The sequence below is a fragment of the Peromyscus maniculatus genome, chromosome 5, assembly GCF_049852395.1.
Source record: "Peromyscus maniculatus bairdii isolate BWxNUB_F1_BW_parent chromosome 5, HU_Pman_BW_mat_3.1, whole genome shotgun sequence".
Lineage (NCBI taxonomy): Eukaryota > Metazoa > Chordata > Mammalia > Rodentia > Cricetidae > Peromyscus > Peromyscus maniculatus.
The window spans coordinates 141,780,108-141,852,196 of record NC_134856.1 but is presented as its reverse complement, the minus strand read 5'-3'; the positions used below and the strand labels follow the sequence as shown (position 1 = coordinate 141,852,196).

At 44.8% G+C, this 72,089-nt stretch overlaps 2 long non-coding RNA genes across 3 annotated transcripts; one reads left to right on the top strand and one right to left on the bottom strand.

The window, feature by feature from the left end:
* Positions 1–20,473: 20,473 nt before the first annotated feature.
* LOC143273509 (uncharacterized) lies at positions 20,474–39,263 on the top strand. Of its 2 annotated transcripts, XR_013051704.1 has the most exons (5): positions 20,474–20,729; positions 21,621–21,780; positions 25,176–25,340; positions 27,532–27,681; positions 38,383–39,263. It is a non-coding gene; the product is annotated as an uncharacterized LOC143273509 (long non-coding RNA). The 2 variants fall into 2 exon arrangements; XR_013051703.1 differs by lacking the exon at positions 38,383–39,263 and having other exon boundaries at positions 20,483–20,729; positions 27,532–29,585.
* Positions 25,327–48,548, bottom strand: LOC121829661 (uncharacterized). Its single transcript, XR_006072734.2, has 4 exons — positions 48,061–48,548; positions 45,840–46,143; positions 43,112–43,157; positions 25,327–25,697 (listed from the first exon to the last, which is right to left on the bottom strand). It is a non-coding gene; the product is annotated as an uncharacterized LOC121829661 (long non-coding RNA).
* Positions 48,549–72,089: the final 23,541 nt, after the last annotated feature.

Sequence of the window (72,089 nt, the reverse complement as noted above, 5' to 3'; positions counted from 1 at the left end):
GGAGAAATGGCTTGGTGGTTAAGAGTGGGGACTGCTCTTGCAGGTGACTGGAGTTTGGTTCCAAGTTCATGGTGGGCACCTCACAACCAGCTATAACTTTAGACCTTCTGCTGGCTTCCACAGGTGCCCCCCACACACAACATACACACATACACAGGGGCATACACATACATTCATGTAAATAAAAATAAATCTTTTCAAAAGACCTTGAAAGCAAACCAGCTCATTGTCCCAGACACTTCATCCTGGCTGCTAATGAGCCTGTGGTCTAACCCCAGCCTCATACTTATTCCCTCAATATCACTCCTCTCCGCCTCTGTGCCTAAGCTATTTTGAGTCAACATGCCTTCCTTGCTGTGGAGATTGCCTGCATAGAAACAGTGTGCCCTTCATGCAGGGATAGCTCACATAAGAATGTGCAAACAGCAGTGAACCATGCTTGCTCTAAAGTGTGTGACCTTCAGCTCAAAACCTGCCCTTTTCTGGGAATCTCACAAACATGACAAAATTATTTGATTATGGTAAAGGCATGTCTTAACTCTCTTATGACTTGGGGGGCACCCTATGATCTCATTTACCACCCCGTCCCAATTTCCTTACACTCTGCACTCCAACTTCAGGAGCCCCCAGAAATCACATACAGGGTAAAGACAGACTTGTCTCCTTCTTGGGAAGTGCACATGCATACCCGAGTTCTTTCCTTTAAAAATGTTTACACTCTGTGTGTGTGTGTTCGTGTTTGATGCATGTGAGTTCAGGCATGTGCTACCAGAGGACTGGCAGAGTCAGTTTCTCCTCCCGCACTGTGGATCCCGCGATTGAACCCAGGTGGTTTGTCTCTGAAGCAAGTGCCTTTACTTGCGAGGCCATATTGATGGCTTCTCTTCCTCTACCTCTTCCTGTTTCTCTTTCTCTTTCCTTCTCTCCCCTTTTGAGGCATGTAGCCCAGGCTGACCTGAGACTTGCTTTGTAGCTGCGGATGACCTTGCATGCTTGCTCCTTCTACCTCTTCCTCACTAGTCCTGGGATTTGAGGGGCTTTCCACTATGCCCACTGTTAAGATCTATAATCGTGTACCATAAAAGGGTCAGGAAAGTTCCCAGGTTCTTTGTGGACTGTGTTTATGAGTTAAAAGTCTTATCTTGATATTAAAAGAGCTTCAATTTAGAAATTGTTGGTTTTTTTTAGGCTAAACTTAACAGGGATAAAGCTATAAAGTCCTAATCTTATAAGACATATAAGTTAATAGTCAGTCACCTCACGAAGGATCAAGTTCTCTGATAAGTTCAGATTTAGCTTCTCATATATATTTCCAAAATTAACCCTAAAACGAGTAACTGGAAACAAGCAATGTTTGTCTAGTTCAGATATACTTAACAGATGATGACTCTGAAATGCTTCAGAGATATGAGAATATGTCATTTAAAATGTTTAATAAAAAGGTTTTTATGACAGAGAGCATAAAAGTACTCCTGGCAGCACCTCTGTCTCCTCCAAAGAAGATGGATGGGTGCAGAAGAACCTCCACCTGGAGCTTGCTTTAAATGTGGCAAAGCCAGCCACAGGTTGGAAAAAAACTGCCTTTCACCTCAACTTCTGCCAAGACCTTGTCCAGACTGTGGACATGCAGGACACTGGGGAGTCAGTTGCCCTGCTTTGCACAGATGAGGTAGGCTGGTCCCCCCAAGTTCCTACTCCACAGGAAAGTCTGTCAGATCTTCTGGACCTGGCAGCTGAAGAGGCCTGGGACCTCTGTCTCCATGGACCATGGAAGAACCTGGAGTATCTGTCTATGTAACCATTAAGTCCCTGTCACCTTTAATAGATTTGGAAGCTGCCTAGACTGGTGATGGCTTTGCCAGTTTAACAGCTCCTTCCCCCAAAGCTATAACTGCCTTAGTTGTAGTTAATTCATTAGTTAGTTCATGTAGTTAATTCATTCGTTAGTTCACTAGTTAAGTTTCTTGTTAAATATACAGACAGGTTTGCCTTGTTCACAGGTTTCATAGTAAAGGATAAACAGGTTTTAGATATAACTTTCCACTAAACAAACACAGAAAATGATTTAAGATATATAAATGCAAGTTATCAAGGTATAAGTAATTATTTAAAGTGTGTAAAGATGTTTCGGACTTCTGTCCCCTTCCTATGCTATTGTTACTCTGGGACTTCAGAGATTCAGAGTTTCAGCATTGATAAATGAAGTTCTGATAAACTGATAGAGCATTGACTACTTACTATTCAGTCACAAGCTCAAGATTTTAAATTTCCTTTGGTTGTCTTCTAAGTATAGCCTTAAAGGTGTGTTTCATTGGACTAAAACCATGCTCTGTAGACATAGGAAAAATGTTCATACATTTGAACCCAAAGCCATGGCCTTTGCTGTGACACCGAGGTGTAAATCTGCTCCAGCTGTTTGACAGACACCAGCATGCTCCTGGGGAAAGAGCGCTGCTACTGTATCAAGGAATCTGGCCTGGTAGAAACTCATTTGGAGTCACTACACATTATCTGAAGAACTTTGCCAATACAACCAGGGCACATCTCTGTTCCATTCTTTCTGGCAATCTTCACTCTTCCCATGGCTAGCCCCATTCATAGGGCCAGTGGTAACAATCTGTCTATTTTTCCTCCTAGCAACTTGCCTCCTCCACTTCCTCCAGGAATGAATTTGTGAGGCCTCCAGGGTGGTGGTTAATGAATGCTTCTTCACCTACACCTCCCTTTAAGCATGAGCCCACCAATTCCTAACCTGCCCCCCCCCATGTGGTCCCATGCCAGCAGGAAGTAGCCAGATTTGAACCAGCACTCACATACCCAAAAAGGTGGAGATGTTCACTTGGAACCTCCAGCTTGCCCCTGCATGATTCCGAAAGCCCCATTCCTGTCTCTCCAAACCCTGCCCACTCAGAGTCTCCAAACAAAGGGAAGGCACCAAAATACCTGGTTCTGAATCCTTACAACAGCTTCCTCTCCTGAAGTCGCCAGCCACAAAAGCGCTCAGCTTTTGACCATACTTCAGCACAAACCCAGCTTGTGGCAGACACATCATCACCTCTTGCCTACAATTTATATAATCTCCCTGCTTTAGTTTCAGCTTGTGGCTTCTCCGACCTCCATCTCTGGGACCAGAAAACCTGCCTAGGAGTTGCTTTGCTCAAATAAACCTGTTGTTATACTTTTCCAATTTGGCTTGATCTGGCTTACTGCATCAGCAGAGAAACCTATTATCATGGAACAGAAAACCTATTATCCACAACAACTTTTTTATTATTACAGTCTATGCTTAAATCTACAAAGAAATCATGTGTTTGCATGTGCGTGTGTGTGTGTGCATGTGTGTGTGTGTGTGTGTGTGTGTGTGTGTATGTTGCATGCATGCATGGTCAAGTGCAAGTGTGCTCTCCCAGAGATTGCATGGGGATGATGTCCTCAGTTGCTCACCGCTTTACCCCTGAGACAGGGTCTCTTGCTGAACTCAGAGATGGGGTTTTGGCTACACTGACTGATCAGTGAGTCTCCAGAGAGCCTCCTTTCTCTACCCTCCCAGAGTTGGCTTTGCAAGCATCTGTTGCTATGCTCCACTTTCATGTGGGTGCTGGAGAGCCAAACTCAGGGCCTCATGTTTTTATTTTTGTTCTTTGTTTTTTCAAGACAGAGTTTCTCTGTGTAACCCTGACTGTCCTGGAACTCACTCCATAGACCAGACTGGCCTCTAACTCAAAGATCTGCCTGCCTCTGCCTCCCGAGTGCTGGGAGTAAAGGCGTGTGCCACCACCGCCTAGCTTAGGCCCTTGTGTTTTCATAACAAGAACTTCATCCACGGAGCCATTTCCCTAGCCCCTAACCTCTTTTTAAAAATAAGATTAAACTCTGCTTGGAACTGATTTGGCAGGAGCATCTTTTCTGTGATGCCGAGCATCTAAGTGAACACCTGTTTGAGGGGCTTCTAGCAAGTTTCCTAACCTCTGTGAACCTAGCTCAGATCCTTGTGTGGCAAATAAGACAGCTGAGGGTCAGTTAGTACTGCCAGCTCTTCCATATGTTCCCAGAGGTATTGATTAGAAGAACTGGACTAAAACAGGAGGTGGTGGCAGGAACATGCTCCTGGTGATTCAGCCACTAGTTCTTGGCGTTTTATCTCTTCACATATTAAGATCTGAGGATACAGTCATTATCTGTACAGACTCTGTTTGGATCAGGAGGTTCATCAATTGTTTCCATGGAAATTTGATGCAAAAGAAGGCCCTATGATACCCAGGAGATCAGAAATCCAGATGACTTCCTTGAAAATTCTAGGGAGCCACAAAGTATCACACGGGAAGGGGATCCTGGCCACTAGAGCTGCTCTGATAAATGAATGGCGTGACCTTAACTTTGCTAGCATCAGAGGGATGGGAGTCACAGCAATGATTTGTAGGCAGGGGACAAGGGTGAAAGAGAAAGCATACACTATCCATCAGAGCATTAGTTGAAAGTCTTTAAGACAGATTATCACAATTTAACTCTTCAGATCTGGGAATTCTGTATCTAAGAGTTTGTCTAAATTTGCAGGAACTAGGGAGATGACTCAGTGGTTAAGAGCAACCACTGAGCTCTTCCAGAGGACCTAAGTCTAGTTCCTAGCACCGGCATGGTGGCTCACAACTGTCTGTAACTCTAGTTCCAAGGGATCTGATGCCCTCTTCTGGCCGCTGTAGGTATGCATGCACATGTTGTACATACATGTATGTAGAGAAAACACTCATTAAAAAATAAACCTCATTGACTGATTGTTTTTCTCAGTGTCTGTGCTACTGGTGTTATATTTAGGAAGTGATCCCCTATGGCAATGCATTCAAGACTACTTCCTACTTTCTCTTCTAGCAGGTTCAGAGTACCTGGATTTATGTTGAGGTCCTTGATCCACTTAGACTTAAGTTTTGTGCATGGTGACAGATATGGATCTATTTGCAGCCTTTCTACACGTTGATATCCAGTTATGCCAGCACCATTTGTTGAAGATGCTTTCTTTTTTCCATTGTACTCTTTTGGCTTCTTTGTCAAAAATTATATGTTCATAGGTGTGCAGGTTAATGTCAGGGTCTTCAATTCGATTCCATTGGTCCACATGTCGGTTTTTATGCCAATACCAAGCTATTTTTCTTACTGTAGCTCTATAGTAGAGCTTGAAGTCAGAGATTGCGATGCCTCCAGAGGTTGTTTTATTGCACAGGATTCTTGAAACTGAGAAGCTTTTGTAGAGCAAAGGATACGATCAACAAGGCAAAGTGACAGCCTACAGAATGGGAAAAGATCTTCACCAACCCCACATGTGACAGAGGACTGATATCCAGAATATATAAGGAACTCAAGAAATTAGACATCAAAACGACCAACAGTCCAATTGAGAAATGGGCTTTAGAACTAAACATAGAATTCTCAACAGAGGAAACTCAAATGGCTGAAGGACATTTAAGGAATTGCTCAACATCCCTAATCATCAGGGAAATGTAAATCAAAACAACTCTGAAATACCACCTTACATCTGTCAGAATGGCTAAGATCAAAAACACTGAAGACACTTTATGCTGGAGAGGATGTGGAACTAGGGGAACTCTCCTCCATTGTTGGTGGGAATGCAAGTTTGTACAACCACTTTGGAAATCAATATGGCGCTTTCTTAGAAAATTGGGAATCAATCTCCCCCAAGATCCAGCTATACCACTCTTGGGCATATACCCAAGAAATGCTCAATCATACCACAAGAGCACTTGCTCAGCTATGTTCATATCAGCATTGTTTGTAATAGCCAAAACCTGGAAACAACCTAGATGCCCTTCAACTGAAGAATGGATAAATAAATTGTGGCACACATACACAATGGAATACTACTCAGCAGAGAAAAACAATGACATCATGAGGTTTGCAGGCAAATGGATGGATCTAGAAAAAATCATCCTGAGTGAGGTAACCCAGACTCAGAAAGACAAATATGGTATGTACTCACTCATAGGAGGATGCTAAATGTGGAACAAGGATGACTGGACCCTAATAGTTGTGCCAGAAACCCCATCCAAGGACTGAGGAATCTGGATGCTAGGCCCTGGGTGGAGCGCTGGGAGTCTAATTAGTGAGAAAGAGGAGGGTTTATATGAGCAAGAATTGTTGAAACCAAGGTTGGATAAAGCACAGGGATAAAGAACCAAATGAATGGGAACACATGAACTATGAACCAAAGGCTGAGGGGCCTCCAACTGGATCAGGCCCTCTGAATAGGTGAGACAGTTGATTGGCTTGATCTGTTTGGGAAGCATCTAGGCAGTGGTACCAGGTCCTGGGCTCGTTGCATGAGTTAGCTGTTTGAAACCTGGGACTTATCCAGGGACGCTTGGCTCAATCTGGGAGGAGGGGACTGGACCTGCCTGGACTGAGTCTATCAGGTCAATTCCAGTCCTCGGGGGAGAGCTTGATCTGGAGGAGGTGGGAACGGGGCGGGGGTGGGCTGGGGGGAAGGGGAAGGGGACAGGAAGGGAGAGAACAAGGGAATCTGTGGCAGTTATGTAAAACTGAATAGTATTGTAAGATAAAATAAAAAAAATAATAAATAAATAAATAAATAAACCTCTATGGGCTACCAAGTGAGTTCCAGGAAAGGTGCAAAGCTACACAGAGAAACCCTGTCTCGAAAAACCAAAATAAAATAAAATAAAATAAATAAACCTCTAAAAAAACAAATATTTGTGACTTAGTTAGGGTTACAATTGTTGTGATTAAAACACCATAACCAAAAAGTTGAGGAGGAAAGGGTTTATTTGGTTTATACTTCCACATCACTGTTCATCAGAGAAAATCAAGACAGGAACTCAAATAGGGCAGGAACCTAGAGGCAGGAGTTGACGCTGACGCCATGGAGGGGCGATACTTACTGGCCTGCTCCTCCTGGCTCTCTCAGCCTGCTTTCTTATAGAACTTAGGACCATCAGCCCAAGGGTGGCCCCACCCACAATGGGCTGGGCCCTCCCCCATCAACCGTCAATTAAGAAATGTGCCACAGGCTTGCCTACAGCCCAATTTTATTTTTTTGAGTGAAGATGAGTTATTAAAAAGAATAGAAAATTTAAAATTAAAGAAATATAGTTTTATCTTATGGAGGTGTCTCAAAATACTAGGTTAAGAGGATATGAAAGACCAGGTTTTAATTATACCTACCTTCAAATAAACTTTAAGAAAAATTAAAAATTAATTTTTCCCCAAATAAACTTTGAGCACTATCCAGTGTGCTCCATCCTTTAGTTTAAATGATGAGGTCATCACATCTAAATCTTTTCCTTTCTTCTTTTTATCATAATATTTTTATTAATTGTTTGGGAATTTCACATCACGCACACCAATCACACTCACTTCCTAGTCCTTCCGTGTTTGTCCTCCCACCATTGTGACTCCCCTTAAAAAAACAAAAATCCAACTTGTGTTTCCCATATACTCACTGGAGCATGCTCAAACTCTCAGTGGCCAGCCTCTTAAAGAAAACTGACCTCGTCCCCACCTGCACCCCTGCTGTAGAATGGAGTGCTACATTTCAGCATCCTTATCACAATTTTTAAGCGTTCTCTTTGATGGCTTTCTGTCTAGGCTGTTACTTTTACTTTTTTGGGAGGAGGAATGGGATGGGGGTAGGCATTGTCACAGAAGCCTTCGATGTCCCTCTTTCTCAGCTGTGAGACTGCAGTCTTCATACAATGTGAAAATAGCTTCCTTGCCCTTTACAGTCAGCAGGAGCATGGGGCATGGACTTCCACACGGTATCTGGCATCAGCACAGACCACGGACCTCAGCAGTTTCCAGTGGCAGCACAGACCACAGACTTCCACATGGTCTCTGGCATCAGCACAGACCACAGACCTCAGCAGTGTCCAGTGGCAGCACAGACCACAGACTTCCACACAGCCCTCTGCTGCAGCATGGACCATGGACATCAATATGGTTCCTGGTGGCAGCCCAGTCCACGGACATCTACATGGTTCAGGCAACAGCACAGACCACAGCCACCAAAACAACTCTTGGAGGTAGCATGGGCCACATCAACACAACCCCCATCTGCAGCAGGACCACAGATCCAGACATGGCCCTTGGTGGCAGTATGGACCACCAACACCAACATGGACCCAGGTGGCAATATGACTCATCGATAATAACATGGCTCGGTAGCAGCACAGACCACTGACATCTTCTAGGCCTTCAGTGGTAACACAAGCCATGGATATCAACATGGTCCCAGCTACAGCCTGCTTTTATAGAGGCATTTTTTTAATTGAAGTCACTCCTCTCAGATGACTTTAGCCTGTGTCAAGTTGACATAAAACTATTCAGGACAATTTTCATATGGGGTTAGGTATTGTTGGAATACACTGCTGGTTGGTAGAAGTTGCAGCCTCCCCATGGCCTGGCAGCTTATCTCATTAGCTCAGCAACATGGAGCTCCCTCTCTCCAGAAAGGCTTCCTACTCTCTACTTAACCTTATCTGGAGACTGTCCCCAGGCCTGGAGCACTGACCTTATCTGAAAGCTGTCTCTATACCAGATGCCTGATTCATCTTCAGCTTGACACTTAGCACAGATCCCTGCTAAGGAGACTTGTGCTAGGAGCTCTGCTCCAGGACCCTACTGCCACATACTAAGCCTTGTGATAGGAGCTTGCCGTTTAATGCAAATTAGGGTTTGTTCCCAAGCTCCCGAATCCTATATATTCTTTATACTCTGTAGTAAAGCTGAGCTGGTTCATCGAAATCTGTGTCCTGGAGGGCTGTCTCCATTCTTGCTCGTGGGCCGCATACAAAGCTTTCTGTTGTCCCTTCTGCCTTTTTTCCTCTCTCAACCTGGTGGCTAATAGGTCAAGAGGGAAGGAAAGAGGACTCCTACAAGGTATGTACAGTAGTAGAAAACTTGTGTGAAACTCCCATCTTCAGCAAGGCAAAAGAAAAACAGAAAGAAAAGCTTGCATATGAATATGAATAGAAATGCAACAGTTTGTTGTTGCCAGGCAAGTGCTGTGCACTGAGCTGCATAGCTTCCTTATTTTATCTTGATACCAAATCTCCCCAACTTGGCCTTGAACGTCTGATCCCCCTGCTAGTTCCCAGAGTGTCTGGGATTCTAGATATGCGCCACCTCAGCCAGGTGGCATTAGATGTATTTTAAAGAGAACTGGAATAACTGTCTACTGGAGTTGCACCGCTGTGCCACCATGTGGGTTTCTGTGATGCTGGGGATGAAACCAGAGCACACAGGAAGACGGTCAGGGCTTCAGGGTCATACTTGACAAAGGGAGTTTGAGGCCAGTGGAGTACATGAGACCCTATCTGTTGGGGGTGGGGAGGAAGCTCCTTCACAGGACCCTGAGTTTGTGTCCATATGGACAGTGTAAAGTAACACTATAATAATTATTCTACATATTAGCAGAATCATATACTTGCTGCATGTCCCAAAGAGATCAGCAACCACACAATGTGTGGTTTCCTTGTTCAGCGTGTGCTTGCTTCCCACACCCTAAGGGAAGAATATTTTACAGCTGTGGGTTAGGTACAAGTTTTCTAGGGTAATTCTGACCTTCTACTTTAGAGCAGTAAATGCCCTTTAAGCCATGGTCTCTGGGCCGACCAGCTCATTAATTTTAGGGTTGCAAGGTCACCACAAAGAAAACGCGTGGTGAATTGCATTTTAATTTGAGCAAATTAGCATGTTCCAAGGCTGCTTTGTGGGGGAGGGTGGGTTTTGTTTTTTTAAAGAGTTAATGAAAAGAAATTCTGATCTTTGTTTCTAATTAATTTTCTTCATTCTCATTTGCATTTTATTTGTTGAAGTCTTGGCTAGGCTTTGTCTGGGTGAAACAAGAACTCCTCAGGGAAAGGGCCATTCTCCAGTTTGAAAATATACTTGTGATGAAAAACAGCTTGGACGAGGGTCCTGGGGTCAATGTGCCGCACATCTGCACTCTGTGTCTCGGTCGGCTCTGTCCGTCACAAGCCGTTAGGAATCATTTCCGGTGGCTGAGGACGAGATGGAAGCCTGGAGTCCCTTCTGTCACCACTGTGCAATCTCCATCTTGTTTCTTTGTGGGCGTCCCAGCTTTGGAATCCTTTTGATAAATCTGCCACGTTTTCAAAGCTGGGGCAAGATCAGCCTTTGAGATCCACAGCCCCAACCTAGGTGATTCCCGTCCTTGAAGTGAAGGAGTGTCAGTCCCTGCCAGTCCCTGAGGCTCTGGCTCTTAATGTGCCCAGTGCTGCCGGAGTCTGGCCTCAGGCTCTTCCAGTCATGGTGCCCATGTTTGTAAATTATCTCTTTTCTAGAAGTTAATCATTTATGGCCAGTTTGCTTGGCTGCTCCTTGTGCTTTGAGTTGGAGATTCGTTTGAAGAGCTATGAGGACACTCAGGCCTAATCCATGTCCTTCCCCCAACTCACACACCAGCCCACTCACCAGTGTTTTCCTGTTCTCTACAGCACTCCCTTCCTTTACCTTCTGTTCATCTCTTGACCTCCTCTGTCACCTATACACATAGATCTTGACTTTCCTTCACCTGACAGAGTTCACAGTGATGCCAACCAAGGTAGCTCTCAGGTTAGAGGTCTGAGCACTGCAGCTGCAGGGCCATTGCCTGCTCAGGCCCTGGAGGCTGTTCATTGTGAAAGTCAGGTGTGAGAAGTATGTGGCCTACAACTTCTCCTGCTAAAAATCTGTCTCCTCTCATGTTTGGGCACCAGGTAGCTGTGGGTCTTTAAGAGGACTGCAGGGATCAAACTGGGTTCACATTGAATTGAGACTCAGGGCGGTGTTCAGTCATGCTGTCCTCATGAAGGAAGGCTTCTAGGACCTCTTTCTGAATCTCCATCCTCCCCCAGTAATGCTTCCTGGGTCTGCAGACATGAAGGGGCAACCAGGGATATTGCTGTGAAGTGACCCGGTTTCTCTCTGGTAGCTGCTACCCTAAATCTGAGAAGTATCATCTTTAAAAACAACAACAACAACAACAACAACAACAACAACAACAACAAAAAACAAACCCAGAGACGAGCCCAAGAGAAGGCACATGAAACAGAGACCCAATCACTCACACACCAAGGAGTGTTGTAAAAACACTAAACTTGAAGCCATAATAAATATGCAAAGGATCCTCTTCTGTTGGGTTCTCTGAGCCCTGAGGGGAGGGATTTGGTAGAGACATCCCATTTAGGGCTGAATGTTCCAAGGTCTCTCACTCTCTGCATGATGTCTGGCTGTGGGTCTCTGTATTTGTTCCCATCTGCTACAGGAGGAAGCTTCTCTGATGATGGCTGAGCAAGGCACTGATCTATGAGTATAGCAGAATGTCATTAGGAGTCATTTATTTATTGGTTTTACCCTGGGTCCTTGAATTATTCAGTCATAGGTTTTTGCTCACTGGGACTGTGTTCCATCCTGTAGAGTGGGCTTTCATTTGAATCAGATTTTGGTTGGTTATTCCCACAAGCTTTGTGCCGCTGTGGCACAGCATATCTTGCAGGCAGGACATCATTGTAGATCAAAGGGTTTATGTTTGGGTTGGTGTTTCTATTTTTCCTTTGGCAGTGACTGTCTTAGCTAGAGTTTCTGTTGTGCTGAAGAGACACTGTGACCAGGGCAACTCTTTTTCTTTTTTCTTTTCTTTTTCCTTTAATTTTTTTTTCCCCTGGAGACAGGGTTTCTACGTGTTGCTCTGTCTGTCCTGGAACTCACTCTGTAGACCTATCTGGTCTTAAACTCACAAAGATCCACCTGCCTCTGCCTCTCAAATGCTAGGATTAAAGGTGTACACCACCACCACCAGGACCACAGCAACTCTTATAAAGGAAAACATTTAGAGAAGACTCACTTATATTTCAGAGGTTTAGTCCACTGTCAACATGGCAGGAAGCAAGGCAGCATGCAGGCAGACACGGTGCTAGAGAAGAAGCTGAGAGTTCTACATATTGATCCACAGGTAACAGGAAGGAGTTTGAGTGTCACACTGAGTGTTGCTCGAGCAAAGGAGACCTCAACCCCACCCCCAGTGACACACTTCCTCTAACAAGGCCACACCTACTCCAACAAAGCCTTACCTCCCAGTAGTGCCACTCCCCTTAAGCTGATTCCGGGGCAATTACATTCATACTACAAGTGCCTTCCTGTACCCAAAACACTAGCATATAGGAGTGAAGGCTCTATGTAGGCACCAGCTCAACTTGTCAATGTTCAATGAGTTGTGTAGGTATTGTCTTCAGCATGGGACCTTGCTGTCAGTTTGTGGAGAGCAGCATATGGTTTTGGCAACAGCCTGGGTTTGGGGTTCTCATTTGACCCCTTTGCCCAATAACTTCGATGTAACCTAATCCTGGTACTGGAAGCTTCATTTTATGAAAAGAGATAGCCAGTTGGACTCTGTCTCCCCATTATTTGGCAATTTCATTTAGATAGCTAGCCTTAATTTTATGTGTGTGTGTGTGTGTGTGTGTGTGTGTGTGTGTGTGTGTGTGTGTGTGTGTTTGTGTGTGTGATTTGAGGGGTAGTATGGAATATATATATGGAATATATATATGGAAGCCTCTACTGTATTAGGTTGCCACACCACCCCTCAAATGACCCTTAATTTTAGCTGTCTTTCCCTGTATTCCTTCCCTCATTACCCTCTTTCCTTTCCTACTCCACTTGATCCTCCTGTTCCAGGTCCCACCCCACCCATCCATAAGTATCTATTCTATTTCCCTGTCCTGGGGAGATCTATATGCTCTCTCCCTAGTCCCTTACTCTATACCTAACCTCTGTGGTTCTATGGATTGTACCTGGATTATCATTGACTTAATAGATAGTACCCACATATAAGCTAATACATACCATATTTGTCTGGGTCTGGGTTACCCCACTGAGGATGATTTTGTTTTTCTAGTTCTATTAATTTATCTGTGAATTTCATAATTTCTTCTTCTTTTTTTAATAGCTGAGTAATGCTCCATTGTGCAAATGTACCACATTTTACTTACATGTTTTTCTGTTGAGCAACATCTAGGTTGTTTCCATTTTCTGGCTGTTATGAACAGAGCAGCAATGAACATGGTTCAACAAGTGTCCCTGTGGTAGGATAAAGTGATCTTTGGGTATACACCCAAGGGTGATACAACAGGATCTTGAGGTAGATCAATTGCCATCTTCCTGATTCCCACAGTGACTGTACAAGTTTGCACTCCCACCAGCAACAGAGGAGAGTTCTCCTTGCTCCACATCCCCACGAGCATGAGCTGTCACTTGTATTTTTGATCTTAGCCACTCTGACAGGTGTAAGATGAAATCTCAGAGTAGTTTTGATTTGCATTTCCCTGATGACCTTTAAGTGATTCTCAGATGTTGAGTTTCCTCTTTTGAGAATTCTCTGTTTGGATCTGCACCTCATTTTTTTATTTGGGTTGTTTTCTTGATATCTAGTTTTTTGAGTTCTTTATGTTTTGGATATTAGTCCTCTATCAGATGTGTAGCTGTAAAAATCTCTTCCCATTTTGTAGGCCTCCACTATGAATGAAAGTGTTCTTTGTTGTTCAGAATCCGTGTTAATGGTGTTCTGTTCAAAAGTCTTTCCCTGTGCCAGTGAGTTTTTATCAAGGATATTTATTCCCCACTTTCTCTTTGATCAGGTTCGGTATATCTGGGTTTTATGTCAAGGTCTTTGATCCATTTGCAGTTGAGTTTTGGGCAGGGTGGTAAGTATGAATCTATTTGCATTCTTCTACATGCAGCCATCCAGTTTGACCAGCACCATTTATGGAAGATGCTGTCCTTTTTCCAGTGTGTATTTCGGGAGAAGTCCCATCTAAGACCGACACCTCAAGCCAGTGTGCTTGAACTTTAAAACTGTGAAACACGTGAAGAAAATCATAGAAATTCTCCTAAATGTGATCACCATCCGAAACTATTTTTATGGCATCATACGTAAAGGGTGAGATGCTGAAAGAACTTTCTACTCAGTCAACTTAAAAATTTTACCAGCCAGGCTAGAAGAAACACATCTGATCTTGTTTTTCTCGTTACATCTTTGTCACACTTCGCACAGCTAACATCACAGGAAGGAAGCATTGCTGCAATATCTCAGGACTTCAATGCACATTTCCTCCTGTATTTCATTTGTTTTTGCATTAGCTTCCCTGCAGCTTATGGCACTAGTAATATTACTCAGTGTTCAAAGATTTATATTTTATTGTGTTTTTATTTCTCTTGTATCTGTATCCAATTTTTCATCTTAAAAAAAACCATTAAAGTGAGGTTCTAAGATCATTTAAAACCTACATGTTCAGTCGATGGATCTATCCCTGGTCCCAAGCAACATGGAACTTGAAACTACTGTGATGCTTCTGAAAAGATAATTTCTTTAGTGAAGATTCTAAACAATGGAGTTTTGGTGCAGAGGTTGAATGTTCCACACCTGACTGTAGAGATGGCTTAGCAGTTAAGGACACTGGCTGCTCTTTCAGAGGTCTTAAGTTCAATTCTTAGCAACTACATAGTGGCTTCTAAACATCTATAATTGGGTCTAATGTCTTCTTCCAGCATGTAGGCATATATGTAGATAGAGCACTCATATACCTAAATACATAAATAAAAATTTAAAAAGAATTATTTGTTGAAAAAAAGTTCTCCATCAAAAATACCACCGCATCTCCTAGCCTTCTGTGTTTCCGAGCACTGACTTCCTTTACACAGCAAACTTCTTCTTCCTTCCTTCCTTCCTTCCTTCCTTCCTTCCTTCCTTCCTTCCTTCCTTCCTTCCTTCCTTCCTTCCTTCCTTCCTTTTTCCCTCCCTTCTTCCCTCCCTTCATTCTTGAAACAGGGCCTTACTATGCAGCCCTGGCTGTTCTAGAACTCGATATGAAGACCAGACTGGACTCAGACTCAAAGGTATCTCCCTACCTCTGCCTCCCAAGTGCTGGGACTAAGGACATGTACCACCATGCCTGGCTTATATAACAAATTTCAACCCAAGTGCTGTAAATCACACATTCGAGTTCTAGAAAAGTCAATAAGCACGAGAAACTTCTATCATGACTCTGAGTTTGGAATCTCTGGTTTCTATAGAATAAGATTCCAAGCGGGGATATGCATTTTCCACACATTAGACCAACTACTTGGAAATCTCTAAAAATGAAAAGCAGGCTTCGGTAGGAAGCTGTGTCATAGGGATAATTTGGCTGGTTCTTGGGAACAGTTAGTTACCAGGCACAGCCAAAACTGGTGTTTATCTTCTAACAGATCATAATACCAGGTGGCACAGAGAAGAGAGGAAAGGAGCCACATGCAGTGTGTTTCAGAGAGGGTTGCTGTGTTATGCAAAGGCATGGATCCCAGAGGAGGGCATGTGCCTTCCCTACTGTTCAGCTGGGGCTCGTCTGGCGCTTGGTAGCAGTAACTGGGGGGAATAACAGATTGGTAGAACCTACTTGTCGGGAAAGAAACTTCTGGTGCCACTTAGGAATACATCCCAAAGATAGGAATGCCTGTGGGACACAATGTAATTCAGACCTGGTCACACTGTTCTCCAGCTGTAGCTCTAGAGCCACAGTGAGAATTGTCCCACAGGTTTCTGGACAGAAGCCTCAGGATTTCTGACTCAGCAACTCTGGACTAGAACCTGAGCCTTTACATCATGAATAACTTCCCTGGCAATGCTGATTCTGTCGCCCGGAAACCACCAGACTGTGTCTGCTCCTCTTTGTTCACATCTTGCAACAAGGGAGTTGGCTGCCATCACTCTCATTTTGGCAGAGACAAAAAGGCAGACAGAGAAATAGAAAAGCAATCAATAGAAAGGACAGGCTTGCTTCTGGTGTGGTCTTTGCAGCGGCTCCTGCAGGGGGAAGTGGGAGGTGGGTTAGCAGGCATCCTGTCTGAGAGATCTGGGTACACATTTGGCTTGCTTTGGTTTTCAGTTGGAATTGGTAACAAAAATAGAGGAACTGTTAGTTAGTATTCAAGTCTGGATATGCGGGGACAATTATCTGCCTTCAGCTGATTGCTAGAGAGCATGATCTGACTTCCTGTAAGTTGATATCATTTATTTGTTTTTCAAGTTTTTTTTTTTTTTTTTTTTTTTTTTTTTTTTTTTTTAGACAGTAGATTGTTTTGCTGTTGTGAACGGTACTTTTATGTATGGTTTATGTGCTGGTTCATTTGCATATGGAGTTTCTCTAATCTCCCTTAAAGGAAGTTTCTTGTCTAAAAAGGAATATCAGGCTGCAGAGATGGCTCAGCAGTTAAGAGCACTGGCTGCTCTTCCAGAGGACCCGAGTCTTGATTCCCAGCACCCACATGGTGGCTCACAACTGTCTACACTCCAGTTCCAGGGAATCCAATGCCCTCTTCTGGCCTCTGAGGGCATCAGGCATATATGTAGCACACAGACATGCATGTAGGCAAAATACTCATACACAAAAAATAAAATAATAAAAGAAACACAAATAACTAAGGAAAATCATATTGATCATTACAATGGCTAAAAACCAAGTCCCCTTTTGTTTATGAACTCTCAAATACTGGCTCAGCATGTGTTCTATAGCCTATGCCATGCTGGCACTGGTGACGGCTGGAGACAAGGAAAGCTTACTCCCTAGGAAGCTCTTTTGAGGTTTACAGTCCATGCAGGACAAAGGGCTGTAGCCAAGACATATGAACCCTAATGTGAAAGGAGAGGAATCCTGGAGATGTCTGTGCAGAAATTTGGAGAGGAAACGGCATCGAGGTGGAAGGCAGTCATGAAAAAGTGAAGAGAGTAAGTACAGTTAGGTAGACCCTGGGTCGCTGAGTAACATGCTGTCATAGAAAGCAAGCTTCCCCAGGTCTTAGGGATGACAATAAAGTCCAAGATGGGCAAGACAGCTTCTCTGTATAACTCTCTTATAAAAGGCGACTCTAGGACCCATGCAGCTTCAATTTTGCACCCTGTAGCACTTCACTTCTGAGTGTACAGATGGGGGTGGTGGTTGGAGACAGAATATGAAAACCTCATACTCTGGTGGACCCATATGCCTGGGACAGAGGAGCAGGTGTGGACACAAGGTAAACACGGGAAATTTCTTCCTTTCTGAGTTTATTTTTATTTTATGTGTTTAAGAGTGTTTTACCTGAATGTCTATCTGTGCACCGTGTGTGTGAAGTGCAGGCAGAGGCCAGAAAAAAGCTTCAGAGCCTGTGGGACTAAGCTACAGATGTCTATGAGCCACCTTGTTGAAATTGAACCTGGGACCTCTGCAAGAGCACCCAGTGGTCTTAATCACAGAGCCACCTCTTCAGTTTCAGCTTTGGCTGTTTCTAAAGCCGCTAAAGCTGAAAGAGGAGTTGGTAGCACATTTGGATGAGCCCCTGCCCGTCACAGGATATAAAGAAGGGTCAAAGGCATAGATTATGGCTGAGGAGGAAGACAGGGGGCCTGATAGTTTGGGAACAGTCATGTTGGGGACATGTGCTTTGCTCAGGGAAGAATGGGAACCATTGAGGAGTTAATGAAAGGAGCTTTTGGTGTCTTATTGGTGACTTCTAGAAGATCCTGCCAGTTTCATTCCGAGTCATGGGTTGGTTGGAGTCAGGGGAGAGTAAAGAGAGAACAGTAAATTTCATTGGTAATTTTATAAGTAGTCTATTTATTTTGTTTGTTTTGAGTAATGGTCTTAATATGTAGCTCTGACTGTCCTCAACTCACTATGTAGAGAAGGCTGGCCTTGAACTCACAGAGATCTGCCTGCCTCTGTCTCCCAAGTGTTGGAATTAAAGGTATGTACCATTGCACCCAGTTTAAAATACAGGTTTGATAGATTCATCTTTAGCTGACAGCAAATACTTAGTGTTCAACATGAACACAGTATTAAGCAATTGAAAATTAGCTGCTTTATTTACTGATTCTTTTGATTATTTAATCATGGTTCTTACAAATCCTCAAAAACCACAGTTGAATGTAGTTGAAGTTTTCCTGTGTTCACCCGGCTCCTGCAGCTGCTCAGACCCAAGTAAACACACAGAGACTTACATTACTTATTAACTGTATGGCTGTGGCAGACTTCTTGCTATCTAGTTCTTATATCTTAAATTAACCCATTTCTATTAATCTATAAGTTGCCATGTGGCTTGTGGCTTACCACTACTTTACATCTTGCTTCTCATGGTGGCAGCAGCTGGCAGCATCTCCTGACTCAGCCTTCCACTTCCCAGAATTCTCCTTTCTGCTTATCCCTGCCTATGCTATACTTCCTGCCTGGCTACTGGCCAATCAGTGTTTTATTTATCAATCAATCAGAGCAACACGTTCACAGCATACAGAAAGACATCCCCAGCACTTGAATCCTTGCTTTGGAGGTTAAATACATGAATACTGTAATTGCCCCACACTTTTTTTTCCTTTCGAGACAGGATCTCTGTGGTCCTAGCTGTCCTGGAACTCTCTATGTAAATCAAGCTGGAATCACAGAGACCCACCTGTGTCTGCCTCCCAGGGTGCTGGGATTAAGACTATGCACTACAACCTTGGCTTGTAAAGTTAACTTTTCACATGGAAACAATGCATGGCAATTCTAATTGGGTGAAAAAGATAATTCCTAAGGAAGGATGATAAATAGGCCAGAAAGTCTAGGGTTTCACACGGGAAATCTCCCTGATGGGAGATATTCATATGGAAATGTTGAACACAAACAGTAGGCGGGCAGAGGGCAGCCAGCTGCTCTGACAGCAGTGTTCTCTTGGTTTCAGGATAAATTGAAGAGGGCCTGAGCACTTATGGGACTGTACCATCGGAAGTGTGGCAGGACCCAACCTCAGATTTGTTCTGCAGACATTGGAAGTGGGGGAGGGAGGGAGGGAAGAAGCAAAGAAGGGAGGGAGGGAGGAAGGGAAGGAAGGAAGGCCCTGATGTCACTCGAAGTCAGTGCAATCTTCTAAGACATGTTTGCTACAGGATGCAGGAAACATAATCAGATCAGGGCCTGAGAGTTTAAGGTGGAGTTCTGTCTTATCTGCCTGCCCTTCCCTCCACAGTCGCCTGGTGCAGGAGTCTGGCTTATCCATCTTATTTAAGTGCAGGGCATCTTGTTGCACGGAAGAGCCTGGCGTTTTGTGACATTTATGAGCTCTGACAGCTTCACTTGCTGTATCTCACTGCCTTTGAATGAAGTTGCTCCTGTAGGAACTTATTTGGGAAATGGTTAGACTGAAGACAGCAAGCAGAAACTGCTGCACCCTCCTCAGTGCTTTGCAGAATGCAGAGAATAGAGCTTCTGAGTGTCTGCATTTTCTCCTTTCAGTTAGGGCAGCCAGAGGAATCCAACCTGTGGAGAAATCAGGAGAAACCCTCTTGTAGTCGCCCAAGCCACATCATTGCCAGATCTTGGAAGGATCAGATTCTTCAAAGTCCTTTTTCCAGGTTGCTTTAAACATTTTGCAAAGCCCCAAATTACACATGGATAGATTAGGTCTGGGACATAACTTGGGGGTGGGGTGCTTGCTTAGCTAGCTCGGGCCCTAGATTCAGTCCTCAGTGCAAGAACCAACGAAACAGAGTAAACAGCACCAAACAAACCCCACCAACTCAAAGACCCAAACTATGAACAGATCAATCAACAACATATCATCAAAATTATTAAATACTCTTAACCTCAAGAGGCAATTCTCTGAGGGCGCTCAGACGGGACAGTGTCCAAGATTAAAGTCACGCAGAAGCAGCACTTAAAGCCGTTCCAGTATAAAAGTGGTGTAGGTCCACAGCCATGAAAACAAATATAAACAAGTAGTTCTGTTTGGAATCAGTGTTAGACTGTGTCCCCCAGATTCAGCAGAGTTACTTCCTTTGTGTCATTAATTTTGCCTTCCAAGTATTCTGGTACTGGCTATATAGTATTCTGATTTATTAAATTTCCATAATTTGCCAAACAATTTGTCTACTGCTTGGTGCAAAGGTTGCTTTGAGTTTTTTGTTGTTGGTCTTTTTTTTTTTTTAAATCAGTTACATACAATACTGAAATGTACATTTTTCATCTCTTTAATTTCCATAGATTCTATAGACTTCTATAGATCCATAAAGTCTCAGGAGGACTCAAAGTCAAAAGACATGAACATTTTCAAGGTCTCTTTTCTGTAATTTTGAGGTGAGAGTTTTTCTTATTTAAATTGTTGATATAATACAATTGAACTTGTTTTAAAAATAATGACAGGAAGGGGAGAGGGTGTGCCTTAGAGGTAGAGTGCTTGCCCAGCATGTGTGAGACCCTGGGCATACACACATGGAGAGAGGTGGGGGAGAGAGAGAGAGAGAGAGAGAGAGAGAGAGAGAGAGAGAGAGAGAGAGGGAGGCAGAGGGAGAGAGAGGGAGAGAGAGAGGGAGAGAGAGAGAGAGAGAGAGAGAGAGAGAGAGAGAGAGAGAGAGAGAGGGAGGGAGGGAGAGAGAGCACAGGAGGGAGGCAGAGGGAGCGGTATATACATAGACACTCATGCACACACACATACCTATACAGACTGCACAAATTCATGCTTGCACACACACAAAAGAGGAAGAACTTGAGAGCTCTGCCCACTCGATTATGCAACGTGCTCAGAAAATTAACTTCAGCTGGGTACTGGTTAACTCTGTAGAGGACTCATGACTGTGTGGTGAGCGTGAACAGTTCTTGCCACAGGCAATCATGGTTGAAAGTCCAAGGGCAAAAAAGATGTTGATTCCACACAACATGAAGGTAAGGAACACCCAACGGGGGACCCCATTTCCTGCCAGTTTTGTATTTCAGCTGCAGTTGTATTTTATCTCTACCCGGTGGCATGACTCCTATTTTCATCCATCCAGGATCTGACACTCTCCTTGATCTGTTTTAACTCTTTTACCTCAGTTCAGTGGATTAGAAGCTTCAGGCCAGAAACTGCTAAGAGGTACCCCAATCAACCTCCTGGGCTCTAGGCTGATTGTTCCTTACCATCCATGCAGTCACAGCATCCGATGTCTTCCTCTCACTTCATCAGTATAAAGATCTCTCTGCTTATCAGGTCAAGTGTGTGATGAGCCCAGAATGCCCGTGCAAGGTCTCAGCTCCCAACTAAACAGAACCAACATCACAATGCCTGGCAGAAGGATGTTTCTTTTGAGCATTAGGACCTCCTATTTGATCCTAAGACGAGTGGGGAAATTAATTTCTCCCATCAATTATCTTGTGTAAAGTTGACAGAGTCCAGGCATGGAGGTGTGTTCCTATAATCTCAGTACTTAGGAAGCTGAGGCAGGAGAATCATGAGTTTGAGACCAGACTGGGCTGCATCATAAGACTCTGCCTCAAAAAAAAAAAAAAAAAAGGTAAGGGAAATCAGTTGTGTTTCATTCTGTTTTCCCAAACCATGGGAGAGAAGAGTTCATCAGGATAAAATTTGAATTTTATCTCCTCTGAAATGCTTGTTGACATTTAATCTCCACTATGAGGTGTAAAGCACTGGGTCCAGGGAAGACCTTTAGGGCATGATTTGGGGTCTGTGCTCTTGAACAGATTTCTCTGTGCATGAGAGTAATAGATAAATAAGTTGTCTCTAGACTGGGTCTACCAGGAAAGTCATATCGGTTGGGTCTCTTTTCTTCTTTCCAGCTAGTAACACAAGACACCCTGTGCTACCTCTGAACTCTGACAGCAAGAAGAAGACATCCTCATATAGTTTCTTATCCTTGGACCAGACTCTGAGCCCATATAAACCTACTTTCTTTGTTGCTTAGTCTGTGGCATTGTGCTACCTACAAACAAAAACAGGGTAAGACAGACGACTACCTTGTAAAATGCTTGGTCAGTAAGTAAGTAGTATGTTCCCATGTTCACACTCTGTAGGTTAAAGGTCAGTACAAGCCAACCATAATGGTTTGTATCTGGGGATACTGTGGCTGTGCGTGAAGTCATCCAAGAAACAAGTATGGTGAACTTGTAACAATCCCTCCCATGCCTCTCCTGCCTTCAATTCATTTGCTGCCTGCTGTGGTTCATCTTCCTTGAGTATGTTTTCTTGAATATGATGGCATGGTTCTGGTTTCATTAAAGATATATTGCACTCACTGAAAAAAAAAACCTTAAAAATTTAAGAAACCATGGAGGGAGGTTCTTGGTTTCTTTTATCAGGGGCCATTTTCCAGGCTGCTATTGGTCCATGCAGTTGAAGATACTTAGGTTTTATTCTTGACGTCTAGAATTTCTTGTTTCTAGGCGATGGAATAGAACTCAGTGTTGTGGGACATTTTGATTACACTCTAACACTCCTGAGACTGCCAATAAAGTTTACTTTGAATCAGAGGGTGGAGCTAGCTACAGCTGACCAAAATTAGCCATAGAGGTTTTGGAGGACTGAAGTTATATAAAGAGACACAGGAAGTAGTAGGGTGGGGCTTAGAAAGATTCTCAGATCACTTCTTTGCCACTTCTCTGATCATTCAGGTTCTTACCAGATAATGGACTCCCAAGTTTTTATAATTGATAAATAATAATTAGATAAATGCTACAATTCAGTACCTGGGTATGGTGGCACACACTGTAACCAACACTCAGGGTAAGAGGCAGGAGAATTGAAAGTCAGTGGCCAACCTAGTCTACATACCAAGACTTTGATTCATCTAACTGATAAACACACACACACACACACACACACACACACACACACACACACACACACACACACTCCTTTGTCCTGTCAGCTATTTTCTGAAACTATCTTAAAAATGGTTTTCAGCCGGGCGGTGGTGGCGCACGCCTTTAATCCCAGCACTTGGGAGGCTGAGCCAGGAGGATCTCTGTGAGTTCGAGGCCAGCCTGGGCTACCAAGTGAGTTCCAGGAAAGGCGCAAAGCTACACAGAGAAACCCTGTCTGGAAAAACCAAAAAAAAAAAAAAAAAAAAAAAAAAATGGTTTTCTCTTGTTTATATATCTACCAAACATTGAACTCAATGTTATTTTCTGAATGACAACCTTCTGTGTTGATAGCAAGTTAAAAAAAAAAAACATAAGCAGTTGTTCTCTGAGAGTGTTCTTAACTTCATTTTGTGTAACAACTTGCTGGCAATGCATTGGGTGGACAGAACTCCTCAGCCAGCTTACACTTGAGCCAGAGAAGCCGGCATCATAGCTCTTCACAGATGGCTGAGCCAGAGCAAGGGTGGCAGGTGTCAATCAACACCTGCTTATTAAGAGCTTCCAGAGGCTCAGGTTTGGCTGGGAGACCGGAACATCTGCATCCTATGATGACAGCCAGGGTTAATGACAGGATTAATGATATTTGAAAAGCTAGCATTCTTTGGTGCAGGTAATTTAAAAAGCTTTACAGAAGTGTCTTAGGAAGTCTTCAGTATTGAATAAAGATGCTGCTTTAGGGAAAAAAAATCATTTAGCTATAAGATGGGTCTTCTGAGGACTGGGAATCTGCTGTACTTGAGAAAATAATGTATAAAATATATAAGTACATGAATAAACTAGACCAAGAGGGTGAGGCTTTCCAATTATATAATTTTAAAATGTGTTTAAAAGAAAATGTGTTCAGGGCTGGAGAGATGGCTCAGTAGTTAAGAGCACTGGCTGCTCTTCCAGAAAATTCAGTTCTCAGCACCCACTCAGCAACTTACAACCATCTGTAATTCCAGTTTCAGGGGACCTGATGCCCTCTTCTGACCCCTGCAAGCACTGCATTCATATGATAAACATATATGTATTATACTTAGCCACACATACATAGACATAAAATAAATAAATCTTTAAAACAGAAAATATTTTCACAGCAATCATTCTTTAATCAAATGTATTCATGGAAGTCTTCACAGTCAGGCAAGTTGCTTGCCTTACTTCACATGAATAGGCCTTTTCCCTGTGAGTTGCCAGAGGTGAACCCAGACTCAAGCATGCTAAGCACATGCTTTACACTGATCTACTCCTTAGGTCATGACATAAGTAGATGTCAGAGGTATATTTTATTCATTCTAAGGATTCATTTTGAAATGGTTTGCTTGGGTCCTGGGCTTGGTGCTCCGTTTTCTGTGTGTGCAGGTTAGTCAAAGTCTGTCAGCCTTCCTTTTGGTGTCACTGGAGATACCACAGTGACAGCTGTGCATTGTCTGGAGAGACTTTTCTCTGCATCCTGGACAGCTTTAATTGTCACCATTGTCTAGAATCACCTAGAAGGTATCCACTGATTGTCTTTATCAGATCACTCATGGACATGTCTGTGAGGGATAATCTTGTCTCTCTTCAGTGATGTCGGAGGACTCAGTGCACACTGGGCAATGCCATTTCCTGGGCAGATGATCCTGGGATGAATATGAATGTAAGCATGAGCCAGTGAATGCCAGAGGGCAAGCCAACAGGCAGCATTCTTCCATGGGTCCTGCCTCCAGGCTCCTGTCTTAAGTACCTACTGCAGTCATGGACCAAGACCTGGAAGTACAAGCCACATAAACCCTTCCTGTGCCAGTTACTTTTATTCAGAACCTTTCCTCACAGTACAGACTGAAACTGCAACATTGTGATATGTGACAATCTCAGAGACACAAGTCTAGGTGCCCTGAGAGGTGTGCTGTTTGGTGGCTGACCCTCCTTGGTCTCCTTTTCCCCCACATTTTCTATCTTCTTTTTCTCACCCGAATTTTTTCTCTTTTTCTAAATGCCATTCATTTGTGAATACATAAACCTCTATTGCTGGTTACAAGGACATTGTTTTCTTGAGAAGATAAGAAGACCTATTTTCAGTTACCGGGAACATGATTAAGGTCTTGAAATAGCCTACGTCTTGGTATGAAGTAAAGAGAAATTTTTAAAGCTTTGAGTTGCTAGAAAGAGTTGGGCTAGGGCAGTGGTGGGACAGGATGAAGTGACTTCTACCTTGAGTTCTCCCTTCATGCTTGGCCTTCTGCTAGAAGTATCCTGCCTGTCTCTATGTGCCTCCTCCACACCCCTGCCTCCTCCACACCCCTGCCTCCACACCCTCGCACTGTCCTCCATGCCCCTGCCTCACACCTCTGCTCCAATGGTGCTCTATCAGAGGCTTTCTTGATCATCCTATGCAGAACAACCCCCTTTCCACTCCCAGGCTCTGCCTCTCCCTCTTCCCCTGCTTGATTTTTCTTCCCAGCACTTCTTAGTCAGCCCACACATAAACCATTTGTCTCATTTCTCTAGGACAAAATCTCTCCACGAGAAAGACTTTGCTTTGTTGGCCCCTGTATCCCTGGCATCTGAATAGTGTCTGAGCACAATAGGAACTCGACCGATATTTGCTGAAGGAATAAAGGAGGACTGTGTTGCTGAGGTTTCAAAGGCACTGCCCTGCTGGTACCTCCATTGGTGAGTGCTCGTGCAGTAAAAGAAGTCCAATCCCCAGTCCTCTCCAAACGGAATCCATGAGCACATTCTCCTTAGGCTCTCGAGCTTGTCATTCTTCTAGGGAATGTCACCTGGAGTCCCTTTCCCATTCAGCATCCTCTTAGCTTATCTGACGGGTACAGGAAGACCCTCATAGAGTGCCATCCACTCCTCATTTCAGACTCCCTGGAGGGAACCCATGTGCACAACCAACACAACTATCCTTCTTCACACCCAGTTGGGTGCTTGTCTGGGAATTCAGGTTTGAAGGAGCTGGCTGGACCAGGTGAAGTGAAACTTCTGTCTGAAGACATCTCCCACAGGCTTTCACTTGGCAGGCTGTATTCAAGTGTGTGAGACAAACACAGAGGTCAGAACACAGAGATGATACCATGCATATGCTACTGGGTGATCCGATCAACTGAAAAAGATTCATGAGAAATTCTGTAGTAATTCCTAGCTGCACACATGTCACCTACTAGTTAATTAGTGGACAGACTCACACCAGACAAGTCCATTCTGTGGCTGCATGTGAGTGTTTTCAGCCTGAGGCTATGTGTACCTCCTTGGTCTTCCTGGGAAGTCTCTGCTGCATGCGGACCTACACCACAGCTTTAGTCATAAGACACTTCCTGCTGTTGGTGGAATTTGGGATGAGAACCCTCAGCTACGTAAGCTCCAGTGTGTATTGATGTGGGACCTCTGGGGTCTTCAGACATTGCGATTCTCTTAGGATGACTATGGATTCTGAAAATAGGTGTGTAACTCCTGGACCTGTTTGTCATCACCATCTTCAAAGAGAGACAATCTCCTTGGTCACCATTTCCCAGGATAGACCACTGTGTTCTATGGTGCCACTGGGGCCCAATTCCTCACTTAGGGAAGAAGCACAAGACTGGTGCCACTCAAGAGGGTGACATAGTTCAGCAGCAGGGGGTTTCCCTGACATGCACAGACCGGGTCTATCTCCAGCATTGCTCATAGTGGGAATAGTGGTGTGTAGCATAAAGATTAAATGTCAAGGTCATCCTCAGCTATGCAGAGAGTTCAAAACCCTATGTAAGACCTTGTCCTAAAGTAAAACAAAAAGAAGAGAGAATGCTCATTGTCACAATGCTCAGATGACCTTATTGAATACCATAACACTGGAGCTTGGGTCTTTCTTTCTAAAACAAGAAAACTGAAGTGGGTTGACAGTTAACTAGAGCACAGTTGAGCTGAAGAAAGACTCGTCAATGAGTGTGAGTGTGGAGACAGAGCTTCCAAACACAGCAAGGATGTAAGCAGGAGTGCGGGAGGAATCAAATTTTTCTGGATCAGGGGAGCATATCTATAGTGGAACCCATTACCAGGAATGTGAGCAAAGCTCCCGTAGTAACTGCCACAGTTCTGTTAGAACTGGGAAGGCACAGGAGGTTCCAGAAAGGCGTTAGGGCTCCAAATCCAAAGGGGCAGTGGTGAGGTAGGCAGCCATGTAGGAGGTAGGAACCCAGAAAGGGGCTGTGAGCTCCAGCTTCAAATTAAGTTATATAAAACATGAAGAGCACTAGTGCTGTGTAGGGGTGAACCCTGGGGTGAGTGATTGACAGGATATGAGGAATCTCAGAAAAGACACTAAGGTGATGAGCTACAACGCGGCAGTCAGGGGCAAGCTCTGTAACACTCCTCTAAACAGGAGTGCTGTCCAGTCCATTTCTCTTCCTCTTCCACGGTAAATAGAAGGTGGCAGAAGAGTCACTACAAGACCATAGAGACTGGTCCTCACAGGGGGCACAGGATGATGTGGGCTGTTGGAACCCAGCTGTCCTGATGAAAGCAAGCCCAGGGCACACAGAGACCCATGTGTAGGTGTCGTGGCTCAGTTCAGCCGAGCACTTAGAACACAGCTGGTATCAGCTGCTAGGAGACACAGGCCCCAGTCTCCACGTGACAGCAACAGCATGAGAATGAGTGGGAGCTGCTCCTCGTCCCACCCACCCCCTTCCCTCCTCCTTCCTCCTTGAGAAAAGTCATAGCAGTTTTATGCTATTACATTTGGGCTTCCCTAGTAGCAGATACAGCCACAGATAAATGAAACAGTAATTGATGGCAGAGTTTTAAAAGATTATGAAAAGCCTTCTAATTCCCTCTTAGTGTTCTATTACTTTCTCTTTTGGTTTCCTGGTTTCTGCAGGAAAATACATCAATGCATGAGTGAGATTTGACCATCACCATTGAGACAGCAGCGAAGGACACTTTTTCAACTGCATCTAAGGCCAGGCTAGGGAGCTGTCATTTAAGATGGCCCTCACATCAGCCCACATTCTCCTAAGGCAGCTCTCTGGTAAGAGTGAGGTCTCAGCCCACACGTGGGAGGTTTGCTTTAGTTTTTAAACACATTCTGACTTGTGTGCTCTGGGTGCAGCTCTCCTCATGACGGCTGGACTCTGGGTCAGGTTGTGGGTATCACTTGGCAGTGTGCACACATGAGGGAGGTTTGTGTGCACTAGAGGAGTGCTTCAGACCACAGGGGCAAGAGAGAAAGCAAATCCAAGGCTGGAAAGAGAGATGGTAATTATCTCCCATTGTGCCTACTGTCATGTTATTATTCTAACATAATACATATTTTACCTTGTGAGTAGAAATCAGAGATTTCTCAAAACCACCTTTCTTACTTTAAATAGTGAATTTTATGGATCATTAAGTCCATTCTTATATAAAATCTGAGCTATTTAATTTTTTTTTCTACGTAAGTTTTGAGGAAAAGGAAAACTGAATACCAGCAACATCTTCTAGAAGAACCATGACACGGGGGAGGTGATACCAGGGACCCCCTTCCTCTTGGAGAATTCTGGGAAATTAGAGAAGAACCTGGAAAACAGATTTGGAGGGTCAAACTGTTGCTAGTCTGCATCCTGCTTGGGATCAGGCAAAGGTTTTCACTGACAATACATTATTGTCTTTACATGTGGAGTTCCACAGCTTCAGGTGTCACTCACTCCTTCTTGTTTGAGACAGTGTCTCTTGTGGATGGCAGATGCACAAAGGCTAGCTGGTCTGCACACTTCTGAGGGTTCTTCCATTTCTGCCCCCCCACTTCCCTCATATGAACCCTTGGATTACAGACCCTGCTATCATGTTCACCTTTACACAGATTCTGAGGATTCCTGACTGAGTCAACCCCCCAGGCCAACAGTTGGCATCTGCTGAATCAGTAAGGAGATCTTCCCTAGTTCACAGCCTTGGAAAGCCCTCAGCATGCTCCATGAATTTAGGGCAGTGATTGTGTTTTATTTATTGTGATGCTACACATCACACACACACACACACACACACACACACACACACACACACACACACACACACATACACACATGGGGGTTGGCGTAGTTCCATATATGTGTTCAATATGTAAGTGTGGAACTGAATGAAGGGCCAGGTGTGGTGGCACAAACCTTTAATCCCAGCATTTGGGAGGCAAAGGTGAGCCAGTATCTGTGAGTTCAAAGCCAGCTTGCCCTACTTAGTGAGTTTGTGGCTACCCAGAACTACATAGCACATAATCAGACCTGTCTCAAAACAGAGAGGGGCGGGGATGGGACTAAAATGAGCATCCTTTGCAGTGCCCAGCACTTCCCCAACCTTGAAAAAACACAGAATGATTGAGAAGAGCAGACTAGTGGCTGTAGAGATGGCTCAGTGGTTAAGAACACTCACTGTTCTTGGGGAGGACCCAGGTTCAGTTCCCAAAACCCACATGGTAGCTCACAACAGTCTGTAGCTTTAGTTGGAGGAGATCTAATGTCTTCTTCTGACTTTCACAGGCATGAAAGGCATTTTATGATCCACATAAATGCTCACAGGCAAACATACATATACCTAAATAAATATTTTTTAAAGAGGGGGACAGACTAGATCCTCCTTTCTCAGACCCTTCACCATTATACCTTTGGGCTTCCTCAATGACAGATTCTACCAGACAAGGAGGGCATACAGTTTATGCAGCCCTATGATGGCTGCATTGGTGTTGAACACATGTGGATGTTTTCTGTATCACTATTCCCTCAAAAGTACAGTTTAGCAACTTTTTGTACAGAGTTTACATTGCTTTTGGTATTGTGGGTAACCTAGAGAATGCACTGGAAGATGTCAGGTCTGGGGGCTGAGGCGTGTGCAAATTCTTCACCATCTTAGGAAGCATGCTTGAGAAATTTCAAATTTTGGTGCCTGTGGGGAGCCCTGGAAAACACGCGCGCGCGTGCGCGCGCGCGCGCACACACACACACACACACACACACACACACACACACACACACACACACAAAGCTAGCAACTGGAGAGATGGCTTAAAGGTTAAGAGTACCAGCTGCTCTTGCAGAGGATCCAGGTTCAGTTTCCAGCACCCACCTGTCAGCCCACAACTGATGTAATTTCAGTTCCAGGGTTAGGGTTAGGGTTAGCCCAACTCTGCTATGGCTTGCTATTAGCTCTGATCCCCAGGCAACTTTATTTATTAACATACAAATAAAATCACATTTCAGTACAATTAAAATATCACCATAGGATCCGATGCCCTCTTCTTGCCTCCATGGGCACTGCACACATGTGGCACACATACATATTCCAGTAGTGCAGTGTTGAGCGCCATTATGTGGCCACCCCTGTTGTCCTCTTTTTTGTTTTCACACTGTTGTCTCATCACTTACACTCTTCACCTCTTCATCTCCACCACGTCATAGAAGAGATACATCCACAGAATTAAACAGAAAGTCTGTCTTAAATACCACTTGCAGAGAACTTTAATCAGTATTTTCTGATTTAGTTTTGTAAAGAATCCTGCAAGGGAAGTTTTGTAATAACTCTTGCTTTGGACATGTGCTCAGTGAAGCACAGAGAGGCTCAGCAACTTGCTGAAGGGCACACAGTGGGCAGGAGGGAGAGCCAAGATTTGGATCTGGCTCTGGAGCTTGTGTTTTACACATCGACCTTGGACTGACCGCTACGATCTTTTCTTTGTGAATCACTCATTTCTGTATGTTTGTCTATTGTTGTGATATCTCTTCTAATGATGAGGTTTTTATGGCTGAAGTAATGACCTCACACCCCAATGACCCATTCTGACGTGGAACTCAGTGTACTTCAAGGCTTCACCCACATCAAAAGCTTTGCATCTCCTGAGGACCTGCATTCTGGGCAGCTCCCAGGGCAGCTGAACAGGAAGCAGGGTATGGCCTTGTGCTCCCAGGCAGAGCCTACTCCTCTTCAGAGACAGAGCAGCAGCGGTCTGGACCCAGGGAGAGCCTCGTTCCCCTGGCAGCTGTGTTGGGGTTTGATTTAGTCTTGGGTTGTCTTATTGGTCACCAGTTGCAACCAAGTTAGATTCAGTTCCTTCACATGAAAATCCATGGAGCCTGGTCCTAATGGGATGCTCTTCAGAAAAAGCAAAAAACAAAATAGCAACAAAAAACCCCAAGATGATTAGGAGTACAAGATAGAAAGCAAGGATTTTTGAGTGTTCTGCCTGGATTGGTATTCAGATATCTGAGCCCTCATCCCACCGCACCTCCCCACCCCCACCAATTAGTAGGTATTTACTGTAGTATGTATTTTTTATAGTTTTCTTCTAATCTCTCTGTCAGGCTTAGGTTCAAATTGGTTTCCAAGGACTTGCCTAGCTGCCATTGTTTGTAAGTGATTATGTAATACTGATTGTGAAATAACATGAAATATTAACCAGATTCTTCTTCCCCCCTCCCCCCCCCTTTTTTTTAAGAACTTCCCCTTAACTAAGTGCTCTTGAGTTTTTAAGTTCACCGTGAATTAGAATCATCTGGGGAACTTTACAGACTCGCCCTATCTGGCCTCACCCCTAGATGGAATCCATCGGTCTCTGGGGCTCTGCTGAGCGTCTTGTTTGGGTGGGTCTGGGGCTTGACTGGGCACCTTGCTTGGGTGGGTTGATTCGGGTGAGGGAACAGAAAGTCAAAGGGTGAAAAGAAACATATTCTTGGAGTTTGAGCAGACTAGCAGTGGGAAGGACACAGACAGGAGACCTGGCAGGAGGCAGTATGGGAGGGCAGTGAGGCTTCTTGCCTCCAGAAACAGAAATGGTTCCCAGAGCAGTGAGGGAACTCAGAGGGTGGAGAGAAAGCCGGGGGAAATGGTGCGGCTTGTTTTGGCTCCTGGGAGTCTTCTAGACTCAGTGCAGACCTGCATGCATCTGGGATTAGTGACCAGGTAGAACACTGGATACCTTGACAGATGTCTTTATGGTCTGATACAGAATGTCTGCTACCATGTCCCTCCCTTGCCAAATTTTTTGACACCGCACTCAATTCCCTAGAACTCAGATGACATTCTTAGCAAGGAAGAGGGGGAGAGTACTGAATTTTGGTGGAGGGAAGGGAATGTTGAGAATAGAAAACATATTCCAGGAAAGTTGATGAATGTCTGTATCAGGATTATTTAAAACGATTTACTTTTATTTTTATGTGCATGAATGTTTTCTTGTATATATGCACACCATGTGCATGCAGTGCCCATGGTGGCCAGAAGAGGCATCATATTCCTGAAACTGGAATTGCAGATGGTTGTGAGCCGCCATATTGGTGCTGGGAACTGAACCCTGGTCCTCTACAAGAGTAGCAAGTGCTCTCAACCACTGAATCTCACCAGCTGCAGGATTTTTTTAAAACTAGCCCTTATTAACACTTTCAAGGATCCTTCATTCTTTAAGCATTTGAAAGCCTTTTAAAGACCTAGGAGCTTAAGAGTTTTGACTCCTCATTCTCTTGATCTACTATTTGACAATTAAAGCAATATGAGTCTCCATTGCTATAATTTTGTCGACATTTCAGTTAATTTAGAATAGGTTTTTAATTTTACCCATTAAAAGACACTTTATCATTAAACCATTGTACTTGGACTCTTAACAAGTTTTGTGAGCCTTTCATTTATGACTTTTATGATCCTATATATCTTTTATATTCCCCATCCATTTTTTGCTGGGCCTGAATGATATCTGCTTTAGAGCAACTGGTGGTCTCCTTAAATACACTACCCTGCTGTTCTGTCACATCAGAGCAACAGAAATAAGGACTTAGAAGCAGCATTGACAAGTAAGTCATTTTCCATGTAAAAATCTTTGCTTTGGCTGAATCGCTGGCACCGGGTACTTAAGAATGTGGCCAAAAATTACAACCTGTCTTGTGAGAAAGACATACTATTTTCATTACTTAACAGTCTTCACAAAGCCAACCTACCCTTCTCCTCTGATGTTAACTGAGCGTGAGTGTAACTCTGGAACAAATAGCCTTGTCTCTGACCATGTGGTTGTGCTTTGCGGCATTCCATTGCCAATGGGGAATGATAGAATCACAGAGGCTTAGCATAGAAATGGACCTGCAGCCAGCAGGACCCCCATATTGCTGTTGTTTTAATTGACATGTATTCTTTATATATAACAATGGGTTTCATAAAGACATTTTTATTTCTAAAATAATGTTTTATTTATCCTTTGAGAATTTCATAGGGGTATACAATGCATTTAGGTAAGATCCCAAAAACAGCACAATTTTACTCTTCTTTGTGGCTGAATAGATATATTCTGTGTGCATGTCTCACATTCTTTATCCATTCCTCCTGATGGACATCGAAGGAAATTCTGGGACTTAGCTGTTGTGAACAGTACTGAAATGCACTGACATTTTTCTCCTGCTTTAACCAAAGCACAGATTGGCTCCTTTCCCAGCACTGGACTAAGCTAAAGGCAAATGGCAAACCAGAGAGACCAACAGCATCCCAGTGACATCTGTTTCTTTAGCCCTGCTTCTCATTCTGTGGGTTAATAAACACCAATATAATCTAAATTAACTTGGTCTCATTTGGCTGTTTGCAATTGAAGAGCCATAGAATGAAATGAGTTAGAAATCCTTAGATGATAGCTATAACAGGAATCCTTTCTCTTACAAAGGTTTTCAACTCAGCTAAGGTGAATTACTAGGTTGGGCAGTTGGCTTGGTGGTTTAAGGTGCTGGTCTCCAAGCCTGACCACCTGAGCTCAGTCTCCAGGACCCACAAAGAAGAGGGAGAGAACCAACTTCTGAAAGTTGTCCTCTGGCTTCTCCATTTGCACAATGGTGCACAGTTTCCCAGCCCTAATAAATAATAAAATAGATAGGTAGGTAGACAAACAGATGGACAGACAGACAGGGAGATAACCATTGGAAGATTAATTATGAGTCCTACACAGCAAATTGAGTTGGAAAAAATCATATTAATGAACAGCTTGAAATTGCTGGGCTCACATAAATATTGTGACAGGTCTATCCTTTTTGGAATTTATGCTTTCCTTGGAATGAGTTTTCCCAGCTGTTGGTGGTGGTACTGTGGTGAGGTTAAGAGAAGGGCTGTCTGGACTCTGGCAGACCCATAGTGAGAGAGGAGCTGTCCACCCACCCCATGTGGTTTTGCTGTGGTCTCATCCATTTGTGCTTCCAGAACTTATTTCTGGATTCTCTCTTAGACATTGGGAATCTTGGTCAAAGTCTCTGTTCCTCATCTTTTTTTTTTTTTTTTTTTTTTTTCTCCGAGACAGGGTTTCTCTGTGTAGCTTTGCGCCCTTCCTGGGACTCACTTGGTAGCCCAGGCTGGCCTCGAACTCACAGAGATCCACCTGGCTCTGCCTCCCGAGTGCTGGGATTAAAGGCGTGCGCCACCACTGCCCGGCTCTGTTCCTCATCTTTACCAAGATCCACAGATGGACCCAGTTGGCTTGCAGAGACAATATAAATGTCTACCTCAAGTTTAATCCAAGAAAAAAAAAACATTTTTTTAAATTAGTGAGTAGGTTGATCTCCTACTTCCTGTCTCCCAAAATCCTGCTAACTCTTCAAGCACTACAGAAATCCTGTAATGCTTTTCCCCTTGAGCGCATCTGCAGACCTGTGGATTGTCTTACCTGTGGCAGGCTTATTGGCCTTGAAACTTCACTTTTTTACAACCTACGTTTACAAGCCTTGTTTCTCCTCTTTGCTCCTTAGCTTGTAGAGGGAAGTCTTGAACCTTTGTATCTCCCATTGTGGGTGGGCATGAAGGAATAACGTTGTTTGTATCCTCACCCCCATACTGGATTCAACAAAGGCTGATGAACTCCATTGATAACTGGGTGACCTGCTCTGGTGGTATGAGTGAGAATTGCCTCCACAGTCTCATATTTTTAATACTTGGTCCTCAGTTGGTGGAACTGTTTGGGAAGGATTAGGAGGTGTGGCCTCCTTGGAGGAGTTGTGTCACTGGGAGTGAGCTTTGAGATTTCAAAAGAGCCAGCTAGCTCTTTCCTTGCCTCCTACTTCTGGATAAGAATGTGAGCTCTCAGCTACTGTTCCAGCACCATGCCTGACTGCTTGCTGCCATGCTATCTTCTATGATGGTGATGGACTCACTGTCTGAACTGTAAACCACCAATAGTTTCTTCAAAGAGTTGCTTTGATCATAGTGTTTTGTCACAGCACTTGGGGAAAAAACAACAACTAAGATACCCATAAGGTTCTAGAGGAAACAATGTTCTCATGGCATGGCAGAGCCAGAAAGCTCCATGCTTGGACCCCCAGAGCACTGCCACCTGTAGGTGTGTCTCAGAATATATTATTAAAATTACTAGAATTTCAAGACTTTTGCCACATCTCTCCTGGCTGTACCGCTCTCTATTTTTCACTGCTCTTGTCTTGTCTGTATATTTATGTTACTTGACAGACTCTGAAGATGCCTGAGTCTGAAGCCTGAGTTGTTTTGACCTTGTTACTATATCTACAAATATTTTGCCTATTTGCTCACAGCTCTCAACTTTCCTGTAGTGTATATTTAAAAACCCTTTGGAAAGAGTGGTGCTGACCTGCATACCATTACAAAGCCAGGCCTTCCCTGTACATTGTCAGTAGTTGCTTCTAAACTTGAGGTTTTTGTGAGAGTAGGGCATATTGCATTTCAGCTTTGAAGTCATACACTGCCTCAGGATGGGCTCTCCTCTCTGTACCCCACCGGTAGTCAGCTCCTTTGGGCAGGTACTTGTTTCCAAAGATAAATAATATTTGCAAAGGTGTTTGTGGAGCTGAGTGCCGCAGAGATGGGTCAGTGTGGATGGAGAGGTGGGTCAGTGTGTGGATGGAGAGGTGGGTCAGTGTGTGGATGGAGAGGTGGGTCAGTGTATGGATGGAGAGGTGGGTCAGTGTGTGGATGGAGAGGTGGGTAAATGTATGGATGGAGAGGTGGGTCAGTGTGTGGATGGAGAGGTGGGTCAGTGTGTGGATGGAGAGGTGGGTAAATGTATGTATGGAGAGATGGGTCAGTGTATGGATGGAGAGGTGGGTAAATGTATGGATGGAGAGGTGGGTCAGTGTGTGGATGGAGAGGTGGGTAAATGTATGGATGGAGAGGTGGGTCAGTGTGTGGATGGAGAGGTGGGTCAGTGTGTGGATGGAGAGGTGGGTAAATGTATGGATGGAGAGGTGGGTCAGTGTGTGGATGGAGAGGTGGGTCAGTGTGTGGATGGAGAGGTGGGTCAGTGTGGATGCAGAGGTGGGTCAGTGTGGATGCAGAGGTGGGTCAGTGTGTGGATGGAGAGGTGGGTCAGTGTGTGGATGGAGAGGTGGGTCAGTGTGGATGGAGAGGTGGGTCAGTGTGTGGATGGAGAGGTGACTCACTGTTTAAAAGCTCTAGCCCAGCAATCCTGAAGACTTGGTTTTGATCACCAGAAGTGATCAAAAGAAGCTAGATGTGGCAGCCACGTTTGTAATCTCAGCACTGTTACAGAAGTGACAGGAGAGCCTGGCGTCCAGGGCACAGCGGCAGAAACAAGAGAGACCTCATCTTAACAATGTGAGGGAGAAAACCAACTACCAAACGTTATCCCCTTGAAATGAACCACATGAAATAGCTATTGACAACCATGTTGATTAAGCCAATTCAATGTTTTAAGTCCTTTTTATTGATGGCCAGCAAGACTGGGATTGTGCCTCTGAAAAATCTCTTGGTGCCCAAGCCCAGGAGTGCAGAGTTTTTAAGGGCGAAACCCACAAAGACAATAATTTACATCACAGTGAGATGAAGGTCACTGTAACCTTGAAATGTTAATTTCTAGAAGAACATTGTAATTAATTTAGACATAACAGGCCAATTATTTTTACTTATATTTTTTTCTGGTTATTTTAGTTTAATTATTTTGATTAATACATCTGGACCTTGGTCAAGGCTATGTTTAATTTCTGATTATTATGAGTAGAGCAGCAATGAACACAGATGAACAAGAATATCTGTAGTAGGATGAAGATTCCTCTGGAAATATACCCAGCGGTATAGCTGGGTCTTGAGATGGATCTATTCCCAGCTTCCTGACTCGCCCTCCTGATCTTTAAAATCAGATACTGTGTTACATGATGTGCTGGTTAATGTCTTGTCAACTTGATACTAAGTGGAGTCACCAGAGAGAACTTCAGTTCAGGAATTACCTCCATCAGATTGGCTTGTGAGGTATTTTCTTATTTGCTAATAGATGCAGCAGGGCCCAGCCCCCTGTGAATGGTGCCATCCCAGGGCAGGTGGGCCTGTGCTGCATCAGAAAGCAGGCTGGAAGCCATGGAGAGCAGGCCAGTAAGCAGCCCCCCTCCATGGCCTCTGCATCAGCTCCTGCTTCCAGGTTCCCGCCACAAGTTCCTGCCCTGACTGCCCTCCATGATGCACTGTAACTTGTTAAGCTGAAATAAACCCTTTCTCCCTGAGTTGTTTTTGGTCCATGTTATCCCACCAACAGAAAGAAAACTAGGACACTTGGATCTTTTTACATTTACATTTTTTATCAAATTTTTCCCACTTAGTCCCCTCTTGAGGATCATGTGGGAGATGTAACACAAAATCTAATAGGTCTTTCAATAAAAAAAAAAAAAAACCCTGAGCCAGATAAATGCTGAAAATCAGAGAGACAAAGGAACAAGCCACCTCTTACCTCTAGGACTTCTCAGCCTGAAAGGCCTCTTGACAAAAGGGGTTCCTCAGCCGAAAAGCCTTTAGTTCCTGTCTCCTCACGCCTTATATACCTTTCTTTGCCCAGCCATGTCACTTCCTGGGATTAAAGGTGTGTGCCACCACTGCCTGGCCTTTATGTTTAATCTAAAGCCTTGTTCTGTTCTCTGATCTTCAGGTAAATTTTGTTAGGGTACACAATATATCACCACAGGGAAAGATGGATTTATAGTTATTGTGTTATTTAGCTAGAGGAGACAGACTTGAGGTTCTCTCCTGTGTGGGACACTGGCAGCGGAAGCTGAAGCTTCCCACATCCTTCTAGAGCTTCATCATTCTGAAATCATCTCCAGCCGTTTCCCAGTGGAGGCTAACAACTCAAGGCAGGCTCATTGTTCACGTTTGGTTTCAGATCTTTCTATTTTCAGTTATGGGGGCCCAGGGCAGGATGCTGAACGCTCGGCTGGGTCTGTCTCTGAGGAATGCACTCAGTGGCCTGGATGCTGGACAGATCTGGGGTCACGACCTCTTTTTACTCTCCCAGATTTCATTAAGGGCGCCTCAGGCCAGTGTGCACTGTTAGTAGGTCACCAGAGTTACATTTTATCCAGCATTGCCCTTCTATTAGGCAGTGTTATCTATTAACCACCCCTGTCTTTGCCCACATCCCTGGTGGGCACTGGGTAAAGTAAAGATGCAAAATTTCTGGGAACATTAGAGTGCGGCTGGGCAGGCTCTTTCCTTGTGGCAGGTGGGTGTGGGAGGAGAGGGACAGGAGTCTGTGCTCTCTTCATCCAGTGTTCGTTTACAGACATCAACATGTTCACTCTAGTTGAAGGTGCTGATAAACTCATTATCAGGGACATCCTAGAATGTGAAAAGCTACCTGCATCTTTGGGCTGGCCCATTGCAGTAACTCTATTGATATCCTTCCTGTCTGTCACTTGTGGAGGACATTCTGCACCCCACTTAACTGATCAAGCGGGTTTTCTTTCTGTGGATGCCTATAACTTTGCACCCTTCCCCTCAGATCAAGAACAGATGAGGGGCAGCAAGATGGCTCAGCAGATGAGTGTGCCTGCGGTGATACACGAGGACCTCATTTCAGTCCCAGAAACCCACAGGGGACAGAAAGAACCGGTTCTCAAAAGCTGTCCTCTAACCTCCCTTTACCCCTACACACTGAATAAAAACAAACAAATGTAACAACAATAATAAAGAGCAGAAGACCGCACTGCAGGAATACACCCAGCTTGGAGATGCTCTGATTTCACAGTGACAGCCCTGAAGGCAGGGACAGAGCCTTCTGCCTGTGACCCCGCCGAGTTCCTTGTCCCCAGCCCTGCTTTTGAAACCAGCCACTTGCATCTGGCTTGCCCAGTGTGATTCCAAGTTCATTCGTGTGCCTCACCTGGGCCAAGCCTAACTTTCCCTGTCCCTCCACATCTGTCTACGCTCGATCTGGTCACTGGGTAACCTTCAAACACAGTGAGCCAGAGTAGGCTTTGTGTACTTGGTGTCCAGAAAGAAGCAAGCTCTGAGCCCAACCACCAGTCTCCCACACTCTGGTGAGTGGCTGGTTTACACGGTCCTTTCTGTTTTAGGGGAGGTGTCCTTGACATTGTTAGAGTACTTTTCTTTCCCAAGTGAGCCCGCTGAAGCCAAAACAAAAAGTCCCCAATCTAGTCATGGCTGCATTGTTTTCCTAGCTGTTCAAATCTGTGTCTCAAGAACACAAATCCTGGCGTGGGTCTGGGCACACTCCATCTTTTTGGCCTGAGTGTTGCCCTGACGCTAACACTTGAGGCAGCTAATTAAAACCAGACCTTGTTCAAATGTCAACAAAAGGGAAGCTTGTTTTTAGTTGCTGTTTCTTGAGCACCAGGAATAGAAGTGGGTGAGCAGTGGGGTGGTGAGCAGTGGGGTGGTGAGCAGTGGGGTGGTGAGCAGTGGGGTGGTGAGCAGTGGGGTGGTGAGCAGTGGGGTGGTGAGCAGTGGGGTGGGTGAGCAGTGGGGTGGTGAGCAGTGGAGTGGAGAGAGGCAAGTAGTGAACCTAAGAGTCAAAAATGCAGGAGGTGAAGATTAGATTCCTTTCCCTCCTCAGATGCACTCATTACTTGGTCCTGAGTGAACGGGAGGCATTTCTAATAAAGTATGCTAAGCATTAAAATAAGAGATAATTGGAAGTATTCCTAGCTCCAGCAAGGACTGATTTGTGTGTTATGAAGTCAAGCTGAATGCAATTTCTAATCCTTGCAATTGTCATTAAAACATAGGAAACTGAACACTAACAACAAAGCATTGCTGTTTAATTTCATTATAGTTTACTCTTTATAAAGGAAACAGGCGGCTTGTGTGGACAGAACGATGCTCCCGAATTATAACCAACTACTTCATAAAGTTAAAGGAAACAGAATATTAAGAATATATTTGCCAGCATGTCTTGGGCTTGATATTTATTGGTTATTTATCATTTATATTTTGAATTACAGGAGTTAAGAACACTTTTGGTTTTATGTAAGGAGATTGAGGTGCATATCTCCTGGCTAAGATAGGGTGGATGACAAGGATGGGCATTTCTTTCCACTTAAAATGTCATGACAATTAGAAAAAAACCTTATTTTTTAAATGCCATCAGTAACAGGGGTCATGCAGTAATGAAGAGCAGTGAGTACAGAGATGGGAACAGGCACCAGAGGCCTGTGGTCACCCAGTCATGAGAGCACATGAAAGATTAAATCCCATGAGAGAAAGAGATGAGAAATGGAGTATTAGGAAAGACTCTGTCATGCCTCCCACAGCAAACCAGCTAATCTTTAACACGAACAGGGGAGAAAGAAAAGAAGGAACAACTCAACAATATAAAAACAATCAACAAAAGGTCAAGGATCTACAAATCTCTCTAAATAACCCTAACTGTAAGGGTCTTAAGTCTCAGATAAAAAGCACAGAATTGCAGTGAGGAGGGATAAGACAAGGCCATCTATGCACTGTCTCCAGCAAGTACACCTCCCTGACAGATGCATTCACAGACTTCAAGTGAAAGGAGGAAGCCAATTCACCAAATAGACAGATGCTGAAAACAAGCCAGCACACCTGTTTTGATATCTCACAATGGAAACTTTAAGCTAAAATTAGCCAGAGCAGATAAGAAAAGCCAGCACATATTAACAAAAGGAACAATCAATCCATAAAGAAAATATAGCAATTGTAGGGGCTAGAGAGACACTCAATGGTTAAGAGCACTTACTGGTCTTGCAGAAAACTTGGTGTGGTTCCCAGAACCACATGGTGCCTCACAACCCTCTGTAATTCCAGATCCAGGGAACTGGATGCCCTCTTCTGGCCTCTGCATGTATGTGGTACACAGATGTACATGTAGGCAAAACACTCATACCCATATACATAAAGTAAAAATAAGCAAGTATTTAAAAAATGTGGCCATTATAACATATACCAATGAAATCTAGAGAATCATTAAGGATTACTTTGAAAACCAAAATAGAAAAAAAATCTCAAAGAAATGAGTAAATTCTTAGACATGTATTATCTACCAAAATTAAATTAAAAAGGAAATAAACATCTTTTTGTTTCTTTATTTTTTGTTTTAAAATCCCCATTACAGTTTCCCCTCCCTCCTCTCCTCCAAGCCTCTCTCCACCTCCTCTCTCTGCACCCCCCCCCATCCACTCCTCCTCCTCTGTTTCTCTTCAGAAAAGAGCCAGCCTCCCAAGGACATCGACCAGCCATGGTATATCAAGTTACAGTGTGACTAGACACCTCTCCTATTAAGTCTGGATGAGGCAACCAGGTGTGAAGAAAGGGTCCCAAAATCAGGCAACAGAGTCAGAGACAGCCCCTGCTTCCACTGTTAGGAGTCCCACAGAAGACCAAGCTACACAACTGTCACATATGTGCAGAGGTCAGTCCCAGGCAGGCTCCCCGGGAAATAAACATCTTAAACACATACAAAACAAGCAGTGAGGTTGAAGCAGGAAAAGAGACTCCCAAGAAAGGAAAGCCCTGGGTCAGGCCAGTCTGCTGCTAAATTCTGCCAGACATTAGAGAAGAGCCCCAACCGTCTTCCTGTCTCCCCGATCACAGGGCAAGGCTTACAAGGTGCAAGGCCACAGCCAGCTTTGGGTGCTGGGGACTTGAACTCAGATCCTTTTGCTTGCACAGCCAACACTCCTACCCAGTGAGCCATCCTGCCAGTCCTCAGTGAGCATTTTAAAGGAATTAGTGTATCTGATGGCTGTGAAAATGCCCTAGACACTTCCATGTTGTCTCCTACACAAAGACTGCTCGTTCTGAAGCACTGAGGTCTCTTCACTTCCTCTACACGTCTTCTCCCTCCTGGACAGGCTCTCCTGCCATGTCTGGGCTGTCTGTCACTCTGATGATTTGTCTGGTAAGCCGACAGGTGTCAGACATTGTTAGACAAGAATCCTGTAACTTTAAACATGAAGTGACAGAAGTCTTGCTTACTTAGCACTAGTGACTTTTCCTGTAGAGACAGGGGGAAGAACACTCATTGCTACAATGATTTTGGACTTTCTTATAAATTCTTGGAGAAAATAAATGTGTATTTCTTCCCTGGCCATGCACAGAGGATGTGGTTCGACCCATCATACTGCAATTTCTGCCTTGAGGAAATCAGAAAAATGCACGTCTGTCCAGCAGCTTTGTGAATCCAGCAGATTGTTGGGGACAGAGAAATGACAGTTGGTTAACTCATTTCTGCTCCAACTTTTCATAAAACCCCAAACATTCATTTTCCCTTTTAGTTCTTAGGTATTTAAATAAGCCAACACTGAGAATTTACTGAAGGGTCTTTCAACAATAGTAGATGCCCTGAAGCCCCAATGAGGCTTTCTTTGAATTGAACTTGTAAAAGTAAAGAGATTTTTTTCCAATTCCACAAAATAGAAAGTACCCTTAAGCCTTAGCTAATTAAATAATAACCTGTTCTGAAAATGTAAATAGCGTTGTCTCTTAAGTTGAGCTAATTTGAATCACAGAAGTGATGCAGAGATGTGTGTTGCGGGGCCTGAAGTCATGGAACCTCAGATGGGAAGGAAATCACCTCGGTGGCTTTACCACCACCCCAGTAGTGGGTAGAGATTTTCCTGTGTTTCTGTCTGCAGGTGGCATTCAGCCCAGGTGTTGGTAACAAACACCATAAAATGAGCAGACTATTGGCAGGTATTCACTGTCTTTGTTCCAGAGTTTCAGAAGTTCACAATCAAGCTGCTCAAGGATCTGGCTCCCCAGTGGGGGCTTTCTACACAGCTCACAGATGGTTCCCTTTCCGCTGGGTCCTCACATGCCTTATTTCTTCCTCTTGTAAGGACCCCACAGGCTCATTTGCCTGAACCCTCCGTCCCCAGCTGGTGATGCACTTTAGCAGGTTGTCGGATCTTAGGGGTTATGGCCTCCATAGCAGAAGCAGATGACTGGAGACAGGCTTATGGACTTCTGGTTCTGGGCTGAGCCCTCTGCTGACTGCCTCCTGATCTTCCAGAATGCAAAAAGCCACACCACAAGCCCCTGCTGCCAGGAATGGAACCCCCTACCTGCCAGTGCTTTGCTGCCATAATGAAGTAAATTATTTTGACTCTTAAACACGGAGTCAAAATAATCCCCTCCCCCATTTAGTTTCTCAGTTAAGCATTTGTCACAGAAATAGAGATGAGAATAATCAGAGTAAACACACATACTGTTATGGGGGGTTTCAGACTTCTTTTAAATATACTTACCCCTCCTGACACTATCATATTGGGGGCTGGGTCTCCAACGTACAAACTGCAAGAAGTGGAGGATAAATATTTAGTCTATGACATTCGACCCTTGGCACCACCAAATTCATATACTTGAATCTCAAATGCATTCCATCTATCCCAGCAGCTTCAAAAATCCTAGTTAGTTTCTGTGTCCACTCTTGGACACTTAAGAGAGTTTAAATTTTGGAATTCCATGTCTCACCTAAATTAGATGTTGGTGAGACTCTAGGCATAGTTCATTCCTATGGCAAAATCCCTTTCTAGCTAATAAACTCAAAATCAGATGATTTCATGTTTCTGGTGCATATAGTGGGTGAGCCATCAGATAGACACTCCCAATTAGAAGGTAGAAACAGAAAAGAAGGAAGGTGTTAACTGGTCCAAACCAAGTCCATTTCCATCCGGCCATTCATTAGAAATTCCCATTGGCTTCATGTTCTATCTTCTAGTATTACTGGGATGGTGTCCCTGTCTCTTTAGCCCTGCCATGAGGGCTCCCTAAGGCTTTAGGCAGTGGGCACTTCTAAGTTTCTGAGAGACATCTGTTTGGGTGATAAAACTGGGGTGACCATTGAACCCAAGAAAACCCACTGTAATAGCCTCTAACTGCCTCCAAGGCCATTTGTCTCTTGTCCTGACGAACAGTGCATATTTGAGGTTGGAGAGATGACTCAGTAGTCACAAACACTTGCTGCTCTTGAAGAGGACCTGGGTTCCATTCCCAGCACTGTAGTGGGTAGTCGGTCCAGCTTTGACCTGGAAATACCACCCCCTGTGAGGCTTTGGTAACTGTCACGCCTACAAGGTGGAGCCAAGAGAGGACCCCTGAAGACTCGGGATACAGATGGGGGAGCTCTCTTAGTTCCTGGACCCTGGACGCTGGAGGTGGACCAGGAGTTCTCCAGAGAACACTGCTGGACTGCGCTACACCTTTCCCAGACCCTGTAACCTATGCCTTCACTTGTGAGTTACCCCACAAAATAAACCTCCCTTTTAACTGTGCAGAGTTGCCATAATATTTTAACCAATACTGCACCCATATGGCAATTCACAACTGTCTATAACTGCAGTTTACAGGATACCTGACACAGAAAATGTGTGCTGAGACACTAATGTCTGTGATAGCAACAATAAAGAAACCCTTTGAACTGGTTTACAGAAAGAATTTGGAGAATAGGCTGGGGGATAGCTCAGCCACTAATGAGCTTGTTTCACAGGCATGAGGATCTGAGTTCAGTTCTTGGAATATTTAAAAATGTCTGTAGTGGTGGCGAGCACTTACAATCCCAATGCTGGGATGATGGAAAGAGGCAACCCCTGGGCTCATTGGTGAGTGGTGATCAAACATGAGGAATCCATTCTGGGAACTCAAAGCAGCTGAACTTTGGAATCAAGCTTCAGCATACGCAGGAGATATCTCAGTCTCCATTCTTCCAAAGATGGGGTAATGCTGATATTCCAAAGAGGTCTCAGAACGGATACTCATTTTGACCCTCACACTACTGAGATAGGGTCTTCTCTTCTGCATGTGGCTCCCTATATGTGCAGCCATCTGCCACTTTCCCTTCCCTTTCCTTTCTTTTTGAGACATTTCCTAGTTTAAAGGCGAGAGCGCACGCACACGGCTTCTCAGTCTCACCACTCACAGCTGCTCTTGCTGTCAACTGTGCCCAGCCCCTCCACCCTCGGGCAGAGGAGGTGCACCGTGGCCTGTGGCTCACTCAGTGCAGCCAGTATTGGCCTGTTCACTGGGTACCAGGCTCTGTGCGGGGGAGAGGGATGCAAAGGTGAGTGAGAGGCTATGCCTGGCCAAATACCAGGAGGAATCTGGTAACTGTAACGAGGCAATGCTGTAACAGAGATTTAGAAGGATCTCATGGTATAGATAAAGATGGCTTTCCAGCCGGGCGTGGTGGCTCACACTTTTAATCCCAGCACTGGGGAGGCAGCGGCAGGCAGATCTCTGTGAGTTCAAGGCCAGCCTAGTGTACAGAGCGAGTTCCAGGACAGCCAGGGCTACAAAGAGAAATTCTGTCTCCACCCCCCACACCCCCACACACAAGATGGCTTTCCATGCTGACATTCCTGTGTATGCTTGCCCATGTGGCTGAAGCCTCTGTGTGTATGCATTTCAGTGTGCAGCAGGATGAGAATCCTGGAGGAAAGTCCATAAATACATCCTTCCATAGAACTAGGGGTTAGGTCTTTTTGGACGATCACTTGTTCATGTAATTTAAGTTCTCTAGATTGTTCTGGGCATTTAGCACAAAGGACTGCACTCTTGTTCCCAGTGTATCACATGCTACAATTTAGGGAAAATGGGAAACATCTCAAACAAAGACCTGGGCAGAGGCAGGGCTGATCTGGGAGAGCAGGGAAGGGAGAGGCAATCCAGCCGAGGGAGGCTGCATTGTGCACAGTCTGCGCAGTGCGGGAGGGGAAGCAAGCCTGTCATTTCCCCCTTCCTTCCTTTCTTTTCTTTTTTTAAGTTTGGAGAAGGAAGCAGGCACTATTTCTCAGCTCATGAGCTTTGCTATGGTTCGAGCTTGCCCTCAGAAGGTTGATGGTGTGGGTGGATGGCATTGTTCCATTTAAAGTAGGGCAGCAGTTGGTGAGTGGTTAATTTAAGAGTCATTGGTCTGACAGAACAACCCATGCGTCCTCTCCCATCTGCGTGGGGGAGACAAGCCAGTGCTGTACTTACCGCTTGGACTGAGCCCACGGAGCCGATCTTTAGCAGCCCTGTTTGCAGAGGAAGACACAGCGTTGAAGCAGCTTAGCCAGGGTTAAAGTAGCGTCAAACTCCGGGTTTGGGTTTAGCTTGGGCTGTGCACTTGCCAACCTAAGTTTACATGGGCTTGATTTTCTTCATAATTACAACTTTCAACACAAAGAGAAGAGATTCAGCAGCGTCTAGCTGGGGGAAGAGAGAGTCCTGATGTACCCACTGTTGGTATTGGAATTGAGTCCCAGGGAGCTCATAGTGAGTCCAGGTTCCAAAACAAAGACTAGAACAGAAACACACGAAACAGACAGCTTCTTAAGTGGGGGTGGTAGGTTTCCAAGGAGGGAAGTGGGCCAGAGCTGTGAGAAATGTCAGAAGATCAATGGCAAACACTATACAAATAACTAGGGCTTTTATACCCCAGTATCCCCAGATTTTGGCTCATTTTCACAGTGCATACTAGTTTTAGGACATGCTCTGTTATATGTCAGCTTTGGTGGGGAGAGGTTTCCTGTCTGGTTTCTTTTATAAACTGATTTTAATTCATTCTCTGTCATACCATATGGTTTGTGACTGAGACCACATATCACTGGGAATCCCCTTCATGGAGCATTTTTTCATGACAGGACATCAGTGTCAGTGGTATCATCCTCATCAACCCACACCTGACACAGAAGACTCCATGGTGAAGTCCCTTCATGATTCTAGCCAGTTGCCATAGTGATCTTCTCAAAGGTTCTCCTTGGGCTGAGACAGACCATGTGGAAAGACTCTTAATTGGCCTGTGTTTTAGTTTTCTTTGCTATTGCTGTGATACAATACTCTGACAGGATCACCTCAGGGGAAAGGGTTTGTGTGGGCTCACAGGTCAAGGTTACAGTCCATAATCATGGGAAGTCACACAGGTGGGGAGCAGTTGGTCACATCATATCCACAATCAGGAGGCAAATGGAGATGAAGAGTCCAGTATCCCAGCCAGGCAATGATGCTGCCCACAGTGGGCGAGTCTTTCTACCTCAATTAATGCAGTCAAGATAGTCTCCCACAGGCATGATAAGAGGCCCAGGTCTGTTAGGTCTAGATTCTGCCCAGTAGACAAGCAATACTAACCATCACACCCTGGCATGATCATTAACTTGGAGTTCTTCAAGCAGGCTTATGGACTGTTTCTGAGACATTTCCAAAGCCATAAAATGTGTTCCTCAAGTATTAACTGAAATTGTTCTTCTGTGGTCCCTGTTCTCTTCTGCTGCCTACGCTGAGAAACACCCAGTGGAGCCTCTAGACACCACCACAGGGGAAGGTGAGCTAGCAGCAGGAGGAGAAGAAGAGGGTTTCCCCTTCAGCTTCCAAGTTTTGGGGAATATAATAAATAATGTAAAAAATCCTCTTGCATCGTGTATGCAATCAAGATCTGGCAGAACACAGATGGCAGGGGAACAAAGCTTCCATTTACTTCTTTCCTCTAGAAAACCATCCTGTTTTCCCCTGGTTGTAAAGCAGTAGGTGAGAGAATATGGTCATAGTCTACTCCAAGCATGTATGAGCTGCCATGGCCCACTGCCTTTAATGACTTGTGTATGTGTAGGAGCATCTGCCAGTCACCAGTGCCACTGAACACATCACGAGTGCCTCATGTGATAGTACCCGTGTGAAAGGTGGCAGAGGCACATGCCTGGGGAAGTGGAGACAGGCTGCCCTGGGGCTCAGTGGCCAGCCAGAAAGCCAAACTGGTGAGTTACAGATTCAGTGAGAAACCTTGTCTGAAGAAATAAGGCACAGGACTCAGCAGTTAAGAGTACTGGCAGTCTTGCCCTGGATCCAGGTTCAGTTCTCAGCTCCAAATCACAGTTCCACCTCCAGTAACTCCATCTCTAGAGGATCTGATGCCCTCTTCTGAACTCTTCAGGCATTGCACTCATGTCATGTGCACCTACTGCTGCCCCTTCTCATAATTAAAAAGAAATAAATCTTAATTAATTAAAAAGAAAATAAATCTTCACACACACACACACATATATGGTGGAGAATGTCTGAGGATTGAAATTGACTTACAATTTTCAAATACAGGTTCCTGCACACACACACACACACTCATACACATGAACACACTTGCACACTCACACGCACATATTCACACATGCACGTATACACGGACGCACACAGAGTTCATTAATCCTTGCTCCTACTTTTCATGTACCTGTCTCAGTATGAAGCTTCCATAGCTGTTTTTTCAGGAGCTTCATCTCTCTGTCTGTCAGAACCAGCTGACATCACTTTGCCAAGACATGGGTTCTTGTTGTTTTTGCAGGACCCACAGAACTCTGCTGTGGAAGTTAGCTTCCTGGCACCAGCGCTCCAGCGTTTTATGTGCTTAAAATTCCATCTGTGCAAGTCCAGACATGACCCAAGTGCTTGTCAAGTCTAGTTCATCTCAGCCCTCCCAGGGCCCAGGCTTGCAAGCAGGAAGGCTTCCTCACTCTCACACACCCATCCTGCTGAGTCAACAGCTCTCTCTGTCCCAGATCATGCAGCCTGGGATTGTTGACAAACTTGGGCAATTTCATTTGCTCTGCCCAGTACATACTGTGAGCCTGCCAGGAGTCCTGCTGGCTCCCAGATAAAGACAAGATTCCAGGAAAGGTTGAGCTGTGCTTGCCAAACCTGGCCTGAGTTTCTGGCCACACATACAACCCAAGGATGACAGCCAAGCTGGTGACTTTCTAGAACTTCTGGAACCCAGAGCTTCTGGAAGATCCACAAGCTTCTCTTGTTACAAGCTGAGATCCCAGGATTCAAAGCACCTGGGTAATCATGGGAGCAGATGCACAATGTCCTCCGACGACACCCCCATTCTGCTGGTGCTGTGGGGACTGAGTCAGTCGACACCTCTCAGTTCTCAGTTTTTCCTGGGCCGGCCTAGGCTGCAAGGAGCACACCCTGCATTGCACAGGACAGTGTGCTCCTTAGCTTGCTGTCATTACCATGAAATACTGATAATGTTCAAAGAGAAAATGTCCATTTACCTTGCAGTTTGGAGGACAGAACTTTATGGCTTGCTCTTGGGCTGCCTCGCCTCATGGTAAATAGGCACCGTGGCTACAATCAACAAGTGATTATGCTTCAAACAAGAAGCAGAGAGTGGTGGCGTAGGGCCAAACTCAAGTTTTTAAAACAGTCCTCACTCAAGAACTACTTCCTGAGGGCATGACCCTAGAAGCCTGAGGAGCTCCTCTCACCCACACTTCAAAGGTTTCCAAGATTTCTGAATAGCACCACCCTGCACAATAACCTTTCAGTCACAATGAGCACACCAATTAAACTGCATCAACACCTTATGACACCTACAAAAATGCTGCTCTGAACTAATGATTGCTTTGAATGCCACTGAGAAGCAGCAGATGAAGAAAGTCCCTGAGAGCCCCACTTTATCTAAAAGCAGCACATAAATCTGTGAAAGTGCCCCCTTCTCTCCAAAGGAAGGGTTTGTCAGTTACTAGAGAGCACTCGTCCTCTGTCTGCTCATAGGCAGCTCCATCTGGGCTACCCAGACTACAGGGAATGGACAGGGCCTGCTCCAGCTTTAAGTCAGGGGCAGAGGTAAGGAGAAGGCATTCTGGGTGGTATGCTGGGAGCAGGCAACTGTGAGAATTCTAGAAGGGGCCGTGAATGAGCAGAGGATAAAAGGTAGGTAGTGCAGTGACAGGCAAGAAGCTGAGAACCTGAGCTAAGTCAAGTGGCTCAAAGCTCGTGGTGGCCAGTCATGCCCTCAGCATAGTCTTCATGACCTTTGACTGGTTTCTGCCTTCACACCTGTTTTCTAACAGGATTGGGCTCCTTCATCCTGATCTCTGCACTCACAGATTCAGCCAAGCATGGGTGTGAAAACGGTATATATCTGTGCTTTAAACATGTACAGATTTTTGGCCCCTCCAGGGGTCATGTGTGTGGTTTGAGTACTTGTGTGTGTGGAGACGTGTGGGTAAGTAAGTGTGGAGGCCAAAAGTAGATGTGGGACTATGGTGATATTTTAATTGTACTGAAATGTGATTTTATTTGTATGTTAATAATAAAGTTGCCTGGGGGTCAGAGCTAATAGTAAGCCATAGCAGAAACTGGGTGGTGGTGGTGGTGGTGGTGGTGGTGGTGGTGGTGGTGGTGGTGGTGTTAGTGCATGCCTTTAATCCCAGCTCTTGGGAGGCAGAGCTAGGCGTATCTCTGTGTGTTCAAGGACACAGCCAGCATGGAGACACACGCCTTTAATCTCAATACCAACCATAGAAGACCTGGAGGTCTGTACAGACAGGCAGTGACGAGGAGGTCTTACAACCAATGAGAAGGCAGAATAGAAAGTCTATAAAAAAGACAAACAGACAGGAAGTAGGCCGCTTGCTGAAGAGGACAACAGCAGCAGTGAAGGGTAAGGCTTTTAGCTCTGACCTCTTGGGCTTTCATCTCTGCATTGGCTCTGTGTTTCTCATTTAACAAGACCGTTCATCTACATGGGACATCCTCCTCCCTCACACTCCACTGTACTTTCTGAGACAGGTTTCTCACTGAATCTGGAGCTTGCTGATTTGTCCCGGTTGGGTGGCCACTGAGCTCCAGGATGCTTCCTGCCCTTGCAGCCCTACACCAGCACTGGGGCTGTAGACTTGTACCTGCCCTGGCATCGCTGCTGGGGATCCAAGCTCAAGTTCTTGTGTTTTTGAGGCAAGCACTATAGCAATTCAGCCATCTTTCTAAGTCCTGTCATTATGTCCTAAACCTGCATAATGATTCACACGCACACTGTGTGAAGTGTTCTAAGTCACCTGGAAATGGTTTGCAGGGCTTAGGAAAGGAAAAGCTTTAAAGCAGCATTGCACACAAGGGATGAGTGCACCTTCGGGTTTTGGTACCATCCTGGGTCTCAGAACCAAGTCCTTGGAGACAGGGGGGCAACTGTCCTCTCATTCCTGTCCCTTGCTTGAGACCTTCTCAGAGTGTTTGCTGTGGCCACTCTCCTGTGCTTCTGTCCTTGTGTGTCCTCTCCTGGGGAGTTTGGAAGCACCCCAAGTCCAGCCTCTCCTTTCACTTGCACCTTGGCTGCCGTGAGAGTACACTTGATATGACACCACATAAACTTACCTTTTCTTTGAATGAGCTCTGACCACTGCTGCTTCTGAGACTGGAAGCCTTGGGTCATCTTTGAGTTTTCCCTTTTCTTTTTCTCGGATGTTTTCTTCCGGGAGAGTAGCAAGCACTCTTAACAGTCGAGTCACCTTCCTAGCTCCTTTAATTAGTTTTCACTCTTTTTCAATGTTTGTTCCAGACATATAACCAGCCTGTCAGCAAACCCCAAGTTGGGTATAAACCTACCATGTCTCAAGTTACCCATCTCCAACACAGTTCCTTTCTACCCCCTCATCCTTAAGCCTCATGAGATTTACCAGAGGTCTGTGTTCCCTATAAAATTAGTTTGTGTGGCTGGGGAGTGAGAATGGGAAGTCCCTACAAGGCATGCCATCACCAGAGTCTAGTCCATAGATGAGCCCTGTGACATAACCATCCTCAATGCAGAGGCTTAACATGGTATCTACTGATGCTCATGCAGACTCCAACCAAGGTAGGGCGGCCTCCTGTAGTGGCTACACCACTGGAAGCAGGTGGTCTTCAGTATATTAGGACTAGGGAAGAAAACCAAAGGGACTTCTCAGGGACAAGTTTCTAAACTGAGCATTAGAGGAGGGTGGGTGGGCGTGCTTGGAAGTCCCCAGAGAGAGAAGGCTCTATAGAAGACTGTCAACAGGACCCACCGAGAGGTCCCACGAGGGTTCTGCTGCACAGGCCCTCACCCCTAGCATCAACTTTAAGCCTGAAACATGGTTTTTAGAGAAGAGGGCTGGACACGAGTTCTTCTTGAGCAACTGCTGGGGACAAATTTAAGAAAAGAAACCTTTTCAAGAGTTCCCTAAAGGAAGACATAATGGAACTAAACAAAGAAGGCTTAAGGAATGTGGACCAGGCTTGACAACACAATAACAACTCTCCCTGACACACACCTTCATACACACTCACAGGCACGCCTGAAGAACAAATTATAGAATTAATTTTGCATTCATAGCTGGCTGTTAGAAATAATGATGGTTGCAAATGCTGATGCTGAAAGGAAGTTGCTTACAGAGAATACAGGGAGATACAGAAATTGCCTGATTGGTGGTAACTCTTGTCTGTCTTATTTGAATGTGGTTTTGATTGGCCAAGGCTCATCGCACTAGTAGGTTACAAACTGATACAAATAAACTTCAGTTACAATTTGTCAGGTGTGAAGGAAGTTTTAGGCCAAACAAAATATGCAGGGAGGCAGCTTCAGATCAAAGTTAGTGCAACTAAACTTGCACAAATCACTATTTTTTCCACTTTGTCGGTGAAAACAATTGCTAGATGTCCCACCCCTGCAGTCTAGGAGGGGACAGAAGAGTGCATGCATTCTGTAACTAAATTTTGCAGCTTCTTTCCAGCAGTGAGCACTTGGACTGGTTATGGCATCTGCTGTGAGAAGCAGGGGAAGAATCTTCCTGTCTCCAACGAGATGAGTTAAATTGGGCAACAGAAGTTCTTAACTATATTGTCGTAAAATCATTGAAACAAATTCTTCATGTAGGCCAGGCTGGCCTCACACAGCATGTAGCTGGGGATGCTCTGAATCTATATTGCTTGGTTTTTTGTCAAATTAACACAAAGCTAGACATAATCAGGAAGAAAGAATTCAACTGAGCATTGCCATCATCAAATTGGCCTGTGGATATGTCTGTGGGAAGTTGTTTTGATTGTTGATTGATATGGGAAGGCTCAGCCCACTGTGGGTGTTGCTATGCCAGGGCTGGTGGCCGTGGTCATAGGTTGTAAAATAAAGCAGGTCCAGCAACCCATAGGGAACAAGTCAGTAAGCATCATCCCTTTATGGCCTCTGCATCAGTTCCTGCCCTGATTTCTGTGGATGATGAAGCTGTACAATGAAATATGACCTTTCTCCCCCAAGTTGCTTTTGGTCAGTGTTCTATGACACCCACAGAGATGCAAACTAGGACAAACTTACTGTTTATTATTATTTAAATTTTTTCTGTTTAGATTATTTTATTTTATGTGCATGAATGTTTTGCATTCATGTATGTCTGTGCATCAGTGCATACACAGTGCCTGAGGAGGCCAGAAGAGGGTGTTGAAACAGGAGTTATGGATGACTGTGGCTGTGAACTATCACGTGGGTGATGGGAACTGAACCTGGGTTCTCTGTAAGAACAAGTGCTCTTAACCTCTCTCCAGTGTGGGACATTTACCCACCACCCCCACAGTTCCCCAGAGTTTTCTTGAGTGCGAGCAGCAGGAAATATTAGATAGAAGGATTTATTGCGGAGAATATTGCGGCAATAAACAGATAGAAAATAAAGGATAGCCTCGAGAGGGCCTAGAACCTATCCAACGGGCCCCGACTATCTCTGCCCCAGGGTTTTTATAGAGACGCCAAGGGGTGGAGCAAAAGATCTCCTCCCCCAGCACAGCCAAGTGCAGACCATCTCAGACACCTGCACTCAGGCCCGTGGTCCTAATCATCCTCCATGTGGACCTGCTGGGTAAAGCCACGAGGAACCCGAGAACGGGCTTCCACACTCCAGCCCCATTGTTTATTATTATTATTATTATCATTATTATTATTATTATTACTTTATGTGTATTGATGTTTTGCCTGAATGTATGTCTGGATGAGGTTGTTAGATCCCTTGGAACTGGGGTTACAGACACTTGTGAGTTGCCATGTGGGTGCTGGGAATTGAACCCAGATCCTCTGGAAGAGCATATGGTGGTCTTAACTGCTGAACCATCTCAACAACCCCCAACTGTATTTTTTTAAGTTTTAACTTTTTAAATATAAAATTGACCTTGAACTATTTTTAAAAGTTCACTTTATTTTTTTTATTTGTGTGTGTGTGTGTGTGTGTGTGTGTGTGTGTGTGTGTGTGTGTGTGTGTGTGTTTGCAGGTGAGTGCAGGTGCCCTCAGAGGCCAGAGACATTGTATCATCCCCTGCAGTTACAAATGATTGTGAGATGCTAGGAGCCAAACGTGGGTCCTCTGGAAGAGCAGTTTGAGCTCTTGGTCACCAAGCCATCCCACCAGCTCCATGACTTGGAGCTCTTGAGCCTCCTGCTCTTGTCACCCAAAGACACAGGTCTGTGTTGCCAGGCCTGGCTTAAGTTCAAATGTCTTAACTTTAATTTTTGAAAGGTAACCTATAAATATTATTTTGAACAACAACTCCAGGACATTGTCTTAAGCAAGACATTCTTTTTCCTGTGGCAAAGGAGAAGGCTGCCACTGGAGGCCGCTGGGACAGCAGAGCTTAGCAGAACTGAGAGGACTGGGTGATTGCTTTGGCTGTGCACCAGCCATCCACATCTGAAACCATTCAAACCTGTGTAAAGTTGCTGCGTTCAGACCCCTCCTGTCTGTGGTATTTGTCACCTTGCTCCAGCCAGGGTGCTTCCTTTAGGTCTAATTTTGTTTCTGTTATTGAGAAACACCTGGGAAGTAGTGGAGGTGGTGCTGTGAGCTGAGGGAGGAAGTCCTGCAGTGACCCTGTGCCTGCCACTTGGCTTCTTCTCTCTGAGTCCCCAGGTGATGGGAACAGCATGGAAAGGTACAATTAAGAAAATTGAGGCATGTGCCTGCCGGATTTGGGTTGGCTTGACTCCTGTGTAAAAGCATGGTGAGCAGAGTTGGAGGTGCAGGATTGTGCACCAGTCATAAAGAATAAGAACTGGGTGTACCTGCAGTGATGGGGGTGTCTTAAAGAGAGTCAGCTTCTGCCATAAAACAAAGGGAGCACTGGCTATGATTTTACTTCCATAAACTAGGTTGGAATACAGTGGCATGGTGAATCTCCTTGAGATTTTCAGGTCATTAACCTAGCTTTTCTCCTGTTTAAAATTTTTCCACTTGTTTATCTAAGACTTTAATTAACTTGCCATCTCAACAACTCACATCTGTTAATATTGTGAAATTACAGTCAGCCTCGGCCAGCTGGGCATTCAGTAATAGAGAATTTGCAAGCTCGGTGCAATTATGCCTAATTCCAAATAGCTGCAGTCTGTAGCTCTCTGTTCAGTTCCACTTTCTCTCAGTTCTGATGGTGGCGAGTTACGTAGATCAAGCTGGAGAAGATTTAATTTAATCAACCTGTGGGTTTGCTTACACTTGTTTGAATATTAACTGCCATCTATATGTAAAAGACTAGAGAGGGACAGAAACTCGTTGCTAAGCACCGCGGCTAATAACTGGCGCTGCCTTTGCATTGGCAGATCTCAAAGTCAGGTTCAAGGTCATGCTGACTGTGCAAGGTTGCACTGTGCACCTCACCCCCCTCCTCATACCTTGAGATAACTCTAGAAATCGGCTGCTCTTTTAGACACTGTCAGGAAAACTTCCATTTTACCAACCATTTAGATGGGGTCGGGGGAGAGAAGGGGCGCAGAAGAGAAGTGGGGGAAGACTTCCTGGATACTTCCATTCACCCCAGCCCAGCTGCTTCGCTTACCTTCCAGCCCAGAAACCACGTGGAGGAATCCATCCCTCTGGGTGGGGGTGGGGGCTAGGACTCACTGGAGTGCTTGGAGCTTTATCAATCTGAGACAAAAGAGGAACATCTCTAAACTGTAGAACCCAACACAGAGAACTGGTTCGGGAGCAGAGGGAGTTACTAAGTAAACTGGCTTCTCTGAGACTGTGCCCATAGTGGACCCCAATGAAAACATCATCTCATGAAGATGCTACGCTGCTTTTTGGTGGCAAGAAGGGGGAATGCGGACTTGTAGGTTTCTAACCACACTATGTAAGTGCATCTTGAAGGTGAACGGAAATTTCCAGGCACAGGCGTTGTTTAGCGTTACAAAACCAGTAAAGTCCTTCCTACCAAGACTGACCAGATCTAGAACTGATTCACACTCCACCCCACCCCAGCCGAATGAGTCAGGGAGAGAGCTCCCTGTCCTGGCTGCTGTTGTCCAGTGCCAGCTCAGAAGCACAGTGATTGGCTGAGATGAAGAACTTGACAATTAACACTAAACACAGGCAGCTGGATGCCTTTTGATTAAACTCCACCGTCAAGAGCTCTGGCATCTGGAATGTTGTGATGGCTGAGGCTTTATCCCCGTAAGTACCACTGGCAGCTGTCCATCTTCTGGAGCCTTTTCCTTTACTTTCACTGTGGTTTTGTGTGTTTAAAAAATTGGCAGAAATCCTTCTAGGTGAAGCAACCTGTGTCCACTTCCATGCTCGTAAAATATCTGTCAGCTCCAAAGACAGGACCCACGTGAGGCGTATCCCCACCCTACCCCCATCACCGATTCATACATATTTTAGAAAACCAAGGGGACTTAACATCTAAAGCAGCCTGGCTTCTCCAGTGGAGTGCTGCTCTTGGTGGCTTTTGGGCCCCACCTTATGGACAACAACTGTATTAGAAATTGGAAGTGGATGACAAGTTCTACTGGGTAGGTGCCATTAAAATTTGATTTCTTATTACAAAATCAAAATGTAATGGTATCATGGAATTATATATCATTCAGAAAATACCATCGTTCAGAAAATCAGTGGTGAATGTGGAACTCTTACTATGATAAATATGCAGACTGAACCACTGTGTACAGTAATGTGAGGACTGTGGCAAGGAGTCTGATGTATCCAGTTATTGTTGCTAGCATTTGGGGAGTCTCTCTGTGGTTGCCAGACGGTACAGGGGAAACAGGGATTCCTTCTTGGGGCTTTTAGTCTCCTTAATAACAGAGTTTAACAGGGGGCAGGAGAGGTGGCTCGGTGGTTAAGAGCACTGGATGCTCTTGCAGAGGATCCAGGTTGGATTCCCCGGACACACACAGTGGCTCTCAACCGTAACTCCAGTCTAAGGGATCTGGTGCCCTCTTCTATCCCTGGGGCTGCCAGATGCAGAAGTGAGACACAGACATAGATCCAGGCAAAACTCCCCACACATGAAATACAGTAAGTTTTAAAAAACTTAAAAATTTAAGAATGTAGCTGGTGGTGGCACACGCCTTTAATCCCAGCACTCGGGAGGCAGAGGCAGGTGGATCTCTGTGAGTTCAAGGCCAGCCTGGTCTACAAAGCAAGCTCCAGGACAGGCCCCAAAGTTGCACAGAGAAACCCTGTCTTGAAAAACCAACAAAACAAAACAAAAAAACAAAAACAAAAACAAAAAAAACCAAAACAAAACAAAAACAAAAAAATCCTGGTACATATCCAACTTCTTCTCAGAAGTGTATCTCAACCTCCTGGGTGATTCTAAATCTAGTCACATCGACAATGACAATTAACCACTTCATCGGGTCGCTGGTGTGGGTGCCAGGCTGTTAACACATTCAGTAGTGAAGAACTGAGTGTCCCCGGGCCCCTGCCTGAGAGTCTAGCTACCACTTTCATCTGTTCCTCAGCTGCGTGTGGTCTTGGATGGTGCTAAAATAGACAGGAGATGGATGATGATGGTTGGAGGAGGTGGGACTCCAGTGAGGCTGATTTTGTGTGAACTGTCATCCATGCTTGGGTGGGACATTTTGGTGATGAAGATTTAAATCACCCATGCTCTTATAAATGACTGTCCTCCACCTGTGCCTTCCTAATAACCTCCAGAAGCTCGCTGTTTCATCACACTGGACTTATCCCATTGGCCTCAGTGTCCTACCTGGAGCAAATGGACATTTCTTTGTCTTCCAAGGAAGGGTAACACAGCACTCAATATTTCAGAATCTTTCTTGAGGGTCTTTCATCCCCAGAGCTTCCAGCTACATGAGAGAATAGAGACATAACCTTGGCATGGAAAATCTGGGGTCTCTTGCCCTCCCTCTACATCTTTAGTGGCAGGTGAGTGATGTTATTCTCTGAGCTTCCTCATGGGACTCATGTGTGCAGTGGACGCCCCTGGCTTCGTGATGAGTCATACATATCCTTCCTCCATAGAACACAGGTCAGCTCAGGCCTTCTCAGACACTGAATCCTTCTGTGGAGGGACAGGCAAATTCCTGACTCCTCTACAGCCACACATGGTAAGGGTTTCTCACTATCCCCGAATGCACACCTTATGTCATCCCCAGTTCTGCTGTGTTGAATTCCTCAGTACCTAATGATCTGATTCCCCCAAACATGCCTCATAGCACTCTCCCCACATCCATCCACAGCTGGGGTACAGTGGAGGACAGCCATCTAAAACACTGGCAATGGGCTTCTTCAGTCTGTCTTCAACATCTGCTTTAGTTTAATTTTGCTGCTGTGATGAAATATCCTGAGTAAAGGCAACTTATAGGAGAAAGGTTTTGTTCTCAGTCACAGAGCAGGTCACAGTCCATCACTGCAAAGAGATCAAGGCAGGAGCTTGAAGCAGCTAGACATCTCCACAGTCAAGAGCATGCCTTCTGCTCAGCTTGCTTTCTCCACTCCTACACAATTCAGGAACCAAACCCAGGGGATGGTGATGCCTCCTTTTAGACCTAGTTTTCTCACATCAATTAAAACACAGAAAAGACAACCTCCCACAGGAAGTCTCAGGAGGAACAATCAAGACAACTCCTTATTGAGAGGCTCTTCTCACGTGGCTCTCGATTGTGTCACACTGACAGTTAAAACCAACAGTAACATTTTCCTTTCCATGTCCCCTCAGAGCCAGAGAAGGGCGTTTCTCCTTTGTGCACACCAGGGCCACTCCCAACCCCCAAGCATCTCCCATTCTTTGTGTAACAGAAATGTAGAATCAGTCTTGCCAAGTCTGGCTTAGACACTCACAGAAGTGTCAAAATCATCCTATTTCTAGGGACTCAAAACTGCAATTTTTCTAGTTAAAGCTGAAAATCAACTCTTTCTTTTCATGCTTTACTGATGTAATTATTTAAATCCTCTTCCAAGCAAATGGAGGCTTTTATCAGAACAGAGGAGAGCATGTACTTTGAAATGCAAATAGAAAAGAACACCAACATTTTTCAATAAATTAGATATTGAAATACAGTGATAATGAAGATACTATCTTTGTTCTATTACGCTATTATTGTTAGTCTTAGGAACACAGGCAACTCAGTGTCTGGATATAAACTTGGGGAGCCAAGTGCGTTGTCTCTGTTGTGTCCTGGTGGCTTTTACTGACTCCGAGAAACTAATACTGGATGATGTTTTGTTTTGCATTAACAAGCTCAAAAAGTAAAATGTGGCTGGAGGGTGACTCACTGGATAAAGTGTGTGGGGCCCAAGCATAGGACCCAAGTTCAACTCTCCTGCACCCGTGAGAAATGCTGGGGATGGCAGCATGTTTCTATAATCTCAGTGATGGAGAGGCTGACAAGAGGGCCCCAGGGAATTACTGACCTGCTAGTCCAGCCAGTAGGGAAGCTCCAGGTTCACTGTGAGACCCTGCATTAAAAAAATTATAATCGGAGTGATAGAAGAAACTCAATATCAATCTCTGACCTCCATATGTGTCTACATGGGCACACACGAGTGCATTCATATCCATTTGCACATACACCACACCCATCACCCCAAACATAAATGGAAAAACTGGGGAAGCTGGTGCACTTTAATGGGACCTAGTTCCCTACAGCAGAATGCTGAATCTTTGTGTAGCCAATCAGCCCCTTCAGGGAAGCAGTGTAGACCTTTCCATACAAAATGGCTTTTGATGTATAATCCTCCCATAAACCTTCAAGTCAAGTTCACATTTCCAAGGTCTCTCACAATAGGCTACTGACCTCTAGATTAGGCTCTTCCTGCCCTTCTCCAATGCAACAAGCAAGATCAGCCTGACAGGCCCTGTCCCCTGCAGGCCCACTCTCGGCATCCCTCCCTTTATACTCCCTAGATGTCATCCATCCTTCTTGGCTTAGCTTACTTGCTTCTTGCCCCCCAAATGTTCCCCAACTAAGCAACTTCTCCCTTGTGTGCATGTTTAGGGGGCTAGTGGTTCTTAATATGATGTGAGCATCTGAGTCAAAAACAGACCTAAAACAAAGCAACAGACATTCCACAGGTTTTAGCCCATCTAAGACAGGTAGAAAATTCTAGTCTCCTGCTCCATGTATAAGTGTGTGCCTGCATGTGTACACGTGTGTATTGTGTGTGTGTGTGATGTCTTTCCTGACAGGTGGGAATTTGAGGGAGGTATTTAGATGTCACCTGGAAGATGTGCTTTTTTTTTCACTACACAGAGGAGATCCTATATAGCTCCTCTCAGGCCCATGCTGGTGTGTTCTCTCCACTTTAACCAGTGTGTCATGGTTTGGGATGGCATTTTGGATTCCTTCAACGCGGCAATCTTCTGTTTCTTCATGGGGCATCCAAGTAATTACAGGTTATTGACAGGTACCAAGGTTGCTTCTCTTGCTGTCGCTGTCTTGGAGTGGGATGACTATAGGCTGGTGAGGGAGGAGCATTCTTACCATTAGATCTCATACTGGCTGTCCCCTGATGGCCAACAGGATTGAAACATCAAAATCCCACAAGAAAAATTCACACAAAGAAGTGGCAATGCCTTAACCATGTACTTACTGAGCATGTGCAATCTGATGTGATGAGGGAGGTTTGAGACAACACACAGCTGCTGTATGATCTCTGTGCCCAGGTGCAATGATGGAAGGAAGATGAGATGACTAGATGCACAAGATAATTTCAGTTAGAAATGGGCTCTTCGTAAGGGCAGGTGCACAGGACAAAGCAGCAGGAACTAAGCAGAGAGCAGTGGGTTTTGTTATGTCTGGGACCGTAGCTCCCTGAGCCGTGACGTCAGCAGAGGATGGGTTCAGGGACATGAAAAGGGGGTGGTGTCCTCAGGGACCCACACAATGGAACTATGGAATTTTTTGAGAGTGGACATCAGGGTTGGGCAGATGCCCCCAAGCCATGGAGGTTGGGAGCATGAAGGGATAGTTCAGGGTCAGGACAGTGACAGCCAGCGTCAGGGAGGGTGGTGAACACGGAAGATGGGAATATTAGAACCACAGGGCCCTTAGCTCTCTCTGCATGCAGCCCAGAGGACTTGCAGACATGGTCCTGGGGAAGGCTAGTTGTGTTTGACTCAAGGAAGTGATGCTCAGGGTGTGAAGGCCTAGGCCAACTCATCAGCCCTGGAGCCTTGCTGGGAGATGTCTTTCTGTATGCGGTGAATATGTGTTGTTCCCATTGGTTAATAAATAAGAAGTTTTGGCCTATGGTAAGGCAGCTTAGAGGCAGGCAGGAAATCCAAGGAGAGAGACAGGAAAGAGAAAGGCAGGGTCTGAAAAGAGACACCCAAGGAACAACAAGATGTCAGCAGACAGGTAATACCACAGCCATGGGCAACATACAGATTTATAGAAACTGGTTGATTTAAAATGAAAGAGCTAGCTGGCAAATGGCTAAAGCCATAGACCATATAGTTGGTAAATAACATAAGCCTCTGTGTGTTTGATTAGGTCTGAGCGGCTGTGGGACTATGGGTGAGAGAGATTTGTTCTGATCGTGGGTCAAGCAGGACACAGGAAATCTTCTGACTACATTTTGGTGCCCAATGTGGAGCACAAACCCACGACCCTGGGATTAAGAGTCTCATGCCCTATTGACTGAGCTAGTCAGGCATGGGACACAGGAAAATTTCCAACTACAGAGCCTGGCCTGCTTCTAGTTTTTACTGTGAAACCAGTAACCTCTTTGTCTTCTGGTCTCAGTGCAGGAAGAGCATCCTGACCACAGAAAGTAGCAACTCAAACAAAACTACTTTAAATTTGTTAGTTTCTATTTGACCTTGTGCTTTGTGCTTTCATTTTCTACCCATCTGATGAAGCATTAAAATAAAGGCTGGCATGTGAATCAGATTGATGTGGGTAAATCAGTGGTTAATCAAATTAAGATAATTTTTCCCCTCTCTTATCCTCTGAAAGCATGGCTCGGATAATTTGCAATTATATCCAAGAGAGTATTAGACAATTAGTGCAAGCAAGCTTAAAATCACACTCTTTGAGATCAAATGCACGCAACTGCTTCACTGCCGGAGGCCTGAGCAGTGCTATATCTTAGTCAATTTTCATTATCTATTGTTAGCAATGAAACTCAGAGGTGCAAAAGAACAGCCATTTTGTCCTCTTTCCCAGTTCTAGAAGAAGCTGAGAAGCCTCCATTGGAGAAGTACGCACTCCACATCACTTTGGCTAAGCTGCAATCATGTGGAGGGGAATGCCCAACATAATTTTTCCTCAGTGCTGGCCATTGCCATATGTGGCGCTGGCTGCCAGCTGAGGCCCTGGCTAGGTATGATTACTGCGTTTTCCATATAGTCCTCTTGTGTACAGGTTGGGTTTCCTCACAAAATGCATCTCCATTCTAACAAGAGGTGTTCAAAAAGAAGGATGTGCAAGTATCCAGTCCTCCAAAGGCTAGACTCATCTTTACCACATCTTGTTAGGGCACATGTAGGACTGACCAGTTGATTGGAGAAGACGAGAAATCAATGTTACTCATCCTGAGAGTGGCACAGGTACACCCAGGCTTTGCTCTGTCCACCACTATCCCCCTCCAATATAGAAAGTGCCTATCCTTTTCTTAACTAAGTATTATGGTTTTGAATAGAAGTGAACGGCCCACCTGTGGGGAGGCTCCTGGGGTACTGTGTTGGTTGTTTCTGTTTTGGGGGCCCACTACCTAGCTCCCAAATAAATCACTTCACATGGAGTCTTATTATTACTTATAAATGCCTGGCCTTAGCTTGGCTTGTTTCTTTCTTTCTTTCTTTTTTTTTTTTAATTTTTAAAAAAATTTTTATTTTCTTGCCAGCTTTTCTTAACTTAAGTTATCCCATCTACTACTTGCCTCTGGGCTTTTCCTTTTCTATTCCTGTATACCTTTCTTTCTTACTCCATTGCTAGTTGTGTATCTGGGTCCTCCTCCTTCTCTGGCTCCTAGATCTCTTCTCCCAGATTTCTCCTTCTGTTTATCCACTCTGCCTGCCAGCCCCATCTATTTCTCTCTCCTGCCTCACTATTGGCCATTCAGCACTTTATTAGACCATCAGGTGTTTTAGACAGGCAAAGTAACACAGCTTCACAGAGTTAAACTAATGCAACATAAACAAAAGTAACACATCTTAAAATAATATTCCACAATAGTACTGCTTTAGGATATGGTTCCTTGGGGGTGAAGCCCTGGAAACTATAAAGGCAAGTCATGTACTGCATTAGTTACTAGTTTCATTGTGAGAAAATACCGGGCAACAGCAGTGTAAGGAGGTGTTTACTTTAGCTCACAGTTCCACCATGTCCACCATGGTGGGGAAGTGATGATGCTTGAGGCAACTGTCCCATTGCATCCGCACTTAGGAAGCACAAAGAAATGCACGCCAGTGCTCAACTCACTTTCTCTTCTTTATCCAGTCTGGGACCTCAGCCTTGGAATGGGACTGATAAGATAAAAAGGGAGATCACTGAATCTACTTTTAAAAAGGAGCTACTTATTTTAAATAGGATAAGTAATGAAATTTTTTGTCTGAATCTGTCAAATGTTAATGGACTAGACATTGTTAATGTAATTCTTGACTGTATATATTGTATATACTTATTGGATATAGTTTTTCTTGTATTAGTTATAAACATTTTAAAATTTTAGACAAAAAAGGAAAATGTGGTAATATTGTGTTCCCCAAAATATTGTGCACCCTAATAAACTTATCTGGGGTCAGAGGACAGAAGAGCCACTAGATACAGAGGCCAGAAAATGGTGGCACACACACCTTTAATCCTAGCATTCCGAAGGCAGAGATCCATCCGGATCTCAGTGAGTTCAAAGCCACACTGGAAACAGCCAGGCATGATGACTCATGCCTTTAATTCAAGGAAATGATGGCAGAAAACAGAAAGGTGTATAAGGCATGAAAACCAGGAACTAGAGCTAGTTAAGATTTTAGGCTTTTAGCAGCAATTCAGCTGAAATTCATTCTGGATGAGGACTCAGAGGCTTCCAGTCTGAGGAAACAGGATCAGCTGAGGAACTGGTGAGGTGAGGTGGCTGTGGTTTGTTCTGCTTCTCTGATCTTCCAGCATTGACCCCAGTTTTTGTTTTTATTAATAAGACCTTTTAAGATTTGTGCTACATGGGACTATCCACATTTAGGGTGGGTCTCCCAAGCTCAATTAACTTAATGTAGAGAATGCCTCACAGACATGTGCAGAGATCTGTTTCCATGGTGACCCTAAATCCCATCAAGTTGACTCTCGAGTGACACCATCTGCCCTATACACAGTTTCTTTCACACAACGAGAACAGGATATGAGAGATGAACAAAAAAGTGTAATAAGGGATCCCACACAAATGATTTTCCCTAGTTATCCTGAAATGCAGCCAGGCTTATGTTTCCAGTTTTATTTATTAAATTTTATCAGGTCCTAGTGCTGTCCTGAGATTGGCTCTTTGCTGAATTTGAATTATCCTTCATTTTGCACAAAAAATAATCCATTTATTATTATTTGTGGGGTCATCTCATCCTCCTTCCTCCTCTGAAGAGTTAAAAACCTAGAGACACCTTTTCCTTTTGGATTGTTTTTATTTTGTTGCTATGTCAAAGTAGCCCAATGCTTTTACATAACTTTATAGGCTTCCTATCTACCACATTATACATTCCTTTCCGGAGGGCAGATGTTCCTGTGAGGCAGGCACCCCTATACTTTGAGCTGGGAGCACATCTCCCCTGATATTCTAAGGCTAGTCTCAGGCACTGTTTTAAATCATCCTGGGGTCTTACATTCAGTTACATTTGCTCTTTTCTCTGAGGCTGCGTTTGTTGCTCAGCAGCCTGAGTGTGGTGTTTGCTGTGAGGATGGCTCTTCACAGTGTGAGCAGACTCTTATGGTCCTTGTCCCCTTGTCTCTCCTTTGCTCCTACATAGCCATGCAGGAATAAAGTTCCATTGCAGGTTTTCTTTAACCTGTGAGGGTTTTCTTTCCCGACATACACCAGGTTACAGAGACTCAGAAACCTTATGCACAATTCATAGCTTCTTGTTCTGTCCTGCTTTTCCTTTAATTGCCATGGCAACCAGGTGCAGCCTGCTCCCAGGACTTACCCCGGCTCCTCTAGTCTGTGGAACTTTTAACTTAGCCAGGGAGAGGAGTGGAGGGATGCAGGCAGAGCTCGGCGTCTGCGTCTAGGGGAGCACAGTTAGGGAGATTAGGGAGTGAGCACTGGGCCCCACAACCCTGCAGCAGACAGACAGACTTTTTCTTTTCCAATCTGCCTCTTGCCCTGTTTGGGCCGCTAGTCCCTCAGGCATCGGGAGTCTCTACAGCTCGCACAGCCCTCCCTCTGCTGGATGTTCTTGGTCCTGCCTCACTCTTAAGCAGAGGCTGCAAGGCTCACTTTCCTGCTGCAAGGTTCACCACCATCCCGCTCCAGTGAAGCAGTTCTGACGAGTCCCGTGTGTGGGGGAGAGCCTGGAGATCTGCTCAACAAAGCAGCAGGTTATTGAATTAACCAACACGGGCCACTGGCCTTCCTATGATATACAAGTGACAAACATACTGAAAAGAAATTAAGGAAGCAATCCCATTCTTAACAGCCACAAACACTAGCACTACCTGGGGACAAACTTAACAATGAAACAGCAGCAACAACAAAACTGGCTACAGTGAAGGCTTTAAAATGTGTGGTGAGGGCCTGGAGAGATGATGCAATGGTGAAGAGCACTGTCGCCCTGCGGACTTGGATTCCGTCCCCAGCCTCCACATAGCAGCTCATCTGTACCTCCAGTTCCAGGAGATCCAATGGCTTCCTTTGACCTCTTAGGGCACCAGTGACTCTCTTGTCCGTGTTTCAAATGGTTGCTGCCTTTTAAACCACAGCTGTCTGAATCAGCAACTCCAACTCTGCCACTGCCAGCAGCGGTTAGGCTGCATGGGTCATAGCCGGAGGGAAATCTGCTCCCTCTGGCTCCAACTCTTGAAAAGCTACAAGGGAATTTAACTAAACCTCTGTCCCTGTAAGATCTCAAGATTCAAAGGTGAAGGTGGAATTCTGCTCTTCAGAGGCTGAATAGCAAACAGCTCACCTCCTCCCCTTGCTTGTGCCCCCCAGAAAGCCCTCATGCTTCTCCTCACTCCTCCTTATAAATCTTTTTTCACCTGGCTCCTCCCTATCACTTCCTGTCAGCTAGCTGCCGACTCAGCCTCCTGACTGCTGGTGAATTTTATTTAATCAAACACATCTTTACATCATTAAACAACCATTCTAGAGCATAAACAAAAGTGACACACCTTGAAATATTATTCTACAACAAACTCACGTGGCACAAATACATACGTGTAGGCAAAATACTCATACATAAAATTAATGATGAAAAAGTCAAAGAACACACTAGAAGATGGAAAGATGAAAAGACCTTCCATGATCATGGATCAGAAGAATTAAAACTGTGAAAATGGTAATTATAATAAAAACAATCTACAAATTCAGTACAAGCCAAATAAAAAAGTCCAGGGCCATTCTTCACAGACACAGAAAAAAAATCTTAAAATTTTTTTTGGAGCACAAAACACTTAGGAGAACTAAAGCATTCTGAACACAAAGGATGCCTTAGGGGCATGTAACCATATCTGATTTCAAGTTCTACTATAGAGGCACAGCAATAGAAAAAGCATGGTATCCTGGCCTGGTGGTGCACACCTTTAATCCCAGGACTCAGAAGGCAGAGGCAGGTGGATCTCTGTGAGTTTCAGACCAGCCTGGTCTACAGAGTGAGTTCCAGGACAGCCAGAGCTACATAGTGAGACCTTATCTCAAAGGAAAGAAAGGGGGTGGGGTGGGGAGAGTGACCACAGTGTGATAGTGACTCAAAAATGGGCAGGTTGCCTGGATAGGAGAGAGGGCCCACGCACAAGTCCATGCAGCTATAGCTACCTGGTTTTTGACAAAGATGCCTGAAATACACACTGGAGAAAAGACAGTACTGTCAACAAAAGGTTCCCAGAAGTCTGGCCATCAACCTATAGAAGAATGAAACTATATCATTGTTTCTTGTCCTGCACAACACTCAAATCCAAATGGATGAAGAACTTTAGCATCAATCCTGACATTTTGAAACTATTAGAGGAAAAAATAGGGAATACACTTCCTCTTGTGGGCCAAGATAAGATCTAGTAGCACAGGAAGTAAGACAACTGATAAATGGATCTCATGAAACTAAAAAGCTTCTATTCAGCAAAAGCCCACAACCAAATGAAGTGTTTGTGTAGGGTGAGAGAAAGGAATCTAATTTCAGAGGTGTAGCTGATAGAGCAGCGCCACGCTGTTATGGGATGACCAATGGAGTTTTTAAATTGGATCCAAGGTTCACTCTGTAGGAGGGAGCTCATGCCCGGTACTGTGGATCTAGTCAAAGATCTATGGCTAGCGAAGCCATTGCCTGGAGGGGTGAGGCAACTGTACTCATTTTATTAAGTGGTCATATTGTCAGACTGAGTCTTAAATATTTATGTTTGACCTGTGACTAGTATTATCCTCAGTTTTGATCAAAGAAGTTTGTCTTTGCCAAGAACGTTGGTTAACGCAGAGACTCATGGTGACAATGTTGAGAACCAGTGACTATGCATGCTTGGCCTCATACAGGATATCCATATTACCTCCTCCAAGGCTTAGAGAACTCTGTGGAAGAGGGGAGACACACTGCAAGAGCTGATGATAGAAAAGGGACATGAGATGCTGCCATTCGGGCGTGACCTGGCCGGGACACTCATGAACTCAAAATAGCTACAGTTCCGGCGCAAGACTGAGCCCCAAAGCATTCAGTCATAGATGGGGAGAGGATCATGAGACCCCTCCCCACCCAGGGAGTGAAGGGCAGTGAAGGGCTGCTGGGGGAGGAAATCATCGTCTCCAGTGATGTAGCCACTTATGAGTTATTCATGACCCAGCAGATTCTTCCCACTCAAGCCCTTACTAATGGCTCTCATTAAACCTGGTGGACCACAAAGCAAAAACAAGTCATGAAAGTGGGATAGGGCTTGTTGTGATCAGAAGGAGGATAAAAAAGAGGAATGAGTGTGACCAGAATGTGTTACACACATGTATGAAATTGTCAAAGAAAAAATTAATAAAAATAATTTAAAAATTAGAGATCAATTGAGAAAAGCACTGACATAGGCCTCTGAGCTCCACCTAAATGCATGCTGAGATACATGAACATGTGTACAACCCTCCCCACCACACACACACTCTTCAAGGTGGTGAATACACTTCAGTTTAATTAGGTAGAAATCTGGCTTTGACTTTCTTCCTATAACTAAAAATTAACTCTTCCCTGATAAGACAGACATCATGCTGTTTATAGAAGATTATAATGGAATTTGAGTTGGTGGAGTAAATCTTAGTGCTAATAATTTTTTTATACAGATCCATTAATTTAATGTTATCTGCTTGTGTTTGCCTGCCAAAAGCAGGACAGCTGAAATGGGAAGATGGGATGTAATTCCTCAGTTACACCACTCGGTGGAGCCATTTCCAAAGCAAAGATACAAGAAAGGCAAAATGGGGATTATGTTCAAGGCACAATATCAGCCTAGTAACGTGTTCTCCATGCTTCCAATCATCTGGCCCACAGGTCCCCAAAGCCCACTGAATGAATGAGTGACCAAAGGGGGAAGAAATACAGGGAGACAGTGTAGCCAGGCAGTTTAGCCAGTGGACTCTGTGATCAGAAGATCAAAGTCAGGAAGGCAGCCTTCCCCCAAGTTGCACCAACATAGCACAGATGTCTACAGAAAGAAGATGAAGGTGAATTGGCTTTGCATGTTTTAGCACAGGAGAGTGTTAAGCGGGAGTGTAAGAGCAGTCCTGTGGGATGGCAGCATCGGGGATGCAGTAGAAGGGCCAGGCGAGGTCCTGAGTAGGCTCTCCAGCTACAGTTTGGAGAATGTCTTGCGCTGTCTCAGAGTTTTGTTTCCCTTTTACTACCCTTTTACAGTTGTTTCCAGGCTCTTCAGTTTTACTATGTTTTTCTTCCATAAAAGCATTTTTATTTTAAGTGTATGGATGTTTTGTCCGCATACAAGCTGTGTGCCATGTGCATGCAGTGCCCATGGAGGCCTGAAGAGGGCATTGGATTCTTTGGAACTGGAGTTATAGACAGTTGTCAGCCACCTTGTGGGTGCGGGCAGTCAACTTAGGTCCTCTGGAGTGGCAGCCAGTGCTCTTAGCCTCTAGACACCTGCCGTATTTTCTTGGTTTTGATGACTTATCAAATGGGATGAGCCGAATCCCCTGGTTGTAAGGTTTCACAGAGATACTAACTGCATAGCCGACTGGCTTATACCAGTGTTTCCCACATTAAAATGATTTCATTTGTCACAGAAACTACCAACAATGAATAAATGAAAGGAATCATTTGTTACCCTAAGAGACATTCTCTTCAGTTCTGAGAAAGGGCATTGAAGGAGGCTGCTGCGCAGCCCACACAGCCAGAGCAGAGAGAGACTCATGACCTCTGTTCATAACCTGCCATGGTGTTCACTTTTTAATTATTTTCTTGGCTCAAAAACAGCATCGAAAGAGTGGTAATTTAGAAAAATTGACTTATGGAGACAATTTGCTATGCCAAGGGAAGTGAGAGAGCCCAATTTTATTACCCTGTGAGTCAGTTTTGCCTGTTACTGTAAAAAGATTGTTATGAAACTTCATCAAATGTTACTTCAGAGGAAAGCCAGTGTTTATGATCTGTTCAGAAAACAAATTAATCAAGACACATCTCGACTGGTACTGGCTTCACTGACTACAGGGAAGACTCTTGCGGCTGAAATGTGTTTCAGTTATCTGCTGTTTACATAGTCACCTTCCAGAACCTTCTCCCACGCTTCCTTTCATTTCAGAAAAACAGAGGCCGTCTGGACTTGGGGCCAAGGCTGAAAGGCACGGGGAAAGTAGCCTGCCTTTCCCCAAATTTGACTTAGCCCAGAAGGGGACTGAGCAGCCGGGTGGAGGGGCAGTGTGGGCATAGAGGAGCCTCAGAGACGGCCAGCCAGACGTAGATGGTGGGGTGCCCAGAAGGTTGGTACACAGCACCCAGAGTCACAACAAAGAACTGCACTTGCCGGCAAGTTCCAGAGGCCTGGGGCCTAGGAGGTGTGGTGGGGCTGTGGAGGTCATGGCCCTCTCTAGGTCAGGGTGAAAGCGTAGGGCTGTCTGTAAGGACAATGAGTAAGGGAACGTTTCTAGGCTTCAATCTATATGCATCTGTGCTGGGGAGACAGCCCAGCCTGTAAAGTGTTTGCCGTGCCAGGCCCTGAGTTTGAGTCCCAGAACCCATGTCAAAAATGCTGTGGGTTGGTGTAGACTAGGGATGTAGAGGCAGCTGAATCCCTGGGGCTGATTGGCCATGAAGCCTAGCATACACTGTGAGCTTCAGGCCAGTGGGAGAACTTACTCAAAATAAAAACAGACAAACAAATAAATAATAAATAAACAAATAGCAAAGTGCATGGGTCCTGAAGAATGATACTAAAGATTAAATTCTATATGTATACACACCAGCACGTATATCCAAGCATGTGTGCCCACATGAACAGGCAACCACATACACAACTGAAAAAAAAAAAAACCAACAAAACAAACAAAAAAACCTCTGCTCAGTAAAGGGCATTTTAGTCAAGACACTCTCCTAAGAGGTGCACCTGTGGTTCAGGAAGAGGAGAGGGGGTTAGGCAGAACCTTGGGGCTGTGCTGTGAGACTTACCCTTGTAAGACCTAGGGTACCCCGAAGCTTCTTCCCCTCCCCATCCTTTCCCACCCTCTACACCCTTACGGTGGACACTCAACCTATATATCCCAAAGCCCAGGCCTGGGTGATGAGCTGCGGGGAGGGCTTGAGAGAACTCACACACAGGGACCACACTGATTCTCTGCTGTCCTGCTCTGGGTACATGAGAGTTCTTAGAGGTGTCTGTGGGTGATTCTGAAGATCTAACATGTATATGACAGACACCTGTCAGCTCCATATGACACATTCTATAGAGAGAGACGGTTAACCTTGTCGACTTAATAGGACTGAGATGCACTTAGGTAATTAGTGCAGTGTGTCTCTGGGTGTTTACAGGGAGAATTAACTAAGGAAGGAGACTTGCCCTAAACACTGGCAGTGCCACCCCACAGGCTGGGGTGGAACAAAGGAAAGGGGAGGACCCTGGAAAGTGAAGGTAGAGCCTCCCTCATCCCTTTCCTCCTCCCCTTCCTCCTCTTCCTCTTCTTTCTCTCCCTCTCTCCTCTTTCTGAGCTGTTTTTTTCTGCTCACCCTTCCAAAGAGAAACCTCTGAGACTGCACCAGAATAAACTCTGTCCCTAGATGTGTTGGTGGGAGGCATTAGTCACACTGGTGAGAAAGGCAACACACATGCCACATGGGATCTACATGTGGTTACATACGGTTGGTTGTCACACTGAAATACCTAGTCTGTAATCTGAGGGTAGAAAATATCCCCAGATGATTTTTCTTTGGAAGCTTGATACCTGGGGACACTGGGAAGCCTTTCACCAGTCCGTGTTCATTTGCTTGTTTGCTTTTCAGACAAAGTCTCAGGTAGCTCAGGCTGGCCTTTGACTCTGTGTGGCTGAGGATTACTTTGGACATCTGACCCTCTTGGCCCTGCCTCCTCAATGCTGGGGTTATAGACATGCGCCATCGTGCTTGGCTGGCTTAGATCCTAGCACTTCTTGTTTCTCAGCAGAACTGGCATCGAGTTCAGCCCTGCCACTGCAGTGATACCCACGTGACACTACACAATTGTTGGTCCAACTGTACCATTCCACAATGTATTTATACACAAAACTCACACACGCAACCCTGTGCCAAACAGAAACAATATGAGAACTGTGGAGCTTGCATTTCTAAGGAGATTCATGCAGCTGTCTTAGAGATGGTTCCAGCCTGGGCTGTGGGGTCCTCTTAGCTGTGCCTGAGAGGATGTGCTTGGCACATGTCGTCACAGTAAACATGCACTGTGTGCTGTCCTTAGAGGTGTGTGCGTTCATTCATCTCATCTTCACCGAAGCACTGTTGAGACCACAAACTCATTTTATAGATAAGGTGCCCAGCAAGGACCAGCTGGTGAATGCTAGGCAGGCTCCCTGATTATACTAACCCTCCTGCTAATTTTAGTTTTAATTGTGTGTGTGTGTGTGTGTGTGTGTGTGTGTG